Source organism: Miscanthus floridulus, chromosome 15, assembly GCF_019320115.1.
Source record: "Miscanthus floridulus cultivar M001 chromosome 15, ASM1932011v1, whole genome shotgun sequence".
Classification (NCBI taxonomy): domain Eukaryota; kingdom Viridiplantae; phylum Streptophyta; class Magnoliopsida; order Poales; family Poaceae; genus Miscanthus; species Miscanthus floridulus.
Genome location: NC_089594.1, coordinates 12,182,538 through 12,254,626, shown reverse-complemented (window position 1 = coordinate 12,254,626; position 72,089 = coordinate 12,182,538). Strand labels below are relative to the sequence as shown.

General features: G+C 44.9%; 1 protein-coding gene and 3 pseudogenes across 1 annotated transcript; 3 read left to right on the top strand and 1 right to left on the bottom strand.

The window, feature by feature from the left end:
* Positions 1-30,931: 30,931 nt before the first annotated feature.
* LOC136509267 (uncharacterized) lies at positions 30,932-33,466 on the top strand. Its single transcript, XM_066504080.1, has one exon. The coding sequence runs from the start codon at positions 30,932-30,934 to the stop codon at positions 32,711-32,713; it is 1,782 nt and encodes a 593-aa protein (XP_066360177.1). The 3' UTR covers positions 32,714-33,466.
* A 3,812-nt stretch (positions 33,467-37,278) lies between these two features.
* LOC136508536 (DDT domain-containing protein PTM-like) lies at positions 37,279-45,679 on the top strand (annotated as a pseudogene).
* A 520-nt stretch (positions 45,680-46,199) lies between these two features.
* Positions 46,200-47,094, top strand: LOC136508612 (uncharacterized; annotated as a pseudogene).
* An 897-nt stretch (positions 47,095-47,991) lies between these two features.
* On the bottom strand, positions 47,992-62,908 carry LOC136508611 (ABC transporter G family member 41-like; annotated as a pseudogene).
* Positions 62,909-72,089: the final 9,181 nt, after the last annotated feature.

Below are 72,089 nucleotides of genomic sequence, written 5' to 3'. Positions count from 1 at the left end.
CCCTAGTTGCTTTTTTGCCTCCGTTAGTCATGGGTAAGAAGAAAAGCATGAGCAAGTCCTAGTCTGACTTCGTGGACGAGGAATCATCACTTTCTTTGATCGAGAACCAAGAGTTTGTGGCCATGAGGGCTGCTCAGAAGGTTTGGCCAGCTCCGACAACAACTGAAGAGCAGCTTCGCGAGCTTGTCAGCGATGGCTTGATCCAAAGCAAGGACTTTGCTGAATGGAGAGCTCCAGGCGAGCATCGGGTCCCTACTCCCGATCCTAGTGAGATCGTCCTCTTTGTCTCCTTTGTCTGTGCTAGACTCTGCCTTCCCGCTTCTGCCTTCCTTGATCAATTCCTTAATTATTTTGGGGTTACTTTGAACCATCTTACCCCCAATGTTGTCCTCCATCTTTCTGTCTTTGTTCATTTTTGCGAAACCTTTCTTTGAATTCCTCCTTCTCTTTCCCTCTTTCGTTTCTTCTTTTGTCTGAAACCACAACCCCGCCGTGATGACACTTCTGTTCTTGGTGGGTGTGGGATTCAGTTCCATCAGGGTCTCAAAATTAAAATTTTTTATTATGATTTAGTTGACTCTGTGAAGGATTGGTGTTCCGAGTGGTTTTATTGCGCCAACATGATTCCTCCTCTTTCCGTTCATTCTTCTTCTGGTCCCACGGTTAACGATCGATGGGAAAAGAAACTCTTGATGGATTATGAGAACCAGGCGATCAAGCCGCTTGTTGAGAGGATAAGTACTCTGAAACAGCAAGGTTTGACCGGCCTTGGAATTATTTCCAGTTTTCTTCACCGTTGAGTCCAACCTCTTAAGGAGCGAGAAAACTTTGGTTTTGAGTACTCTGGGGTAGAGGATCCTTCTCGTATGGTCCCTACCCTTGAGTTGACCGATGAGGAGGTGCTCGAGCGTCTTCAGAAGATGCTAAAAGGGGTGAACATCGTTCCTTATGCTATTGTTGAGTATTGCGCTAAGAACCCTCCTCCTGCTGTGAGTTGTTTTTCTTTATTCGAGTACTTTTTGAATTTCCTTTGTTGTCTCCACCTTTGTTTAATCTATCTCATCTAGTTGTTTTACTCTTCTTTGTAGGAATTGGGGTGCAACATTGTTGACCCAATCCCCCTTGATGTCCTCCCTGTCGTGGTGAATACTGGGGAGGATCCTGCTGGGGCTTCTGTAATTAGTACGTTCCAAATCACCACATCGTTTCCTGGAGTTTCTTCCGGAGTTGTTGATGTATATGAAGAATATGTTCCTCGTCCAGTCCCTCGAGGTCCTCGTAGTGTCCCGAAGAGAGGGCAAATGGATGGCTCTTCATCTGGTCTGCCTGCTTCCAAGAAGTCTCAGAAAAACCAAGTACTCATCCAGGTACTCCAGTTGTAGCTAGCATGCTCTTAGGTGAGCATATTAATACTCTCTGTCCCTTTGTTTTCTTGTTTTTATCTTGAACCGAGTACTTTTGTTCTTTTTTTAGCGGGTGCCCTGGTGGCCTTGGTTGAGATCGAGGAGGAAGAGGATGATGAAGTACCCCTTATCATGCGGCGGTGAGTTGTTTTCATATTCTCCTGCCGTTGAATTCCTCCTCTTTGTTTTGACTTTAGTCTTGATCTTTTTGTAGTAATCGAACGTCGGGTATGGGTTCTTCTGAGGCTCCTGCGCTGGTTTCTTCAGTTGCTTCGGTGTTGAGTTCTTCGGTAGCTCTGGTACCGAGTTCTTCTGGAGCTCCGGTGCCGAGTTCTTCCGAGGCTCCGGTACCGGCTTCTTCTGGGGCTCCATTACCGGCTATACCGCTGCTGCCGCCAAGTGGCGGGGACATTTTTGCCACCGTGGTCCCCCCTGCGAGGACCTCTTTTTGTTTTGCAAAGAAGAAGATAGCTGGGTGAGTGGATTCTGGTTTTGTCTCTTTGCTTCTGTTTTCCTTTTCTCTTGTTCTCATTGGTGAGTTCTTTTATCAACTTTCAGGCCTTCGTCTTCTCTCGTCCCCCCGTCGACTTCTTCTCAGCCCTCCATTGTGCCACCGAGTACTGAGCCTCAGGACTTGCAGCACACTGTTGGTGAAGTGGTTGTGGGGGCGACAAGGCTTTCTGGCGGTGATGCCACTGCTGACTTGGTTGGCCCGGAGGTGACCGTGGCCATTGCGGCGGGTCCTTTTGAAGGATTGGCCTCGGCTTCCCGGGAGATTGCTCTAGTCGTGCCTTCTTTGCCTCGGCCGGCTTCTCCTTCTCCTTCTCCTTCTCCTTCTCCTTCTCCTTCTCCTTCTCCTTCTCCTTCTCTTGCCTCTAGTGGTCCACCTTTTGCCGATGATGTGGTGCAGCAGTTTGATGCTACTCATCGGCTATCGGAGTTAACTGCTGCCTGGGGAAGCTTATTGTCCCTTGTGACTTCTTTTGGAGAAAAGCTCCAAGTAGGTTTTTCTGCCGTTCCTTCTTTGGATGTTTGCTTTTCTTCTATCCTTATGCTTTGTTTTTCTTTGTCTCTTTCTGCTCAGTCCTTTTCTCATGATCATACCGGCTTCTTTTTCTCGTCCGAAAATGAGAAAAAGTTGTCTTCCAAAGTGAGCGCCCTGAAAGCTGATCTTGACCTCCTCCGGGCCGAGATGGAGGCTGAGCATCAAACGCATTAGGATGAGGAAAAATCTCTTCGTGCTCGGGTTGTTGAGACCGAGAAGCAGAGGGATGCCGCTTTTCAGGAGGCTCAAAAGAACTCGGGGGCCATGAAGAACTTGGAGGCCATGAAGAAGGAGTGCAACGGTATTGAGGGTTCTTTTTGTTTCTCAAATTCTCCTTTCTACATTCAAATTCTCCTTTCTACTGACTTGTTGTTTGCTGTCTTGTCTAGCTCTCTGGGTTGAAAAGCAGAAGCTCTCGGAGGGCGTTGAAGAAATGAAGACTCTTGTTCGTACAAGTCACAACAAGGCTGAGGAGGTAATTACTCATTGTGGGGGATATACCCCCGGGTACCACAAGATGGTATATGGGCCGCACCATTCGAAGTGGCCCGGCCTGTAAGATCAAGGCGTGCACATCAAGATTACAAGTTGTACTAGATATTGTAATAGTACCAAATTGGATACTTTACTTGTAACCTTGTCTCTTCGGAGTATATAAGGAGAGACAAGGGTCCCCTAGAGGATGGATCATACAGTATACATCTCAATACAATACACCAAAGACACAGGACGTAGGGTATTACGTCGACCAGACGGCCCGAACCTGTCTAAATTGTTGTCTCTGCGCCTTGTGTCACCATCTGGTTCCTGATTACACGCATCCTACCGATAATCTACCACCACGGGCACCCCCCTCGGTGGACTGCCGACCATATTTCGTCGACAGTGGCGCGCCAGGTAGGGGACCCCTTTAGGGGATCATGCACGCTGATCTACGGCGAACCAGATGGGATCTGAAGATCAATGCCATCCGTGGCAATTTAGCTTCTGGCGGCGGCGTCCTTCACCTACGATGGAGTCGTCGTCTTGAGGCTCTTGCAGTGGCTTGACGTCGCTGCGCGAACTCGTCGTTAAGTCGGCTATCTACGGCGTCGTCTCCGGCGTCGTATACCTGGGAAGCAAGCCGAGATTTCAACGAGATCGGGTCTGCTTCCCAGCTTCAGCAGCGTCATTGAAAGGGGCGTTCAGAATCTACTACCGCAGATTTGGCATCGGCCACTACTTCTACGAACCATGACGTCAGTTCATCGTAACCCTACAGGACCAGTTTGGACTTGCATGTTGGTTGTTGCTGGCTACCAGTCCACCGCATGCATGAACGTTCGGGTGCAAGCTATCAGGCAAGCAAGAAATCGAAGGCTATGTGATCTACAGTGCCATGCAAGCTGAAGATAGATCAGATCTCCTTCGGGCTCACACGTGCTCATCGCCTGGTCCATGAGCAACCGCCTCGTCTCGATCGTAAACCACTTCATCAGCGGCATCATCAAGCACCGTACTGGGATCGACTCACCTGGTACCGATTCCGACTCTGCCCGCTGAGCTCGACTTCAACTCCGTCTCGATCAACAACTCCGACTTTCCCGGAAGTTCCGACAACATGTAGCAGCATGCAAGCCGGTCCGAACTTGGCTTCTTGCGTGTACATGTATATGTATCTGCATGCGTGCATCGCTCAGATACAGGAAGATGCATGCGTGTATTACGACAAGATCCAACACTGTGCCGACGTTTGGGAAGGAGTACAAATCCGCAGCGGCAACAATTCTCGAAGATCAAGACCTCAACGTCATCATGGCTCCGACGCAAGCGCGACTACAACTACAACCCCACGCGCCCGTCTGACTGCATCGAGCCACAAGCAAGCCATCCGGATCACGTCGACCATGACCACGTCGACCACGTCTCGAGCAGCTCCACCGAGCTCCGACCACGTCGACCACGTCCTGAGCAGCTCCGCTGAGCTTCGACCACCTCGACCACAAGACTACGTCCCAATGATGATCGCCGCGAAGAACGGCGCTACGACAATCACGACCACAGTCATGACGACAGGTCAAAAAGCTCGAGGACTGGACAACTTCATCGCCAACGACACGTCAAGCTATCTCTCGAACATCGCAACACACCGACTACACCCACCGGTCGTCAATAAAGCTAAGTATTATTTTTAATTGAAAATTTCTTCGATCATCGTACACCTCCGCCGACCACCCTTAGGGTGCGCTCCGCATCGAATTTTCTCCATACATACAGTCCAAAACATGTATAAGTTTTTACAACGGTTCGCCGATACGTTTTCCTTCCTGCTTGAGAATCCCAGAGCCGGCACTGTCTCCGGCTCCACCCCACGCGTGCATGAGAGTCCGCCCTCTGCGCTACGGGTAGTCGGCAGTCGCTCCCTGGTAACACTGGCACTCTACGCGCGGCAGCGTTCTGTACCTCGCGCTACGAGATGTTGGTCAGCCCAGGGCTGGCGCATTCTTCAGGACAGGTTAATACATCGCGCTACGCCTCTACATAACAAAAGGGCTAAAAACAACTAATGTTATTTTTCGAATATTACACCAAGTATAATTCATCGCCAACCGAACACCAAGTGTTTACTTCACCTCCTATAGAGAGGTCAATATATTTCGTACACCATCATGTACTACCGTTCTCCGTGTTTATTTTTCAGGAACACAGTTCGGTCAGCGAGCTCATGCTTCAGGGTTCGCCAAAACCCCTATGGTGCTCGAGGACTCTGGCCAGGCCACGCTCGTCTCGAGGACTCTGGCCAGGCCATGCTTGTGCTCGGAGACTCGCCAGACCACTCCGTGCTCTGGGACTTCTCGCCAGACCACTCCGAGCTCCGACCACGTCGATCACATCTCGAGCAGCTCCGCTGAGCTCCGACCACGTCTTGGGGACTTCGTCGGTCGCTCCTCGACCTGTGCTCGGGGACTGCCTCGATCACTCTCCGACCACGGCTCGGGGACTTCGTCGCTCGCTCCTCGACCTGTGCTCGGGGACTGCCTCGATCACTCTCCGACCACGGCTCGGGGACTTCGTCGCTCGCTCCTCGACCTATGCTCGGGGACTGCCTCGACCACTCTCCGACCATGGCTCAGGGACTTTGCGTCTCGACTACATGCGACAGGCAACTCGCATATAGTTGGGGATATTCTTTCTCATTTAGACCTTGCTACAAGGCTCATACCTCACCTTCCAGCAAGCTCGGGGACTACATCGGTACGATGCACCTGCCGGTGCATCTCGTATCGCCTGTACGACGATTGGGTTCTCAACTTAACTGGGAATTCTTTTTAGACCCTGGCACCATGTGCCTACGTCACCTACTACCAGGCTCGGGGACTAAGTGGGCACACTTCACCTTGCGGTGAATGTGTTTGTTTTTTGACCTCTACGCCTCTGATGATCAAGGACGCTACGCTTCAAGACGCACTTACATTTCTTTTCAGAAATACAAGTGGGCACACTTCCCGGGACAGAAATCTTTTTCTTTCTTCTTAAGAGCACCATACATTCTTCGGACAACCTACTTCTCCGGCGACAACGGTGGTCGAAGATGTCAAGAACTCAAGCCTCACTGTTCGGAGAAGGTTAAAATGGCGTGTCGCATCAGAATACATGGCGCTCGGGGACTAGCTGTGGGGGATATACCCCCGGGTACCACAAGATGGTACATGGGCCGCACCATCCGAAGTGGCCCGGCCCGTAAGATCAAGGCGTGCACATCAAGATTACAAGTTGTACTAGATATTGTAATAGTACCAAATTGGATACTTTACTTGTAACCTTGTCTCTTCGGAGTATATAAGGAGAGACAAGGGTCCCCTAGAGGATGGATCATACAGTATACATCTCAATATAATACACCAAAGACACAGGACGTAGGGTATTATGTCGACTAGACGGCCCAAACCTGTCTAAATCATTGTCTCTGCGCCTTGTGTCACCATCTGGTTCCTGATTACACGCATCCTACCGATAATCTACCACCACGGGCACCCCCCTCGGTGGACTGCCGACCATATTTTGTTGACACTCATGCTGAGGAGGAACTCATGCTTGCTAAGTTGATTAGGCGTGGAGCTAATAGAGATCTTGTGTAGGCCCAAAAGACTATTGAAGACTTGTCTGGCAAGTTGGCGACGGCTACTAAAAACTAGAAGGCTTTGTGGAAATCCTTTCGTTCAGTAGCCGATGTTCTTCGAACTCCAGCAGATGATGGGCAATCTTGGGCTTAGTTGATTCCTCGAATTCTGACTTGTTTCCAAGAGTTTGTGAAGAGGTACACTCAACTATGTACCAAGAATGTCCTAGCCTAGGTCTGGGTTCTTGCTCCAGCGGCTCCTTTGTCCAATATAGCAGAGGAAGCTGATAGTCAAGAATACATTGATGCCATTGAGAGGATGGAGCCTGAGGCTTGATGTATTTGACCTTTACGCCCGTGCCTTGTAATATGACATTATGCTTCTTTTGAATGAAGATTTTTGTTGATGTCTTCTCTGCCAGGATTCCTTGTTTATTCCTTGGATGATTTGTCCAATTGGTCAAAGTTACTTGACTTGCCGAGTACTTTGTCTTGCTTTCGTCTTTGCCTTGTAAACAACTCTGTGCACTATTTTGACAAACTTTCTTGATTTGTCGAGTACTTTTATGTCCCATGTAAACTACTCGATATATATATAGATCTTTGTGCTGACAACCTTTCTTGATCTGTCGAGTGCTTGTCTGGCCTTCTTCCGCACCATGTAAACGACTCGTTATATGTAGGTCTTTTTGTTGACAACCTTTCCTGATCTGTCGAGTGCTTGTCTAGCCTTCTTCTATGCCATGTAAACAACTCGTTATATGTAGGTCTTTGTGTTCTTGGGTATTTCTAGTGTAGCCCCTAAGCCTCTTGCTATTTGGGACAAGTAGCTAGAGGGTCTTGTCTTGGAATTGCTCTGGTCTATGCCCAGGCTTAGTTTCAGTCGTTTTTCTTTTTTTGTTTTGGGTGTTAGCTTGTTAGCTACCCTCATCGGCAGGCTCAAGCGTCTTTTTAGCTATTTTGCTCTCGGCCAGGATGCTCAGGCGTCTTTTCAGCCATTTTGCATTTTATTTCGGGTGTTAGCTTGTTAGCTACCCTCATTGGCGGGCTCAAGCGTCTTTTCAGCTATTTTGCTCTCAGTCGGGATGCTCAGGCGTCTTTTCAACCATTTTGCGTTTTATTTCGGGTGTTAGCTTGTTAGCTACCCTCATCGGCGGGCTCAAGCATCTTTTCAGCTATTTTGCTCTCGGCCAGGATGCTCAGGCGTCTTTTCAGCCATTTTGCATTTTATTTCAGGTGTTAGCTTGTTAGATACCCTCATCGGCGGGCTCAAGTGTCTTTTCAGCTATTTTGCTCTCGGTCGGGATGCTCAGGCGTCTTTTTATCCATTTTGCATTTTATTTCGGGTGTTAGCTTGTTAGCTACCCTCATCGGCGGGCTCAAGCGTCTTTTCAGCTATTTTGCTCTCGGCTGGGATGCTCAGGCATCTTTTTAGCCATTTTGCATTTAAGAAACAACTCAGAGAGAGCCATGAAACATATGTTTGTCGAGAAAGAATCATCTTTATTGATCATGAATATTGATGTGTCACAATGGTACATATGTTTCTAGTGAGCGCTATCTTTGTTGATCATGAACGTTGATCTCTTTTGTCTTGTATACATATTTTCCCTTGAGTTGTTTTTATGCGTAGAATCTTCGTAGCTGACTGATGTGCCATATATTGTTGACTTCTTTTCTGTCTTTAGTTATGAGCTTGTATGTGCCTGGTCTGATGACTTTTGTGACTATAAAAGGACCTTCCCATGGACTGAGTAGTTTGTGGCGTCTGTTGGTTTTTTGTATTCTTCTTAGTACTAGGTCTCCGACTTGTAATGATCGAGACTGGGTATTCTTGTTGTAGTGGCGCCTTAGTCCTTGGAGGTATCTTGCTGATTGCAAGGTAGCATTTACTCTGACTTCTTCTGTACTGTCGAGTTCTAATCTTCGTGTGTGTTCTGCTTCTCCTTCGTCGTATTGCTCTATCCTTGGTGACATCCAGATCAAGTCTGTGGGTAGTACGGCTTCTGATCCATACACCAGGAAGAAAGGTGAGTATTCGGTGGCTCTGCTTATTTGAGTCAGTAGCCCCCATACAACCTTGGGTAATTCTTCAATCCATTTTGATCTATAGTCTACTAGTTCTTCATACAGTCTTGGTTTCAATGCAGCTAGTATGAGTCCATTAGCCCTTTCTACCTGTCCGTTGGCTTCTGGATGTGCGACTGATGCGTAATCAATGCTGAAGCCACAATCCTATGCCCAACTTTTTAATTCTGTAGCTGTGAAGGGAGAACCCAAGTCTGTGATGATTCAATTGGGCATGCCGAAGCGGTGCATAATGTCTTGGATGAACTCGACTGCTTTGGCTGCGCTGTATTTTATGAGTGGTTTGTATTCAATCCACTTGGTGAACTTGTCAATTGCTACAAAGATGTACTCGAAACCGCCCTTTGCTTTCTTGAGAGGTCCTACTTGATCCAGCCCCTAGCAGGAGAAAGGCCAAGCGGGTGGGATGTAGATGAGGTTGTGGGCTGGCACATGAGCCTGTCTTGCGAACATCTGACAACTTTTGCATCTTCTAACGAGTTCTTCTACGTCTTTCAAAGCGGTTGGCCAGTAGAAATCAGTGCAAAATGCTTTGTCAACTAGTGTTCTTGAAGCGGCATGATTTCCACAGCAACCTGAGTGTATTTCGTTTAGGATTTGTTTGCCTTCTTCAAATGAGACGCATTTTAGGAGTACTCCTAATGATGCGGCTCTTCTGTATAGCTTGTCTCCAACTAGAACGTAATTCTTGCTTCTGCGAATGACTCATGTGGCTTCCTGTTTTTCTGCTAGCAACTTATTCTCTTTGATGTAACCAATAAAAACCTAGGTCCATGAAGTGTTGATTACCAAGATCTGGGTGCCTTTTGCTGAGATTTGAGGGGTTATTTCTCTAGATTGTTTGATAGAGGGGGATGATAACTCCTCTATGAAAACACCGGGTGGTACCTCTGCCCTGTCTGATCCAAGCTTGGCAAGGACATCTGCTGCAATGTTGTAATCCCACAGGACATGTAGAATTTCTAATCCTTGGAAATGTTTTTCAAGTTTTCGGATTTCAGCACAGTAAGCACCCATGTTTTCTTTGGTGCAATCCCAATCTTTGTTGACATGGTTGATGACTACTGCCGAGTCACCGTATACCAGTAATCGCTTGATTCCAAAGGTAATAGCCACTCTTAGCCCGTGTATGAGAGCTTCGTATTCTGCTTCATTGTTGGTAGCTTGTCATAATATCTGAAGGACATACTTTAGTTGTTTTCTGTCTGGAGAGATTAGGAGGACGCCTGCACCGGCTCCGCCTAGCTTGAGTGATCCATCAAAGTACATCTTCCAATGATCAAGGATGGCGCTTGACACAGGTTGTTGAATTTCTATCCATTCGGCAACAAAATCAGCAAGGTCTTGAGATTTAATTACTTTTCATAGGGTGAAATCGATGTTGAGAGCACCGAGTTCAACCGCCCACTTGGATATGCGTCATGTTGCGTCTTTGTTGTGTAAGATATCTCCTAGTGGGAAATCTGTCACCACGGTAATCTTGTGGCTTTCAAAATAGTGACGAAGCTTGTGTGAAGTGATCAGTAGGGCGTAGAGTAGTTTTTGCACATGCGTGTACCAGATTTTTTATTCTAATAGTACTTCGCTGATGTAGTATACTGGGCATTGTACTTTATACACATGCCCTTCTTCTTCCCTTTCCACTACTATCGCCGTGCTGACTTCAGTAGAAGTTGCTGCAATGTATAGCATCATGTCTTCATCTTTCTTTGGAGGTGCGAGGACTGGTGAAGAGGTGAGGTATGCTTTAAGTTTCTTGAAAGCTTCATTGGCTTCTTCCGTCCACTCAAACTTATCTGTCTTCTTTAGTAGTTTAAAGAAAGGCAACCCTTTTTCGCCGAGTCTTGATATGAAACGGTTGAGTGCCGCCATGCAGCCTGTTAGTTTTTGTACATCTTTGACGCTTCGAGGAGGGCCCATCTCTGTTATGGCTCGAATTTGCTTGGCGCTTGCTTCTATTCCGCGATGACTGACCAAGAATCCGAGTAGTTGTCCTGAAGGAACCCTGAATACACACTTGTTTGGGTTCAATTTCCACCTCCACCTTTTCAGATTCTCAAAGGTTTGTTTTAAGTCTTCAATCAGTGTATCCGGGTTCTTTGTTTTTACAACCACGTCATCCACATATGCTTCCACGTTTTCGCTGATCTGATCACCAAGGCATGTTTGGATGGCTCTTTGGTATGTGGCTCTAGCATTCTTAAGTCCAAACAACATGGTCCTGTAGCAGTAGGCGTCGAACGGAGTGATGAAAGATGTCTTGCTTTGGTCCTATTCTTTTAATGTGATCTGGTGATATCCGGAATAGCAGTCAAGAAAGGATAATAGGGCAGATCCCGCTGTTGAATCAGCTATATGATCAATGCGTGGTAGCCCAAACGGATCCTTTGGGCAGTGTTTGTTGAGATCTGTGTAATCAACACACATGTGCCACTCGTCTGTGTTCTTTTTCTGAACCAAAACTGGATTTGCTAGCCAATCTGGATGGAGAATTTCCCTGATGAATCCAACTGCCATTAGTTTTGTAATTTCCTTTTTAATTGTTGCCTTCTTGTTGGGAGAGAATCGTCGTAGTCATTGCTTCATAGGCTTGGAGCCTTCATTGACATCAATTCCGTGCTCAGCCAACTCTCTTGGGACCCCTGGCATGTCAGCCGGCTTCCAAGCGAAGATATCCTTGTTGTCCCAAAGAAAGTTGGTGAGCGTGAGTTCCTATTTTGCTAATAGGTGGGCACTGATGGATGCCGTTTTTGATGGATCACCGGTGCCTAGGTCGATTTGCTTGACGTCGGCTTCTTTTGGTGGTGCTAGGATGCTTGGTCTTTTAGCCGGTATCTCTAGTTCTTCTTGGCTTATTTCTTTTCTTCCATCATTTGCCTATGCCTTTGCTGCAATTTGGATTGCCTGTACGTCACAGTCAAATGCGCGCTTTAAATCACTCCGAAGAGAAAGAACACCGTTAGGCCCTAGCATTTTAAGCAACAGATATGGATAATGCGGTATTGCCATGAATTTTGCTAGTGCTGGGTGCCCGAGGATTGCGTGATATGATGAATCAAAATCTGCGACTTCAAACTTGATGAACTCTGTGTGGTAGTTCGAGGGAGTCCCAAAAGTAACTGGTAGAGTGATTTGTCCAAGTGGCATTGCTGCCTTGCTGGGTACTATGCCATAAAAAGGTGTGCTTGTTGGTGTGATCATTCCGGTGAGTTGTAGTCCCATCTTCCTTAGAGTTTCTGAAAAAATGATGTTGAGTCTGGCTCCTCCGTCGATTAGTAATTTCATAACAGTCATACCGGTAATGGTTGGATCTAGAACCAATGGGTAATGGCCTGCGTTTCCTACGCTGGTCCATTAGTCTTCTCTTGAAAATTGGATTGGATACTCTGACCAGTTGAGATATCTTGGTGTAGCAGGTTCTGCTGCCATGATGGTTCGTAATGCTAGTTTTTCTTGATGTTTGCTTCTGGAGTATGGAACCCCGGCAAAGATTACTGCCACTGTCCCTCTGGATTTTTGGAATCCCTTGTCTTCATGGTTGTCTCCTTTTTTCTGATTGTCTTCTTTATTGTTTCCCTTGCTATCTTTTCTAGTGTATCTTTTGTTGAAGGTGTAGCAATTTCTAATGGTGTGCTTTCCGTTGGGGTGTAAGGGGCAACGTATGTTCTCAATGTCATCATATCTTCTGGGCTTGGTAAATTTCTTTGATTTGTTTGCCATTGCTACTGTGTTGTCTGGACCTCGCTTTCTCTCCTGATGTCTGTTGTTTCGAGGATTTTGCCTGTCCAGATTGTCTCTGTTGTTTCTATCCGAGAATCTTTCTCGTGTCTTCTCCTCTACAGTAAACATCTTTTCCACTGTTCTTCTAAATTCTTCATTGTTTCTTGGGTTTTCTTTGCAGAAGTCTTGAAATTGCCACCTAGCCATGATTCCATGAGAGAAGGCTTCGATTACTTCTCGTTGTGTGATGTCATGTACTTGAGCTCATAGTTCGCCAAATCGTCGATAGTAATTTATGAGACTTTCACCTCCTTTCTGCTTGAGTCCTTTTAACTCTGTGTGGGTGATTGGATGTGTAATAATACCCGCGAAATTTTCACAAAAAGCTCTTTGCAAGTCTTCCCAATTTTTGATTGATCCTGGATTCAATTTTTCAAACCATTGGAGTGGCATGGTTTCTAGGGCCATGGGAAAGAACAAGGTTTTGATGTCATCGTCTCCTCTGGCCAATTCAATCGATTGTGAGTAAATCCTGAGCCATTGCTTTGGTTCGGTCTTGCCATCGTACTGGGAGTGGTTGGATGGCTTGAACTTATGAGGTAGTCGTATTGAAGCAAGTCTGTTTGCAAAATAGGGGAATCTATCATGTGTCCTGGCTTCTGTATATTATGATTCTGTGCCCCCTTCTTGCCAACTATCGTCTTGGTGAGAGTAGTTCTGTGTGGCTGTCCGAGTAGGTGCTCTGCTTCTGGCCTTTCTTGGTTGCTCGAATTTGTTATTTTGACTGAGATTTCTTCGGCTTTCTCCATTGTGACTTCCACTTGGTCCAAGTCTTTCGAAAGTAGACTTCCTTTGATTTTGATCTTCCTGTTCATGAGATGTTGCCCTTCCGTCATTTGTCCTAAAGACTATTGATCGGAGAAAATCTCGGAGCTGTTCTTGTTTTTCATTGGGATATGAGGTCGCCCTGAGTTCTTCTAGTGCTTCTCGGATCTTATCGTAGGGTGTATTCGCTGCTCATCCTTCTTCGACTTCTCGCTCTGATTTTCTTCTATTGTACTTGGCTAGATCTGACTCATATTTGATCCAAGTGTCCTTTCGCCGCTTAGCACGGCGTTGACGTCCTTGTTTCAATTTATTCTTTCTTTCTCTCGCTTGCCTTTGACTTTCAGTCTCACCATCGTGCCCCTGGATAAATGGTGATATGTTGGATTCGGATTCATCTAAAGACCTTACGTCGGGTGCTTCTGGGGGGATCAATCGTGATCAAGGACGGCGAATCATCAATACTTCACTAGCATGAGTTGTTCTATCATCGTCGTTGATTTTTGTACAACCAGAGCTGTTGATAACTTCAGTAGAGGTTTCAAGGTCATAGATCGAATCTCTTTCTTGGTAGGGTAGAATTGTTGTTGTCGTATCATCGACTAGTTGGGTGTCGTCATCCTCAGGAGCGGTACCTGGCCAGTGAACGATGTAGTCTTGAGATGTTATAGTTAAAACGAGACCTTCCTAGGCTCCCTTCAGTGGCATTCTAAGCATGGGATAGGTGGATCCTTCGTGCCATGTCTGATAAGGTGTTGCCATGTTGTGGAGTCCAAACGGAAGAGGACCCGACTTCTTTGAAGTACTTTCAGTGAACTCCGAGTAGTATTCTTGATATGTTGACGTCATGTTCTAGAGCTTTGTCAGAAAAGAACTCGGTTTTCTGAAAGAACTCAGACAAGACTTCATCTCGGAAGCAGAGCTTGAGTTTGAATCGGATGCGTGAAGTCGTGGAATCTGAGTTGGGTTGGACATTATGAGCTGTACGAATCTTCCGGTTAGCTGATCTGTCGTTGTTGCTGAAATGGAAAAGTCCTAATGATGATCTGAATCTTCAAGGAGACGGCCTTGGAGTTTGCCATCGTCGCCTGCCTCACAGATCCATGAACCAAAGATGAAGATTGATCCCTTCGAGAAGATCATGTTGTCGAGGTCCATCAAGCTCTTGGATGCACAGTCGCCGAAAGCCCCTACCTGGCGCGCCAGCTGTCGATGTTTGACCACCGATAGCCTGCTACGGGGGTACCCGGGGCAGTATGTTAGGGCTTTAGCATATGCAGAACTCAACGGTTAACGCAAGAGACAGTCGATTTATCCTGGTTTAGGCCCTCGATCGTGGATCGAGTAATAGCCCTACGTCCAGTCGGTGTTAGCCTTTGCGTTGGATTGATCGTAAAGTGTTGTACAATTGTTGTCTTCAACTCCCGATCTAAGGAGCCCTGTCCTCCTTTATATAGTCAGGAGACCAGAGTCCTAGTCGATTTACAATGAGAGTTCCTAGTAGGATTATAGAGTAATACTACTACTAAGATTACAGGAGAAGAATCCTAATTAGACTAGGTCTTCTCTCTTCCTTGTGGGGTATCCCGTGGGTCCCGCACCGACACCATCCAGGTAGTACTAAGATGTTCCTAGATCTGAAGGAGAAGTACTGGTGGTATGGTTTGAAAAGAGATGTGGCCGAGTATGTAGCAATATGTGACACATGTCAGCGAGTTAAGACAGAACATCAACGGCCAGCAGGTTTACTTCAACCTATGAAGATACCTGAGTGGAAGTGGAAAGAAGTTGGTATGGATTTTATTATTGGATTACCACGAACCCAGAGTGGTTATGACTCAATTTGGGTAATAGTAGATTGGTTGACTAAGGTTGCTCACTTGATACCGGTCAAGACTACATATACAGGTGCAAAGTTGGCGGAACTATACATGCAATGGATAGTATGTTTGCATGGAGTTCCTAAGAAGAATGTGTCGGATAGAGGTACTCAGTTTACATCACACTTTTGGAAGAAATTACATGAGTCTATGGACACTAAGTTGAACTTCAGCTCAACATATCATCCACAAACTAGTGGACAAACAGAGAGGACCAATCAGATCTTAGAGGATATGTTGAGAGCTTGTGCTTTACAATATGGTACAAGTTGGGATAAGAGTTTGTGTTACACTGAGTTCTCTTACAACAATAGTTACCAGAAGAGTCTCAAGATGGCACCATTTGAGGCACTATATGGTAGAAAGTGCAAAACTTCATTGTTCAGGAATCAGATAGGAGAAAGTCAAGTGTTTGTACCTGAGATTCTCAAGGATGCTAAAAGGCAAGTGCAGACTATCAGAGAAAACTTAAGAGTGGCATAGTCAAGATAGAAGAGTTATGCTGACACCCGGAGAAGGGAATTGGTTTTTGAAATAGGGGATTATGTTTACCTAAAGGTGTCATATATGAGAAGTGTGAGAAGGTTTAATATGAAAGGAAAGTTAGCACCAAGGTAATTGGACCTTTCAAGATTTTAGAGAGACGTGGAGAAGTAGCTTATCAGTTGGAATTGCTTGAGAGTTTGTCAGGTGTACACGATGTGTTCCATGTGTCTCAATTAAAGAAGTGTTTGCGTGTACCTGAGGAGCAGATACCGTTAGAGGAGCTTACAGTTAAGGAAGATCTCACCTATGAGGAATTTTTGGTAAGAATTTTGGAGACAGCAGAAAGAGTTACAAGGAGCCGAGTTATAAGGATGTGTAAGGTTCAGTGGAATCGGTATACTGAAGATGCGGCTACTTGGGAAAGAGAAGAGGATTTGAAGAAAATATACCCATAGCTTTTTTTAGTAAGCACTGTCCAAATCTCGAGGACGAGATTCATTTTAAGGGGGTAGAATTGTAGCACCCTAAATTTATAATATTTTAAAATAGGACAATTTGATTTATTATGCATTTTTGTGGGCGTTTGAATTTAGGAAAATAATAAAGTTTTATCAAATTAAAATCAAATATAAGGTTACCTACATGTATGTTCATGCTGCTGTATATTGTTTTTATATTGTGTGGTTTGAAAATCAAACTTCAAATTGATTTTAATTTACATTTCAAAATTGGTTTGGAAATTAGAAAAAAGGGGGAATTGATTTTCTTTCTCTCTCCCTATTCAGCCTGTTGGCCCAGCATCTGCGCCCGCGGCCAGTTCCCGCCTTCCAGTGTTGGCCCGCTCCTTCCCTTCCATGTCGACCCAGCAGTAGCGCCGGCCCAGCTTCGCAGCCTAGTCCAGCCATGCCCGCGTTCGCCCTCCTCCAGCTGATAGTCAGGTCCCACGCGTTAGGCGCACCGTCTTCCTCCGCGTCGTGTCCACCTCGGGCATGACTGCGTCGTCGCCTTCGACTACATTGTGGCCATGTTTTCCCCTCCATATCTTGTGCCCCAAGCCTCCCCCGCCTCAAAAATACCTAGCCCTGTGCCACTGCCTCCATCCCAAGCTCCAGCGCCACAGCCACCCTCGCCGAGACGCCGAGTTGCTGCCTAGCCCTAGCCGCTGCCATTACCATCTGCCTCATCGAGCACCATGCTGCCCTCCATCGCTTCACGCCGAGGTAAACCATCTAGCTGAGTTCGTCATCGTCTCCTCTAGCTTCTCGTGCTCTTGCTTCGTTCAATGGTGGTCCGTAGACTGACTTCGCCGAGCACCGCTTACCTCCAGCCATGGTGCCGCCGTGGACCTCGCCGCCAGCCGGCCAGCTCTCTCTCTTCCTTCCATATGATCGTAGTCGTCCGATCTAGATCGGACGATCCCAAATAGAAGATACTCCTTTGCTGGCATTTTTACAAAAAGGCCATTATAATTAATTGGATCTTAACCCGCAGTCCCTGTCTTTTTCTAAAGAGCCCTCGGGATTTTGAATAACTTAACCCGCAGTCCATAGCATCTTTCTGGAGTACATTTTCTTCTTTAGAAAGCGTAGTTTCTTCGATTTAGATACAGAATACGTTTCCATCTATTTACAGTTTTGCCACTGGTTTCTATAGGCCATAACTTTCACGTTTTAGCTCTGATTTGATCCGTTCAACTTGCGTTAGGTTCGTAATTTCATAATCTACGTGTTCATACTACTGTTAAGTATCTTTTCAATTTTTAAAATTAAGGTTAGATTTATTTTATTATTTTACAAAAGGAAATCTTGTTTAATTCATAACTTATCCGTTTTAACTCCGATTTGAGTGATTATCGCATCTGCGTGTTCGTAGCATTGCGTAGAATAGTTTTTAAAACCTTTTTAACTTTTATTTCTACTATTTGGTGTATTGTTCTAATTAGCTTATATTTGTTTGCTGTGCATGTATGGATGGATGCATGTGTGGTGCTATTTGATCTCGAGTAGACAGTGAGTTTTGTGTTGGTAATCTAGAGCAACTCTTTGAAGATCAAGACCAGTAGTGATACATTGAATTACGGCAAGTATAATATGAGGCTCCTTGTTACCTATTCACTTTAATGCAATCTCAATTCATATGCATATGTTAATGAACCGCTTGGAGTCTATTTACCTTGATATTGATTATCTTGTCCTTGATTTACCTATGGGTTTTGCATGAGGGTAGTATGCTCAGTTTGCTCCAACCAATAATGATTAAAGAATACAATTAAAGATATATGCCACATGGTATTAAAAGATGCTTTTTAGAAACATGGAACCAAGGGGGCTAGAGCATTGGGCCTTTTCTTATGGTGCTCTAGTTTCTCTCCATAAGGACTCATCTTTAAGTGACAACCCAGGACTTACAGTACAACCATGAGGACCACATGGCTCTGGTCTTAGTCCAGTACCATGCTCTTTCTAGTTTGTAATAGTTTACTAAAAGGGCAAGAGGGGCATACCAGGCTGGGTATGGGCCTCATCCCCAGGGTGTGTACTATGCTGCGTGTATTAGTGCCACTTTTGGAGATGACTCCATAACACTTGGGAGATGGAATCCTTAGCGGCTGCTCCTTATTAGAACGACTGGGGAAAAGCTTCGTAGTGTACCCTGCCTACTCACCTTGGAAGTGTTTTAGGAGTAATTAACCCGGGCATATGGGCAACATGACTCATGGTGAAAGTGTACAACCTCTGTAGAGTGTAAAACTGATATATCAGCCATGATCACGGACACGAGCGGCCTAGCCTCTTACTGAATAGTTGGTTACTCGGATGGTTTGGGTTATGATTAAAATTGATGATATCTCTAATTATGCATATTTGGGACTTAGGGATGAAAACGGTATGGATATTTTCCGGCCGTATTCGAAACTGAATCCGTTTAGAGGGGTTGAGATCTGTCCGTATCCGAGTCCAGATATCCAACATCCGATACCGTATCCGTATCCGAATACTCAAATCGCATATTTATGATGTTGATATCCAATCGTATCCTATCCGACATAGTTGACACTATCCGTATTCGAATCCGAATCCAGACAAAAATATGAAAACAAATGTAATATCGGTGATATCCGTCCGTATCCGGTCCGTTTTCATCCCTATTTGGGAGCCTAAGCATTACTTAGCAACTTATGATTAATAATAAAATATGACCAACTAAAAGTGCTTACTGCAGTTCAGCCGTGTCAAGCCTTTTGAGCCTGCATCCCCTCATGTTATGCTTGCTAAGCGGTAGTAGCTTACGCTTGTTTTATTTCAATACTTTGGCAAAATCCCGGATGGGTACCAGATGGAGGTTCTTCAGTGGAGTTTTCCAAGAGGTGTTAGGCTTGTGATCAACCAGTTGACAATTCCTATGGTGTTGGAGGCTTCGCCAGAAGAATAGAGTTATAGTATATACTATAAAGTAAGACTGTCTTTTGTAACAAATATTTCTGCGCTATGTAACAAAGGCATTGTCTTTGATATTACCCCTTCATTTATAACTATATGTGTGAATTGAATTCCTGGGCACACATATGGTGTGTATCTAGTTTTGTTCTTAAAACCATGTGCTACAATAGTGGTGTTTGTGTGTCTTGTGTTGATGACGACAACAATGAGACGGGATATTATGGTGTCATCAAGGACATAATAAAAATAAAATGGGAAGGAAGCTTGCCACTAGAGATGGTTTTATTTGATTGTGATTGGTTTGATCCAACACCAAGTGGAACTAAGCGTACAGAAAATTTAGGGCTGGTGGAAGTTAAACATGCTACTAGACTTTTAGTTTCAACCATTTGTAATGGCAAGCCATGTTAAACAAGTTTATTATCTACCTTATGCCTATACAAAAAGACCAGATCTAGCTGAATGGTGGGTTGTATATCAAGTTAGTCCACGTGGCTATATTCCTCCATATGGCATCAGTGATGACTCCAGTGCTTCTGGGACATCACAAGTACAAGAATTCTCATTTTTTAAGAGGAAGGATTGGATGGCACATTTGTGATTGATCTAAACATTGAGCTAGATAATGCAACCCCAATTGTTTCAGATGAGATAACTGATCCCAAGGACTTGGAGTTTCTGTCCAAATTGAATACTGAAGCTGAAGATATGGATGATAATACATATGAAGATGATGAAGAGGATCAAGATGAAGATGACTATGATCTGACTGACTATCCAGCTTATGATCCAAATGATTATTGACTATTTATAAATTGTAACTGTACTATGTATTCACTTAACAACTAGTGTGCCTTATAGAACTAATCAAGATTTGTCACACCCCAAAATTTATAATATTACTTTTATTTGTAGCCATATGTGTGATTTGATTTCCTGGGCTCACATATGATGTGTATCTGATTTTGTCCTTAAAACTGGGTGCTACAAGATTTATGTTCAAGTACCTATTATATGTGTTGTTTCTTGTCCTTGTTATGTGCAGAAAGTGTGATATATACATATGTTGTTGCATGATTATGGATATGTTTTTCCTTGACACATGTGCAATTTACTAATTGTTTTCCTTATAAATAGGAGATGCATGGGCTTTGACACAAAAGTCTTTCGAGTAAGCAGGCTGCACCAAAGGGTGGAGGCACCCAAATAGGTTGTAGTGTTGATGGTGTGAGGTCTAGTAAACCTAACACTAGAAGGACCAGAGCTGAAGCTAGTAACCCCGAAAAGAGCAATGCTGGTGGTGCTCACTTTGCAAGTACTGGTGATGGTGAGCAGTTTAGAATTAACACTAGAAGGACTAGAGCTCAAGGTAGTAACACCAAAAGGAGCAGTGCTGCTTGTGGTCAGTTTGCAAGCAATGGTGAGGGTGAGAAGTCTAGTAACCTCATAAGGAGCAGCGTTGTTTGTAACATCCTAGCCCAGGGCTTAACAGGATTAATAGGATACTCATACTAATAAGTTGCAACTTCTTTTCTGGAAGCCCATCTACAAATAACTCCGAGGTTAAGCGTGCTTGGCCTGGAGCGATGGGTGACCGACCAGGAAGTTCTTCCCGGGTGCGCATGAGTGAGGACAAAGTGCGCAGAAAAGACCTGTGTTGGTCTGTGAGGGCAGTCTATATCTTAGAGAAGCTGCCAGATGTAAGCGGGCCCGGCCTCGGAGAGGCGGGACATTACAGAATAGTATCAGAGCCAACTCTTGCGGTTTCACGGGCGCGTGTGTCGCAGTTGCGCAGGCATGGAACGCATGGCTGGTGTGGATCCGGCGTGGTTACACAGCATGGCACATGCGTTGGCTCTAGACACACGGACGTGGCCAAGAGAGGACGCTCCTGGCTTGGGATTGATCGACGAGGACGTCGATCTCTTAAGGGGGTGAGGATGTAACATCCTGGCCCAGGGCTTAACAGGATTAATAGGATACTCATACCAATAAGTTGCAACTTCTTTTCTGGAAGCCCATCTGCAAATAACTCCGAGGTTAAGCGTGCTTGGCCTAGAGCGATGGGTGACCGACCGGGAAGTTCTTCCCGGGTGCGCATGAGTGAGGACAAAGTGCGCAGAAAAGACCTGTGTTGGTCTGTGAGGGCTCTCTATATCTTAGAGAAGCTGCCAGATGTAAGCGGGCCCGGCCTCGGAGAGGTGGGACGTTACATTGTTTTTGGCCAATTAGCATGTAGTCCTGATGGTGGTAACTCTACAAGGAGCAGTGTTGCTAGTGTCAGCTCCAAAGTGCTTGGGACTGAGGGTGCTAACTTAGATAAGACCAGTTTGAATGGTCTTAACACTCAAACAGTTGGAGATGATTCTGGTCTTAACTCTCAAATGGTTGGAGATGTTTCTGGTAACTCACAAAGGAGCAATGCTAATGGTCTTAACTCTCAAATGGTTGGTAACTCACAAAGGAGCAATGCTAATGGTCTTAACTCTCAAATGGTTGGAGATGTTTCTAGTAACTCATAAAGGAGCAATGCTAATGGTCTTAACTCTCAAATGGCTAGAGTTGAAGGTGGTAACTCACAAGTGAACTTTGATAACTCACAACTGAATATTGGTTCCAACTAGTCCTCTCAGGATCCTCCAAAAAGAGGGAGAGCGAAAATGTGCAGGACCAAGTACAAAATACCTCCACGCAGTGGTAGAGTTCAGCTAGAACCTATAGGTCATTGGTAAGTATATGATATCAATTGTGATTAACATTGTAGTTCTTTTCATTCTGCTACATATGTTTTTTGTATATGAAGCTGAATAATTGATTTGTTGACTTGTTTACAACCGCCAATTCAAATATGTTGATTATAACCCTAAATGTTGCAAGTACCTCTCACAGTTAGGAACTATTCTCAAGCGAGAGTACCTAGGTATCGTCAGAATATATGATGAGAAAGGCACAATTGTGCAAGTAAAACCAACATTTTCATGGAATGATTATTATTGGAAAAAGAACACAGAAGGAATCTGCTGTGTGACAAGAGTGAAGCAGGAGTTCTGGGTATTACACTAACTTATTCAGATTATTCTTTAAATCTTTTTTCTCCATTTCTTATTTCTTCAGTCCAGTGCATTGCATCCTGATTGCATAATTCTAAAAGGATTGAATATTCACTAGGCAAGATTAAAGAATTTGCAGTCAGTAATTTATTTGACTTGTCTTGCATATGCAGAGTACGTTTACATCTCATCTACAGCATAGGGCACGTGCTGCAAAAAATCTAGAGAACTATCTAGTCAAGAGAGTAACTAATATGATGTACCAAGTCCGTTTGGAGGCTGTCAAGAAATGGTGTCATAGAAATAACGAAGAGTGTGATGATACTCGAGCCCGCACCATTGAACTAATATAAGAACAGTACTTGACTTGTCGGGTGGAGTGGTGCAACAGGGCAGTTTGGGCCTTGCTTGCCAAATATTGGACTTCTGATGAGTACAAGGAAAAGAGACGCAGAGGCCGACAATCACGCATGAGTTGTGATGATCCAGCTCAAAATAGAGGAGGTTCAAGAAATTTTGCAGAGACACAACAGTTCTTGGTATGACAAATGCTTGTGTCTTGATTATTTTAGTTAGGAACCGTTGAAAAAATCTATAGCTTATAATTCTTGTGCAGCTTATAATTCTGCAGCTAGCTTATTTTAGTTGTGACAAATGCTTGTGTTTTGACTATTTTAGTTAGGAACCGTTGACATCTGTAGCTTATAATTCTTGTGCAGCTTATAATTATGTAGCTTATAATCTGTAGTTTACAATGTCTGCTTGCTGCTTATAACTGACACATGCATAATTTGTGGTTTTAATCTTACAGGAATTTAAATCTGGCCGTCCACAGAGTGGGATAAACACATTTGCTGCAATGAAATTTGGAGTAAAAAAAGTGGATAGCACTGGAAGGAGTTCTCCAATCCCTAGCCAGAAAGCACAAAAAAGATTGGTATGCTCTGCACAACATGCTTTCATTTGTTCTATAAACTGAATTGAGGCATCCTTTGATACATTTTCCTATTTCTATGTTAGGATGAGTACATGGCATTAGCTCCGGATGCAAATTCACAAGAACTGGATGGAAGAGCATTGTACACTAGGACGTGGCATGAAGCATGGCCGCGTTCCAATAGGTGATGGTGCTATGGATAAGGCAATTGTTCTAGCACATTCCAAATCTGTATCCTGATCCTGATCATTATGAAAGTGTGCTACAAGAAAATACACAATTGAAAATGAATAATGACATACTCACTGAGGAAAATAGAATCCATCGCGAGCTATTCAAGGTAATAATTTTTCCATTGTATCTGCAATTACTGTGTCCTAAGCATACAATTTCATTTGGATACTTTCAATTGTAGAGTGTGTTTGATCGGATAGGTGTAGAACCACCTGTTGAACTGCTTCAACATCTACAAGACCTTGATGCCCGTCGTCATCAAGTTACATTATTTATTGAATTTGTTTGTGCAATTCATATTCTTTATTTTGATCACAATTCATCTAGAGAATTAATATTGTTTCATGGCAGAATGCCAATACGAGTTGCAGCAGTGAACAAGTGGATTCTTGTTGATTAACAATGTCATTTTTTAGGTTTTATGTTCATGGTAAGGTAGTGAAGAAAAGCTTTGATTGGCAGATGCCTATTTTTTAGGGTTCTCATCTACTATGTTGTTTTAATAATACAGCAAAACAGCCCTCAGTTATTTGATATTTTATAGTAGGCTCTTAGAGATTGAAGACCAAACTTTTATGTTCCAGAATTGTACAAAAATATTTCAATATTGCCTTTTGCAGGCTACTGGGTCACATGGAGGCTCTCATTCTGTTGATGAAAGGCGCAGCAACGACAACACTGATATGACGAAGACGACGATGATGACTACAGCTACCATGAAAGCGATGATGATGACTGCAGCTACCATCAAGGCAACGATCATGTCCAGTAATCCAATGAAGACGATGATGATGACCACATTGAGGACGATGATGACGATGGTTGTCTTGAAGATGGTGATGATAGCAGCTCCTCCCAAAGCGATGATGATCACCGCTCTACTGAGCAGTGACTATGCATGCAGACAAACTAATTCCAACAACTCCAAGTGACTGCACAATAGGATGTGGACTTTCTTTTGGGTTTATTGATTGGTAGGAACTAAGATGATATTAGGTTGATCTTTTGCTAAGTGCAATATTGCCTTATGAACTGTGTGCAGTATTTGCCTTGTGTATGTGCTGCTATCCTGCTGACATGTAGGATGATACACTGTTGCTATCTACCTAAGTCTTATATTTGCAAAATGGACATGTAATGAACCTATGGATATTGGATGTGTTATCTAATCTAGCACTGGTTTAGTTTAATTGTGGCCTCTATCCTGATATTTGTTTTGGTCTATATTTATAATGAATTATCAATATTTTCTTGGCCAATTAAGCCCCTGTGCCATGCATTACCTTGAGGGTTAGCTGCCAAGGAAACACATTATTCCTTGGGGGTCGAAACCCTCGAGGAAATTGCTATTTCCTTGAGGGTGTGAGCCCTCGGATAAAGCTATTGTTTTGACGGTTCATTTGTGTTACCTTGACGGTGCTAACTCTCAAGAAAATATGTATCCTTGGGGCCCAACAAATACCTTGGCGGTAACAAACCCTCAAGAAAATATATATCCTTAGGGGCCAACTATATTCCTTGGGGTCGTCAACCCTCAAGAAAACGCATATCCTTGAGTGTTGTTACTTTTTCTTGGCGGTGTTAAAAATTTGACCACTTAAGTATTTCCTTGGCAGTTGAACCCTCAAGGAAATGATTTGTCGCGGCCGGCACTCAAGAAAATAGCTATTTCCCTATCTCTCTACCCTTGGCGGCCATTCCTTGAGTGCTAGCCGCCAGTATTGATTTCCTTGGCGGTTTTGGGGCTTTCCTTGAGGGTTTTCGGCCCTCAAGGATATTTGGGTCTGTGGTAGTGCAATAACAATTAGTTAGTGATTATGCACACTAGGAAGGGCATCAATTACTCAACCGATTGTGACTTCTAATAAACCTGTGTAAGATGATCACACCAGGAGAGGATGTTTGTTATTCTAAACTTAGTAAATCTATTAGCATAAAGTATGGGTGTTAGTACAATTTTTAATGAAGTCAAAACTATAGGCTATAATAAAGGGTCTACGATTCTAGATGTGACTGCAAAGGGAGTCTTAAATGTTTAAATCTAAACTTATAGCTTACTGCTTTGGTTTAGAATCTTATTAAATGGAGAAAACAAGATCGTAGAAAAGTTTATTGTCATAGTACTTTTTATGAGTGGAAGTTGTTACCCAATTGAAATATGAAAGATGTTGGTCAATCTATAATGTTCTAGGTATTAATATACACCAAGATAGCACCAAATAAGTATTAGGATTATATTAAAAAATGGCATATTGAGTATATTCTGAAGTAATATATCACGAATAAGTGTACGGTTGTGCCTATTCTATTTGCATAATGCAGTAAGTTGATTTATCCTAATAATATGATAAGAATAAATTAGAATCAGAAAGACATTCCTTATAGTACTTCATTTGTCAAAAACCTCATGAATGCTTAAACTCTGTACTAGTCTAGACTTGACATTTAAAAAATCAGGATATACTTGGTAAAACATTAGTTTAATTCAGAATAGGTCTACTAGAAGGTACTACGGAGTTTTGAAATATTAATAGGACACCAAAAGTTGTCAGGCTCACTTATGAAGATTACTAACTTTCATACGCCAATTTTGCACAATATGTATAACTCCCGTTACGTTATGACGCTAAGTTCATGACACAACAGGAAGAGATTGCCTCATTCATAGTCTGCCGCACTTAGGACTTGTTTAGTTCCTCCCTATAAAATTTAGTCCTTATCATATCGTATGTTTGGACACATGCATGGAGTATTAAATATAAATTCAAAAAAATAACTAATTACACATATTGCGACTCTGCGAGACAAATTTTTTAAGTCTAACTAGTCTATGATTTGACAACGTGGTGCTACAGTAAACGCATGCTAATGATGGGTTAATTAGGCTTAATAAATTTGTCTAGCGGATTAACAATGACTTATGTAATTTATTTTATTATTACTATCCTATGACATCCCGATGTGACACCCCTAAATTTTAGTCCCTGAATTTAAACACCCCCTTACCTCCACGGAAATGGCTGCTGAACACTCTAAAACACCCTTCGATTCCTTCGCTTTCACAAGCTCCGAGCAATGAACAGAAAAGACAAAATCAAAGCCCGCACGCTGTTCCTTAACAATCCTTTTCCGGCACGGCAACCACCAATCTGCAAGCCCAGATCACAGACGCCGCGACAAGTACCTGGTGACGAACAGGATGCAGATTCCTTGACCAAACTTGACGACTGAAGATGCAACGGAGAAAGAGGTGTTCACTGGTCTGGTCAAAAGGCGCACGGTCCGTTGTTGGTTGTCCTGTAAGGTACAAGGTAGGGAGGTTGTCACGTTGCTGCCTGTCGAACGGCCAACAAGAACAACACCCATCTATTGGCGCCTTCCTTTTTCAGAGCTACTTGGCACCACGCACCAGGTAGCTAGCAGATGGGACGCATCCGGCGGCAGATGAACTTGTCTTCCGTGTAAGGAGTTGATCAGCCGGATGACTCACTGGCTATACAAGTTCCACTTTGCCAGCAGTCAGGGCACGCTTGATTGTTGAATGTTTTTTATTTTCTCGAGTCCTTGACCGATCCTGCAACGCTTCCGCAACCATACGACGTTCTCTCGGGTACTACTACTTGGGTACCGTCTTGAAGACATGCATATGTTGGCAGCTAGCCGTCTGGACTGATCACAGGTGCTTAACTGCCGGCAAGTCCAACCTTTTCTGTGGCTTGTACTATTCCACTACTGAGATTTATGATATCAAATAGATATACTATGAAAATATAATTAATAAAGAACCTAATGATATTTAGTTGGTATTATAAATGTGATTATGTTATCATATAAATTTAGTCAAATTTGAGATACTTTAACTGTTCAAGAGACTTATAATTTGGGATGGAGTAAGTACTTCGTATCTCCGGCCGGCATGTGACAACACCTGCGGCGTCTCTATGGTGTGTTTAATCTATGGCTCCTCCATATGACCAGGAGCAAATCGTCAAACGGCGCTGCTGCTGCGTCCCGCTCCATCGGAATCACGTGACGTAGTACGTGCCGTGGGGCGCGAGCTCGTGACGCATGGACAACACAGAGGCACCAGGCCAGGAAGGAGCAGGGGCGCCGCTGCGCTAGGGCGGGGAAGGAACAGGGGCGCCGAAACTGGGAAGGCCGCTGCACCGTCGGACGTGCGCGGTTCACGGAAGGGTGGGAAGGGAAGGGAACGGAACGGAACGGATATAAGGCCTTCTGCAATGTATGCCTTGAGCGATGCCAAGTTTGGAGAGAGAAGGTTTAAGCGCTACTTCCAACACTGCAACGTGTGGTGCTAGTTCCAGAAAAATGGAGAGGGGTGCAAGCAGTTGCGCCGGTGCTATCTTTGTTTTTTAATGGAGGGAAGAGAGAAAGAGCCTGTGCTTCGGGCAAGGAAGAGAAGGAACCGGCATTGGCTTTGTTTTTTTTTAATTAATATCATATGGGGTGCGCTAATGATGCGACATCACTCCCACGCTGTGGCCTTTGAAGCTCGTTGCCAAAATCTTCACCGTGGGGTCAATTTTTTTTAAGGCATCACTCCACACCATGGAGGGCCTAAGGTCGGGGAGGGTGAGACCCACCGCAATCTGTGAAAAAATTATTCTGAAATTTATGAACAATTTGACATATATTTCTCTGATATCTACAATTTACAGAAATAATTTGTGATTTTTTCTAAAATTTTTTTGTTATATATAGAAATAGAAGTTATGTTATCCCCAAATTATATCACTCTGTCCAATAAATTATACTGAAGAAACCATTGTAAATATAGTAATAACACGGCGTAAATATAGTTATAAGGTTATGTAAGTGTATGAGTAAAATCCAGTTGTTAGAAGGGGCCAAAACATTAAGTTATTGCCTAGATAGGTCCTTAATATTAGATTAGAATATTAGAAGATAGATAGATCGAGAGTAGAGAGTAGAGAACAGAAGAGATTAAGGTAGAAGAGTTTACAAGCTCAAACACAATGCGCATTGCCATGACAAGCGCTCCTGGCCCGCTCCGTCCAAAGGAACGATGAAGTTCGATTCGATCGGGCTCGGGAAAAACGACGACGACGAGAACACGGCTAAAGGTGTATGACCTCACTGAATAGGCAACATAGCTTGACCACGACGATGCGCATCCATTGCTCTGCTTTGTAAAACTCCAACAACAAAACAACCAGTCCCTGAAAACAACACTACCATGCATCACCTTCCGTTGCTCACGAGGCGGCCTAGATCTTAATCGCAAAAAAAAAAAAAAACGAGGTGGTCTAGATTTTATCGCCATTAGAGCAAGTATAATAAGAGACTGTAAGTGGGCTATATGCTGACGTGAAGGAGAGAGGAGAGGAGAAAGAAGAGAAGCGGGCTATAAGCCTACAGCGAGCTTATGCACAAGAACTAAGAAGTTCTGTGAGACAGGTAAGTGGGCTGTAAATCGGCTAGCTATTATACGAGTGGGTTGATAGGTTGGCTGTAAGTTTTCGTACAGGCAGCAGCTGGCTATATTATTAGCCTTGCTCTTAGTTGACGCAGAAGTGCATAACCACAGTAATGACCTTAAAAATGGAGAAAAAGGTGATGTTGGGCTTGGTGTGACGGTTGGATCGAAGATTGCAAAACATAGGAATAGAGAAAATTACGGGAATCAGGTAGATCGCTAGTGGCAAAACAAAGGAAAGCAAAAATGTACTCCGCTTTGCAAATTGGATGCACTGAAAAAGTTAAACTGACTTATAATTTAGAATGGAGAGAGTGGAAAACATATACAAACAGATATTTGGATCAGAGGAATTTGACAACATGCAGATGACCACAGCACCATGAAGCGAGTATGGTTAAACATTCTTTCCTTTGCACTTCCACTCACAGACGACGTTGATGCATGTATGGCAAACACACATAGCATGCGCTTTTGTCTTGGACTTCATGAAGCAAATAATCCAAGAGATTTGGGTAGTTGTTTTTTTCCCTCCATTTTGCACATGGAAGCAAGCCCTTCCTAAGAAAAAGAAATCATGATTCCTTTGTTCCAAATACCAAAACAACAAACCTTTCCATAGGAATATATTCCTCCATGATTCTTTTAAAATTCTTCCAATCCAAACACAGCATAGGGCTGTATCATCTCTACTTGGTACTGTGTAGCTGGAAGCTATTAGAAGCGAACACAGCCATTACATTTGCATATCGAAGCCATTACATTTGCTGCAGAAGGCATTGGTATATATAGTGACAATTCCTCGTCCGGGCGCTCGTTTGCTCGCACCGCCAGCTCCCATGCGACTCACCCACGAGAGACGGATGAGGACGTCATCCAAAAATGACGCCCCACATATGAGGAGAATATTCTCCTTAGGGACGGTTCTGTCACCAATCGCCCTACAACCAAACATGCTCAAATCGAGGACCGACTCGCCCCGATCATCCTCGGAACCAAATGCACAGTCACAGTCCAACGCACTTAACTCCGTGGACATGCGGTTCCTTCCCTTCCGGAAGCTCCAACCAACGAACAGAAAGACAAAATCAAAGCCCGCGCGCTGTTCTTATCGATCCTTTTCCGGCACAGCAACCTCCAATCCAATCGGCATCCCATCTCAGACGCCGGGATAAGTGCCCGGAGACCAACAGGATGCAGAATCCTTGACCAAACTTGACGACTGAAGACGCAACTCAGCAAGAGGTGTTTCGGTGGCTTGAGTTTGTTTGGTGCACCGTGCACAAGCACAAAAGCGCACCGTCCGTTAGTTGGTTGTTCTGCAGGCTGTGTCGTTGCTGCCTGTCCAACGCCCAAGGCCCAACCGGCCAACCGAACAAGAAACTGTCTTACGTGTAAGCAGCCAAAATAATGATTGGCTATACAAATTCCAAACCCTGTACATGCGTCGAACACTTTTGACAGAGTTGATTGTCCCGAATCCATGACCGATCCTGCAGCGCTTCCGCAACCATACGGCGTTCTGCTGGGTACAGTCTCGAAGACATGCCTGCGCAGACATATGTTGCCAGAGCCAGCATGTTGGCAGCTAGCCGTCTGGACTGGATCGTAGCTGCTTAACTGCCGGCAAGTCCAACCTTTTGTGTACTACACGATTCCACTCCGTCGTTTCTCCGGCCGGCGTGAGTGTCACCCGGAAATCAAGGACTGCGACACACGGGGCGTCCTACGCGTGCGTTTGTTGCTGTACTCCATACGAGACCCGAGCAAATCGTCAAACGGCGCTGCTGCGTCGCGCTAGCTCCATCGAAACCACGCGACGTCGTACGTGCCGTGGGGCGCGAGCTCGTGAGTCGTGGCGCATGGACAACACAGAGGCCTCCAAACGACGTCCCCGAGCCGCGACACCCGCACGGAGACACGCCGGGCCGCGCAGCCTGTCTGCCTGCACCCGGACGTCGACGCCCTCTACCGACCCGCGGAATCCCGCCTGCCAACTTGCCCGTTGCCGCGCCCGAAGCGCCGAATAATCCCCTGGCGATGCGGTGCCGCCGCGCTCGGTTTCAACTCCCACCCACTCGCCACCACACTGCCCACTGCCCACCACCACCAATGCCGCTGCAGCTTTCCTATGCTCCTCCTCGCCCACCCCACCACCACCAAAGCCGTTGGCGCGCAGGCAGACGCCTTTTGACCCCCAGTCCCCCACACATAGCCCAACCACGCCCACTCCGAGGCTCCGAGCGCGGGGGGAGGGGTCGAGGGGATGCGGAAGCTGAGCGTGCCGCGGGGCGGCGGGGAGAAGGTGGGGGTGCTGGCGCTCGAGGTGGCGGCGCTGATGTCGCGCGCCGCGGGCCTGTGGCGCGCGCTGGACGCCGACAGCCTCGCGCGGCTCCGCGGGGAAGGCATCCGCCTCGAGGGCGTGCGGAGGCTCGTGGCCGACGACGACGCCGCGCTCCTGGCGCTCGCGCTCGCCGAGATGGCCGCGGCGTGCCGCGACCTCTCCCGCGACGTGTCCCGCCTGTCCGCGCGCTGCGCCGACCCGCTGCTCCGCCGCTTCGACGCCCTCTTCGCCGCGCTCGTCAAGCGCGGCGCCGGTGGCGGCGGCGACCCGCACGGGCTGCGGTACGCCGCGGCCAAGAAGATGGACCGCAAGGCGCGCAAGATGCAGCGCCTGGTGGCTGTCACCGCGCACCTGTGCCACGAGCTCGACGTGCTCGCCGAGCTGGAGCAGCAGCAGCAGCAGCAGGCCTACCGGCCGCGTGCCCGTGGCGGCGCCAAGGGCGCCGCGGCGGTGGCGGCGGGGAGCAGCAGCCGGGCCGAGTGCTCGCGCCGCGTGGCCAGGCAGAGGCAGGAGGTGGAGCGCCTCCGGGCGGCGTCGCTGTGGGCGCGGACCTTCGACTACGCCGTTCGCCTGCTCGCCAGGTCGCTCTTCACCATCGTGGCCAGGATCATCGAGGTGTTCGACCTGGAGCCCGTGGCCCTGCTACTCTCCGCCTCTGCCTCCGTGGGCGACGACGACGAGGCGTCGTCCAGGGCCTCGCGGCTCTCATGGAGCACCTCGTTCGTGAGCGGCAGCATGCAGCTGCAGTCCATGGTGTACCCTTCCGACGCCGTCATCGCCGCAGCCGCTGACGCGCCTCGGAAGACGATGCTTCTGCGTACAAGGTCCGGCAAGGGTACCGCCACCGGCGCCGGCGACGCGCGTCGGTTCTTCATGTCCAGGAGCAAGAGCCTCAGGCAGCAGCTCAGTCTCAGGTGGCCGGGGGCGGCCGGCAAGCACCTCATCGGCTGCGTCGTCATGGATCCCAGCAGGTCTCCGGGCAGGGACGGGTGGAACCACGCGGACGACGCGGCTCATCTCCCGCTGAGCTTCAGCTACGTATCATCAGCCGGCAGCGCCGCCGACGACTTCAGCGGCAGCGGCATCATCAGCTTCCACTGCCAAGCGGCGTCCGGCGGCGACGCGAGGAGGAGGCACTCGACGACGACGACGACGGCCGTGTTCGCCTCCTCCTCGCGCGACGTGGTGACGCACCCGCCGGAGTCGTCCCTGGGCGCCGCGGCCCTGGCGCTGCACTACGCCAACCTCATCATGTTCATCGAGAAGCTCGCCGCGTCGCCGCTCCACATCTGCCCCGACGAGAGGGACACGCTGTACGGCATGCTTACCGACCGGATCCGGGCGTCCCTCAGGGCGCGGCTCAGGCGGCCGGCGGCGCTCGCCGCCACGACGCCGCCCTGCGACGACCCCGTGCTCGCCGCCCAGTGGTCGGACACGGTGCGGAGGATCCTGGCGTGGCTCGCGCCGCTCGCGCACAACATGGTCCGGTGGCAGGCCGAGCGGAAGTTCGAGCAGCAGAACGTGGCCTTCGGCGACGACGCCACCGTGCTGCTGCTGCAGACGCTCCACTTCGCGGACCAGAGGAAGACGGAGGCCGCCGTGACGGAGCTGCTCGTCGGTCTCAACTACATGTGGAGACATGGGACTGACCTCGAAGCCAAGGTCATATTGGAGTCTGCGGCGGGTCCGCGGCGACAACTATGATGATTGGGCAGGGTGTGTTGGTGACATGCATGTGTCAGTATCACATCTGAATTATGAACTACATGTGGAGACATGGGACTGAGCTTGACGCCAAGGTCCGATTGGAGTCAGCGGTGGGGCGGGGGCAACTATGATGATGATTGGGCAGGGTGTGTTAAGTACAAACATCACCTTTCGGACAAAGCGACCCGTTGCTAATTTTGCTCTGTCAGCCATGATGGTTTCTAGGTTGACAAATCTGGCCGGTGCTGATTTATTGTGAGAGAAAAATACTATACCATGATTGATAAGCTCTGGCTGAAACCATCTAGTGAACAGGCTGACTATCGCGGGCATCAAGGAGTGGCGGAGGGAAGGGGGGCTGAGGGGGGGCCTGGCACCCCCAACCTTCCCATAACTCCCATAATACACCCCTAAATTAGGTGCTTAATTATCTAATTAGCTAGTTAATGATATTTTTAGTACTATAATTTTGTTGTTGTTACTCCATATTAATATCGAATAGTATTTTAGATAAATAAAAATTAGGTCTTTCTAATATTTTCTCCATATCTTTTTGTTTTCGTTATTGCTTATCAAACATTAATTTGTCCCCATACCACACACTCTAATTAGCTAGTTAATTGAAATCAGTGCTTTTCTTGTTTAATCCTTCAAAATTGATCTTCAATTGGCATTAGCGAGTTTGGTCAATATTTAAAATTTAAATGCTACATAGTGGTATGATGTTTCCGTTTAATCGTCTACCGTTTAAGTGACCGTTCTGTCTGAGGCTAAACGACAAGTGACCGCTTGTTTGCCATTTAACATTTAGGATCTAGTGCTAATTAGTTTTGGCCCTGTTTAACTACTTATTATTACCGTGATTCTTTTTTAGTCAAAGAATTAGATTGATCGGGTAATGATAGAGGCCTAAGGCTAATTAAACTCCCTTTATTTTTTAGTTTTTTCTGCTTTCTTTTGTATCGTGTGTATACATTTTGACAAATAAACGTTTATTTGTGTGTTATGTACATCTTTGTCGCGTGTATACATTTTGACATACATGGTTGTTGCCGGTTTGTACGGTCCCCCTATGCTCAAATCCTAGCTCCGCCCCCTGGCATCAAGTGTGCCAGTGTAATGGATGCTGCTAAAATTGTCACGGTCTGTAGTTCAGATAGGTACTCTCGTGTAAAGATCGACTCCTACTATGTAGCTAGTGGTATTTGTACTAATAATAAAGGAGAAACGTCATAGCTGTTTATCCGGAACATTTTCTGAGGTAACAAGGAGGAACCTACTTAGCTGGTCAAAATTGTCATCTGACAACTCATGACTAAACAGTTCTAGACTCTAAGGGCAGTCACAGTGTATTAAAAAAGTACTTGCTCCATTCTAATTAGTATAAGATGTTTTTGGCTTTCTCAGATACATTTGTTTATATATATATAGCTAAAGTGAATGTATCTAGAAAAGACAAAACATCTTATAATTTAGAACGGAGAGTGCAGCATTAAACAACAAATATCGCAACAGTGATGCACCTTAGCTATTGTAAACTCATCCTATAAGTTTCCGACAAGTCTATTGTAGGCTTACGATGCGACCGTAACGAATAAAAAAAATTCTTTCTTCCTCTTCTTCTAGTTACTTCACGCCCATGCTCTGCAAAGCAGCACCACCATGCACCATCGTTGTCACCTGTTGCGTCGTCATCACCGCCAATGTAGAAGATAGGTGTCCTCCTGGCATCATCGCCTGCGGCGCCATGCCCAACGAAGGTATCTAGGAATGTCTGAGGAGGAGGAAGAGCAGGTGGAGGGGAGATGACAGTTTTTTGATGGCGGATGACAAGACGTTGAGCTCGGGGCGCCCATACCTCTCTACATGAGGGGTGTTGACAAACACAACAAGGACGAGGGAGGCTGCCGAGGTGTAGGGCGTGCCATGGTGCACGCCTCTATGGTTGACGCTAGCCGATGCGACAGCAAACGCAGTGGCGGTGGCGAAGTAGATGGATGCGGGGGAGGGGATGAGAAGCAGATGAGTCCAAAGTTTGCAACCTATGCTAGATTGATGATGTAAGTGTCAATGTTCTTTATTGTTTCAGATATGATGTGAGCATTGGCTATATCAAGAAAAAAAAGGTAGGAAGAAAATGGTGAAAGAGGTTTGGATATAATATCATATTTTTTATTTTAGTTTATTTTTCGTGTGTAATCTAGGTAGTACGGAGTACTTTTATTGCATGCCCGCTGTCATTTCAGTTCGATTTTTCTTGGAAATAGCGTCCCTAGGCGATGGACTGGAAGTGTCATTTCAATGCCCCAGGTTTCGTCTGAAATGAACCGGCCCAACTCGATGATACGGTCTGGTAGCCTTGTAAAGTTGAGCCCGTATAGAAGTTTTCGGCCTGAAAGGAACAATTCTGGTATTTTCTTTAGCCCGGTCCAATCCGAAGTGCCTACGGACAATCTTTGTTGCAAAAACGACAAAGGGAGAAGAAAGATGCATTAACATATCAAGTGGGCTTATTATCATTTACAAATTCAAACTTGTAGCGGTTTCAGCCCGGTTGTGGTTTATGCTTTGAAAATTCGCCTTTTTATTATTTCTCATGTTAAACAAATTATTATTTGCCTTCCAAAAGAATCACTTTTCAAAAAGAATTTTGACGGCTATGAACTTAGACATCTGCAAAATAAGTTCCGATTTTTGTGTTCAAAATTTGTGTTAATTAAAGGTTCAAACCCAATTTCAATCCACTAGTGCTAATAGTTAGTAGTTAAGATTAGTCCTAGTGGATCCAAACACACTTGCTAATAGACAAACTAACTGTTAGCTAAGGACCTGTTAACTATTAATTTCATTAGCGGCTTTTGGGCCGCTAATAGGTGGGGCCATAGGTGCCAACCACCTATTAGTAATTTAGGCCAGTCTCAATTGGGTTTCATGAGAATTTCATGGGCATGAAATAAGTTGATATGTCATAGTATTGATGAAGAGATATAAGATAAAAATTTCATGGGATGAAATGAGTTTTATGGGGATAAAACTTGTTTGCACTGTTTCCAATGCGTGGGAGTCTTCATAGGCATGAAATAAGTTGATATGTCATAGTATTGATGAAGAGATATAAGATAAAAAATTCATGGGATGAAATGAGTTTCATGGGGATAAAACTTGTTTGCACTGTTTCCAATGCGTGGGAGTCTTCATAGAATTTTGCTTCTAGGATTCGAGGGATATTACCATATAGTTTTTGTATTGATTTTCTCATTTTAAGGGTTTGTTTGGCAGAACTCCCTATGCAACTCTTATGCTAATTCTAAGGGAAGCTCTACAAAACTTTTGTGATAGAGAATTACACCCATGGCCAGAGTTATGTGGAGTTATTGTTTAAAATAATAAACTAGGATGCTAGGAGCTAAAAAACTAGCTCGCTCACTTTCGCTACTTCTGTAGCAGCAGCAGCAGCAGCATTATCGACCCTGATATTTTTTGTTGATTCATTTTCCACGGGTAATCAGTTTTGCATAGAGTTAATCCTAGAGATTCGTTTTCGGCCGTGGAACTGCTTGTTCTTGAGAATTCGTCTTAAGAATCAGAACCAGAAGAGGATCTACCAAACAAGGCATAAGATTCAGAAAAGTCTACGTGAAAAAGAGTTTTAAATTGTTGAGAGACAGTTCTGAAAGACACAAACTTTTCAGCTCCATATAGACAACAATGCATTAGTTTTATGTAGAACTTTTACACCATCCTTAGCTTTCCCTATGGCCTACAACTAAACATCAAAGGTACCGAATTGCAGCATTTCCCTAGTTCACGTATGTAAGGAGCGTGCGTGGAGACGTGTTCAGAGAGTTCAGTACAGTGTATATGCAAAGAAGGATATATAGGCTAGAAGCACCGTGGGGCAAGGGGTGCACACCTTTGCCTAATTCACCAGTGGGCAGGGGCACAAGCGCTACATCCAAAGGAACCGCGAGCAGGAGGCGAGGAGCAAAACCCAAGCGAGTGCTACGCGGCACGGCCGCACGCACAGACCGAAGCCCGGCACTTGGCGCGAGCCAACCGTTGCCCTGCCCTACCTGAGCAAGCAACAAAAACAACCCGACGGGCAGCTCAGCTCCCTCCACCCGGGTTTTTTTTTGAATTTGAAAAACTCGCAGCACCTCCCTCCCTCGTTCCCTCCTCCAGCCTCGCGGCCGTCGTCCCGTGCCGGACTGGTGGTGGAACGCAAGCTGACCTTTCTCAGCCAGGTCACGACGAGGACTGCACATCGAACCGGGTCCGTTCTCCGTTGCCCCACCCGCGCCCGCCACCCGCACGGCCCCACCTGGCAGCTTCGCGAGATCCCTTCCCTCCGCGTGTGGGTCGGGCGCACTACTCTCGGCTCGGCGCCGACCCGACCCCGAACGCACGACCCGAGAAGTGCGGCACGGACCGGAGTGACGCGAGCCAGGCTAGTGCGTGCGTGCGAGTCGGTTGTGCGGCTCGGCCCGGGCCTTTTGCCTTTCCGGCCGTGTTCCGTTCCCTCTTCCCTTCTCCTCCCTTCATCTCCACCTCTTCCACCCAACTCCTCGCCGCGCGCTGCCGAGTAGGGTTTGCAAGCCCCGAAGCATCCCGCCTCACCATACCCCCCCGCACTACCTCGCTCCATCCACCCACGCCTAAGCAACAGGGCGAGATCGGCAGCTACCAGATTCGTCCCAACCACACTCCACCCCTCTCACCCCTGCATCGGCGCCGCCTCTCCCCGCTGCCGCTGCCGCTGCCGCTCCACAAGCCCCGACGGAATCTCTCCCGGTGCCGCGCGATTCGCCGCGGGGATGGTTCGGTAGGGCCGCAATAGCTAGGGTTCTCGCGCCCGGTTCCGCCATGGACGCGGAGCCCCACCGGGAGGGTTCCGATCGGTCGGCCGCCGACGCTTCCCCCGCGGCGCCGGACGGTGACGAGGCGATGGTGGGGACGGCCGGTCGCGTTGCTGCTGCTGCGGAGGAGCTTACCGCGGCCATTGAGGTGGTGGCGGCGGAGCGTGGGCGTGATGCGGAGACCTCGGCGAGCGAGCCGGGGGTCGAGGCTGACGAAGGTGGCGCTGCGGGCGAGCAGCGTCCTGCGGCGGCTCAAGCGGACGAGGTTGATGAGGGTGGCGCTGGGGGTGAGGAGCGGCTTGATGGCACTGCAGCGAATGGGGGCAGCATTGAGGGGGAAGTGCGAGATGTGGCTCCTGTGGCATCTGAAGCGCGGATGCACGAGGACGGGGGTGGCCCTGAAAGCGAGGACTACACTGCAGCTTCTACGATGAGGGAGGTGAATGTGGGGAGTGTTCTTGGGGCACCGCAAGATTTGGCTCCTGTGGTGTCTGAAACGAAGATGGAGGTGGATGGCGCCGTGGCAAAGGAGCAGCCAGATGGTACTGCAGCGAATGGGGCAACTGAGGGCAGCATTGCGGGGGAAGTGGATCCTGTGGTATCTGAACAAGCGGGGATGGAGGGGGATGGGGGTGGTGCTGCGAGCAAAGACTACTCTGCGGCCTCTACTGTGAGCGAGGTGAATGTGGGGAGCGTTCTGGGGACATCGCAAGATTTGGCTCCCGTGGTGTCTGAAATGAAGATGGAGGTGGATGGCGGCTCTGTTCTGGAACGAGAGGGCAATGCTCAGGAACAGGATTGCGCTGCGGCAGCTGTGGCAAGCGAGGTTAAGACAGAGGAAGGTGATGGCGGAGTGGTGAATCAAGGGACTACGGCACCTGCTGGGGGCATTCAGGCGAAAGAGGAGGTGGGGGAATGCTTGGTGGGGCGCTACATTGGCCGGAGCGCTCCAGGGCACGCGAGGATTCTTATTGGGAAGGTTGCATCCTATGATAGCACGGCTGGGGTCTACAGCGTGGTGTTTGAGGACGGACATACTGAGGAGTTGGGGCTTCCTCAGCTCCGGGAGTTTCTACTGTCGGATGATAATGGTGCGTTAGGCATGAAGGTGAGCTGCAGGAAGAGGAAGCTAGACTTGCTGGTTTCGTCAGGGAGTGCCTCGGAGGTCAAAGAGCCAGCAAGTACTAGGCAGAGGGTTGATGGATGTGAGATGCCTGCCAGGCCTGATGAGCTGCAGCATAGCGCGTCTAGCTCGGATATGTCTGAGGATGTTGAATCTTCGAGTAATTCGTCGGATTTCACTAGAGAAGAAACATCTGAGCCATGCCCTCCTGTACAGGCTGTGGAGTTGCCTCCATCATCAGGAGACATTCCTGTGCCAGAAGAGTCCATAAGTTCTCTCTTCTCTGTTTATAACTTCCTGCGATCATTCAGTGTGCAGCTGTTCCTGAGTCCATTTGGGCTGGACGATTTTGTGGCGGCCATTAATTGCAGCGTGCAGAATAACTTGTTGGATGCTGTGCATGTCTCGCTACTGCGGGCACTGAGGCGGCATCTTGAATCTAAATCTGCTGAAGGATCTCGACAGGCTTCAGATTGCCTGAAGTACTTACTCTATCAACCCACTTTTAACCACAGTAACTATTTCGTAGGTGTTGTGTTTCTGTACTTAAAATTCTGACATTATTTCCACTTCCCATGAACTGTGTGTAGGTACCTGGATTGGACATTACTAGATGCATTGACATGGCCGAATTTCTTACTGGAGTACCTGTATGTGATGCGTTCCATTAAAAATCTAGGGGGGAAGAGTTTTGGTAGAAGCCTCCTAGTTGCCGAATACTATAAACTTCCTGTTGCCATGAAGTTGAGGGTGCTGCAAATACTCTGCGATGATGTGAATGAATCAGAAGAGCTCAAAACTGAACTGGAAAATCGAGTAGGCTACAATGAGGAGATGGAATATGAGATAGAATCCAGCGTCTTTCAGGAGGCTGCTTCAAGAGGAGTCTCAACTAGAGCTGCAAAGGCCTCAGCTTACAAAGATACGAATGATTTCCTGAATCTCGAAAATGCTCCAAATGTAACAAATCCAGAAACTGCTGTAGCAGTACTGTCCCAGGATGGCAATAGTGATGATTGCCGAATATGTGGAATGGATGGAACTTTGGTATGCTGTGATGGCTGCCCATGGGCATATCATTCGAGATGTATTGGTCAAAACAAAGCTTTCCTTCCTCAGGGTGATTGGTTCTGTCCAGAATGTGTGGTTAACAAGCTTGGACCAACTTCTTCAAGAATTGAGCGTGGTGCAAGAGGAGCTCAAATGTTTGGCATTGATATGTGTGGGAGACTATTCTTAGGAACCTGCAACTATTTGCTGGTGTAAGTTCTTGCAAATTAATCATGCAATACGTTGGTTTAGTGGTTTACTAACGATTTGTTTCCTTTGTATTTGTTCCATCAAATACTGCAGGATTGAAACAGCTTCGGATGCAGAGTCTTATGCTTACAATCAGTATGATGTTGCCAAGGTCCTCCAAAGACTTGCTGTCTCAGATGCATATGTGGACATATGCAGGCAAATAAAGGACTACTGGAAGCATTTACTAGGTATAATTCATAGTGAGAGATCAGCAACAGGTAAAGAAGTTGGTGTGAACCATACTCCAAGGTCCAGTATGTTGAATTCTATTCCAATAAAAGCAGGACATGGAAGTGTCCGGACAACTTTAAAAGATGGCGGGGACAGAGAAACAGCAGCGCTTCCTCAAACAAATGTGCAGCAGAAATTTGTGGCTAATCAGAGCGTAGTTTGCTCAGCCGAAAGCCTGGAGGAACAAAAATGCAAGTCAAGCTTTGGTGCTGTCACCGAGAAGAATGCTGAAGTTTGCAAGCAAACTGTGTCAGCTCAGAATAACGTACATAATGCACATAGAAATGGAGCTTTTGGACCACCTGTGGTATCCTCAATTTCTCATCAGAATGGATCCATTGTAACAGGTGTGTCTAACATAGCACAGGCGCAGCCAGCTCAGAGTATATTCCATCCAGACTCATCCACGGTTTCTGCGACAGCAGGATTGTTTTGTCCATCTTCTCAAGGTAAACACCACCTTCAGCTGTTTCCTGAAAGATCTGGAAACATGAGTGGTGGCAAGGCAGCAAAATTATCTTCTTTTAAACCGCAAGCTTACATGAATCTCTACAATCATGGCAACATTGCAGCATCTGCTGCTGCCAATCTAGCTGTTATTACATCCGATGAAGGTAAAGTTTCAGCATCCCAACTGACTGCAAAACCAAGGAAGAAAATGGCTGCAGACAATGCTCTACAATTGAAAGCATTTTCTTCAGCAGCCACACAATTTCTTTGGCCAAGTACCGAAAAGAAGCTTATGGAAGTCCCAAGAGATAGATGTGGTTGGTGCATTGCTTGTAGAAGTTCGGCGAGTGGAACAAAAAAGGCTTGTTTTCTTAACATGGCCACCACAAATGCTGCTAAATGCTCTGCTCGAATTCTTAGTGCCATGCGCGTCATAAAAAATTCTGATAGCCATTTTCCTAGTATTGTTGCTTATTTAGCCAACATGGAGGAAAGTTTGCGTGGCCTCTTGGTTGGTTCACTACAAGACATGCAGCAGAAAAAAAGGTGGCATCAACAACTACAAGAAGCTTCCAACTGCAGAACTGTAATACCCCTCTTGCTTGAGGTGAGCTGTATTTTTTTTGTTGGGCATCCTTTGGTACTTCTCAATATTCTACAACTAAGTTGTGATATAGCATATATCACTCTGAATGCTGGCTGCGTTGGGATGGGCATCAAATATAATAATATTTTTCAGATTTCTTATTCAGCTTGAGCTAGATACATAATATCCCTGCATGCATTTTTTAATAAAGGAAATTAACTCTAAATACATTATTAGAAACTAGAAAAATTGTTCCAAAAAACCATTGATATTTGACTCAGAAATGACTACAGAGGCGTTTTGTGAAATAAAATGATTCAATACTGAAAGATATAGTAAATTGCACTTTGCCCATGTAAAGCCATATTCTTTCACTTTGAACTAGGATAAAAGCAGAAGAGCTATTGAAGGCTATCTACCCAAATAATAATTTGACCATTACACTTGGCTCCTGAAACGAAAGTTTCATGAGGTTTCATGGTTTTCAATCATGTTATATGAGGCACCATGAAGGTTTTAACATAACAGGGTGCAAAATAAAATTATTTGTGCAAAGTGAAACAAAGAGTAGTGTACCTGGTGTAGAAAGCAATTTACTTGAAAAGAAAATTACCCTAATAGAGCCAATGCGATAACTCATGAACATACAATATACGACCAAGGTGATGAAAGAACAAAAAAGTTGCAGCAATGCCATCTAGTGCTTAACTGGCACAACTTTTGGATAATTAGAAGGCCTAGATGATGATATATATTGTAGGCAGAACAAAAGAGTGGATATATAGTAGCTTGCCTAATGCCATAATATTGTATACTAATTGCTTCTGGATAATCAAGTTGGATATGCAATAAATGCTAATTATGCTATTGAAAAGAAAGATAAATAGCCTAGCTGAAAAAGCTATTGCCATAAATGGCTGTGAGATGAATTTGATTGTTGTTGTTTTAAAGATTGTTACATATTCTATGCAGTTGGAAAGCAATATCCGTGGAGTAGCATTTTCTGCAAGCTGGTTGAAGCCAATAGACGATTGGCCTGTGGAATCTCCTGGTCCATCAACGGGAGCATCTCGTCCTGCACAATACCAAAAACGTGGGGTTGGTGGAAGGCGTGGCAGAAGACGTTCATTGGCATCCGAATCTGGTACTGCTACTGATGAGGACAACAGCTGGACTTGGTGGACTGGAGGAAATATTTCAAAACGTACTTTGCAGAGGGGGGCTCTTCTACATTCAACCATAAGAAAAGCTGCTCGCCAAGGTATTACATGGTTTAACTGTTAGTAGTCTTATTTCATCCTCTATCAGTGTCCAAGACATGAACAAGTTGACTTGTTTTGTCACCTGCTAGGTGGTAAACAGAGGATAGCAGGTTTATCTTACCATGAAGGTTCCAATTTTCCAAGACGATCTCGGCAGTTTGTCTGGAGAGGATGTGTTGGAATGAGCCAGACTTCATCTCAACTTGCTTTGCAGGTTTGCACTTCTGTCCTGATGTTGCAAAGAGCAGTACGTTAAACCTACTTTAGCATGAAACTAATATTCATTTCTCTCAGGTTAGATATCTTGATGCCCACATCAGATGGAAGGAATTCATCCCTCCAGATCAAATTCCTTCAGATGGAAAAAGTTCTGATGCAGACTTTTCTGCTCTCAGAAATGCTGTAGTCTGTGATAAAAAAATAATCGATAACAAGATAAGATACGCACTTAAGTTTCGCAATCAAAAGCATCTTCCTGTGCGTGTGACAAAAAATATCTTGGAATCGGAAGGTGATCAGGATGAAAATAGCAAATTGTGGTTTTCTGAAAACCATGTGCCATTGTACATGTTGCGAGAATTTGAGCAGCACACCTCCCTGCCTACCCCAGGAATTTCGGACTCTAAATGTTTTACCAATTTATACCCAAGGCGAGTAAAAGCATCTGCTGAAGATGTCTTTTCTTATCTTTTTCACAAAGGAGAAGTCTATCCCTGCACCTCATGCAAGAAGGATGTTATCTACAGGTTTTTCTACTTCGCCTCTTTGTTATGATAATAAACTGATTATACATTTATTATTTTTGAGATGCTGACCTTTTGTATTTTGGTTGATCACATGCAGGGATATTGTTAAATGCAGCACTTGTCAAGGTATGGATCTATGTCGTGCTCTTTAGATTATTTGTTTTCAAAATTTGTCCTTGTAATATTCAAGAAGACAATTGACTGATTTCTGATATTTCGAATACTTAGTCACATTGTTGCTATCTAAAAATAACTTTCAGGTAATTGTCATAAAGAGTGTACATCAAATTCTGTTGTTAACAAAGGAAGCAGTGCTACTTCCAGTTTGATATGCAAGTTATGCCTCCAGAAGCGGAATCTTATGCTTACTAGTTACAATACAAATCCAAGTTATTTCCGGCCTCAACAGAAGAGTAATGGCCAACAACCAGTGACTGCTCCCAGAATTGTGTTTAAGGTTAGTTCTTCCCATTCCGGTGAACCTACCCCCAAAGTGGAAGCCCAGCTAGTTGCAAAGGTTAAAGCACAGCCATTTGCGAAGGTGGAAGCTCAGCCAACTATGAATGTGAAAACCCAGCCAGTTGTGAACGTGAAAACACAGCCATTTGCGAAGGTGGAAGCTCAGCCAATTATGAATGAGAAAGCCCACCCACTCGCAAAGGTGGAAGCCCAGCCACTTGCAAAGGTGGCAACTCAGAGTATCACTAGTGTCCAAGCTCTGCCAAAGACAAAAGCTAAAAAGTCAAAACCTAAAAAAGTTCAAGCGATCACATATTTTGGTCTCGTATGGAAGAAAAATAAGAGCGACAAGGATGATGGAAGTGAGTTCAGGGCAAATGATGTAATCCTTAAAAGCAAGGATAACATAGGTTCATCAATAAGACCAACATGTTGTCTCTGTGACAAAGCTTATTCTCCGGATTTGTTGTATGTACGCTGTGAGAAGTGCAGAAGTAAGTTTAGCATTTCTGTAGCTTAGAGCATTATCCTTTTTGTGTTATCTTTCAGTTTTTTTTTCCTAACATCTCGGTATTCCCTGCATACAGATTGGTTTCATGGTGATGCCTTGCAACTTGATGAAGAAAGGATTGGTGAGTTGGTTGCATACCGGTGCTGTAGGTGCCGAATGAGAGCCATACCGCATTGTCCTCATTCTGATGGTTGTACAAAGCCTGAACCAGAATTAAGTGAGCAAACAGTTGCTACATCATCTCAGTCAACTATGCTATCTAGTGAGGAGACTTTTGCTTTAGCAGATCAGGACCCACTGCTTGCTTCTTATGGGATAGTTGAACCAATTGGGGATGATACAATGGACATTGATTTGTCAATGAACATGGCAAGCTTTGGCCCTGGAAGTAACCAGAAGCTGTCTATAAGAAGAGCACAAGCAAATAGTATCTGAATACCTTGATCAAGCTGGTAGACCTGTGAATGAGTATAATATCCAGAATCATCCTCCAGGGAATGGAAACATCAATTTCAGCCATACGAATGGAATTTCATTTTCAGAGGCTGACAGCGTTGATGCTTCAGAGCTATTGGGGTGGGATTTTTCACAAGGAGTTGCATATGCTACACCTCCTGATTTCACTGCTAATCACCAGTCGAATGACACTAGCTGTGGCAGCTTTGGGATGGACGAATATGAGCCCCAGACTTATTTCTCGTTCACCGAGCTACTTGAAGCTGATGATACGCAGCTTGACAATGCCTTTGGGATGTCTGCTGGTCTGCAAGGTGATGGCAATGGCACAGGAAGCTTTGTTCAACAAGGAGTTGGTTTTGATGAATTGTCTTTCATGGTAGAAGATGGAGCTTCAAATATGAACTTCCCAACAAATGACCCCACCCCTGATGAGGTAGCATGCAACAAGTGCATGAATACTCAGCCACCACCTGATCTCAAATGTGCTGTCTGTGACCTGCACATACACAGGCAGTGCTCACCGTGGGACCAAGGTGAAGAGCCTGTTGACAGCAGCAACTGGAGTTGTGGTGGTTGCCGGGAGTGGCGATGATTAACTTTTGAACTTCATTGCATCTGTTAATAGTGGCAGCTGCCAGCTGTTATCACAAGGTAAACATACCGACATTCCATACCAGATTTCTGTTAACTACAATTTGTGGCTATAGTTCCTGAGCAAGCTTTCTTTTTAGGTGGAAGGTACCTGGCGCAGTGCGACATAATCTGTATGAAAAATTTCCACCAAGCTGTCATGCAGTGCTACTGTTTGTTCGGATGCTGTGGGGTTGGTTATTTGACCAAAGTTTAACCATCATACAGTTAGCGTAGTAATGACTGCTGCAAGGTTTACACTGTACATACTAAAGGATGGGTCAGCGAAGGCCTTTTGTGATTTTCTCATTCTTTAGGCTGCTTTTTTTTTTTGGGGGGGGTGGGGGTGGGGGGGAGTTTTAGAGCTAGGAGGATGCTGCTATCAACAAGATGTATGGTTCTGAAAACCATATTCATGTAACCGTATTACCTTGGATTCTCTTGCTATCTTTCAAATAGAAGTATCTCTTGTTCAGAGGCCATGTCCACGCATATGCAGCTTTGCTCGATATATTTGCCCTTGCCGCTTGGCGCATACGGTACACTGGTGCGAGCCTGTGGAAATGCAGCACTTGTGCTCAACCTTTAATGCTTTGAGAAATTTGAATTGTAAAGCTGACGTGGGTGTTTCGTTTTGATATATTTATGTTTTTCCACGTTTCGTGTAGAATCAACACGGGCTTATATACCTGGCCCAAAACGGTCCGATCTGTCATTTCCTCAGCCATTTCTGGCAGCACCCGCTTCATCACGGTCCGGGCTGTATTTCGGAAAAGAAGCGGCCCAGCTCTTCTCTTCTTCAGTTGCTCCGCGCCGGCGCTCAGCAGCCTCCGCCACGGCGATCTCTCCTCCTCCATCTGCGGCGGCGATGGCGCTCTCCTCCTCCCGGGCGCACCACCTCCTGCGCTCCCTCCACAGTTTCCACGTCTCCGTCCGTGCAGGCCCTGGCGAGGGTGGAGCCGCACGAGTTCTCTAATTAAGCCCAGCGGGCAGCGGCTGCCTGATGGAGCGGCTGCGCAAGGTGTATGCGCGCAACGCGGGGCAGCTTCGGCGGCAGTACGCCTACGGGGTGCAGTTGATGGAGGCCGAGCGGCAGCGGAAGACCGAGGGCGCGTGCCGGCGTCGCCAACGAGGAGCGCAAGGCCGCCAAAGCCGCCGCCACGGAGATGCGTGCGTTCGAGGAGGACTTCCGTCAGGTCCTTGTACGTTCCCTTTCACTTCGCTATTCCTGTCGCGCTCATCGTACGTTCTCCAGGCATCTTTTCATGAACCTGCCTGTTTCAGCCTCTAGACAGTAGGCACCATTGATTTTTCCCTTCTCCTCTCTCCTTCTCCCATAGAGCTACTGGAAGCAGAGGAAGCCATATCCTTCTTTCCCTTTCGTTGGCTTTGTGAGGGAAGGAGATTGGCTTTCCATCCTCGCACCGGCTGTACGAGACGAGGAGAGGGGCGAGAGAAAAAGAGCTCATACGAAAAGTGCATGAAACAGTGAATGCTTTAGAGAAGCTAGAGCCCGTGGGAGCTGTAACAAACGTGGGATTATATGGCAAAATATGTTTATAACCGAGATGAGATAACAAGCAGATGAAAGAAAAGAGCTGGGAAGCTGGAGAGCTGGCGGCAAAAGGAGAAGCTCAATGGGCAGAAGAAGGCGGAGCGCAAGGAGCTCCTGCGCAAGAATAGCAGCATGTGGTTTGCAGTTTGATGGAGATAAAATTGAAAATCAAATACTTGAAGCTATCAAAAATACCACTCCTCTATAAGGCTGATTCTATGAGGTGTGTTGCACTCTTTTTGTTGCTGTGTTGTTGCAATCTTTTCTCAACCCCGGCCTCTAATCTTTTTGGAATAAAAAAACTACACAACCTATTCAAATGAATAACTTTGTCTTAAGGAGGAAATCCAATCCCTCGAATTAATAGCTAAGCTCTCTAAGGTGAAATTTGACATGACTAGCACCCACAAAGGTGAACCCTTTCGAGTGCTCTTCTGTTATTTAGTTTTGGGTCACTTTGTTATTGAAGAAATAGGAAGAATGTAATGAGAATGTAAATACCTAAGTCCCCTATTATGTAGGAAAGTAATATTTAAGTACAAGTGCTACACTATATTTAAGTAAGATGTCTCTAAAGTAGGACCTCTTTGGACAAACAGGAATAAAACCAAATAAGTAATGTAGTTTTCTAAATTGATGCACATACATTGCACTTCTTTTTGTTATTTAGTATTGTAACTTTTTATCTTACAAAATTATGCTTAGAACTACATTGAATATCTTCTTTCATTATACCAAATGTTAAATTATAGTTCACAAGCATGATTTGGAAACTAATAAATCCATCTAGCTTTCTATGAAAATAATGCTCCTCTCCAGCGCAATTGCAGAAATAAAGATAAGTATATTTTGAGGAATTAAATAGGAGCAATACAATTTGTATTTTAGGTGTGCCACATAATACATTCCGTTCTGGATCTGTTGCATGTTACTCAACTGCTTGTTACAAACACAAACTAACAATTAGCATTGTAGCGCATATGTAACGTACACAAGACTAACCTCTAGTATTGGAGCAAATAGAAACAAAGTTTTTGTAAATACATTTTGCAGAAATTCATGCTACACTATGCAAACATTATTTTGCTTTCTATTATTTACTGATTTATCTCCTTTGGAAATTTAGTTTTGAAATGTTGTAACCGAATAGAGTGGCAAAGAAGATGGGGAAGGCCACCAGAACTACAGCTGCTAGGGGTAGCAATTCACGCCGGAAACCAAAGTAGTCTCTAAGAAATGTTGTGACAGATTTGGTCTCCCCGAATACTTCAATCTTCTTGTGGTCCTCATACCCAAACTGGGTGGTGAAGAGTACATTGAGTGTCCATGACATGGGGGACATGTAGTACAAGCCATAGCCACCATTTTGGTATTTGCTGCAACAAATGCACCAGCAAGCTAGTATAAATTACCCAACATCAATACAAACTTAGTAGTATATGTACATAAGTACTTTCCTTCAGTTATTGTTCATCTAATTTCTAAGCTAATGCATACATGTAGCTTTACTAAATCCTTGACTGAAGGTGACACTGAAACCAATAAATTATGTGCAATAGAAAGTGGAAAATTTGCCACTATTGCCCTCGGAGGCAAACCCAATGATACAATGGATGACAAATTTGCAAACATCGACAAATGGAATAGAGAAAACTATGCCAGTAAGTGGGTGGAAGGACTTACTGGAGCAGGCACAATGTAGCCAGCCATGAGATCTTGTATGTTGTAGAACAGAGATGTTAATATGGACGCCACTTGGATGTTTGGGGTGAGCGACACCATCATCATTCCAAGATAGACGTAGTAGAGCAGTGTACAAAACATGGTATACAATAACCAGAAGAACTTTGTTGCTTCCCATGCGTAACCTATCATTGGGTACGCTATCAACACGAACAACACTGTTTGCATAAGCACATAAGGAATCTCCATAGCGACCTACTTGGGGAAAATATAAACTGAAGTTAAAGTCTTCAAATATTAATAAATGCTAACTCCATTTCTAAACATTATTGCCACGAGCTCCAAAACTAGATAATTAATAAGCCTCCTTATGTATGTGGTTTGTATCGAGTCTATTTACCTGTGCAAAGGAGTAAGCCCAAGGAGAGTACATTCCTGCAAACCTTTCTCTGTACATGACAGATCGCTCAATGGAGATGAATGGCATAACCGATTGGCAGTTGTTGATGCCAGCAAATAGAGTGGTGGCAAACATGCATCCCAATATATTGAATAGACCTTGTTGGTCATTTCTACACACACAAAAGTATTAACAAATCATAAATTAAGAAAATATAATTAAGAGATATGGGGTGTCATATTGCTCAAAGTGATGGTTTACATACATGTGGTTTATGTTTCCTTGCTGCCAGTATAATGCCCCGAAGGTAATGCTGGTGGCTGTTATGAACACAATCCTCACCAAGTTGTAGGAAGGGGTTCTCCAATATGATAAATATTGCTTCCAAATGCAAGCTTTGAACTGCTTCCCAAAACTTTTGTGGATACCGTGTTGGGAAATGGAGGTTGCTTGTACCCAAAGGTGGTATGCTCAAGCGTCTTACGAGTTCATCTTTATCCCTTCAATCCCCAATAGATTATTATTAGTACAAATCCTATGCTAAATTTAATTCCTAATGAATAAGAGAGGACTCATGCAAAAATAGTTCCTTCCTAATAAAATTGCTTTTGTGATCCATGAATTTTATTTTGTTAAGTATTGTGGATGCACTAATGCCTCTAAACTTGTTTTTGCATATTGTATTTTGTAATGATATTATTAAAATGTTTGTTAGTGACACATGCATGGTTTTTAACTAATTATGATGTTTTTTCAATAAGCTCACTTATACATTGACGAGTCCCTGTAAACTTGTGCAAAATCGACTCCTAGTTGAGCTTCCAAAGATGTTGATGTAACTTCCAGCATCCATGTTGATGGGTTGTAGTTGTCCTTGATCTTGGGTACCCCAGGTATTGCCTAGAAAGAAATAGAGGGAATACTTCCACAAGTATGTTAGCCTATGGAACACATTCTACTCAATGATAAATATAGGCCATTGTCATCTTTAACTAAAATTGAATGTAGGTTTACAATGAGTAGATTATACTGGTGATTCTTGAACTCGGCACAATGCCACTAGATCAATCAGGACAAGTGAGAGAGTAGCTGTTGACCAGATAGTTTTGGACCCTAGGTGAACCACTTAAAAAGCTTAGGGGGGTTGAAACCACAATTCAAAGTTTAGGGATGTAGCTAGTTTGTGTACTTTACTCTTTATGTCTCTCATGAATATAGAAAGTCTATTCCATGTGTTATGTACAATGGAAATCATGAGGACTCTATAAGTAAAAACACATGTCAATGTATTTGAAAATATTCAAAATAAATGGAGACCATTTTGAAGCCTATTTTGCATGCGATGTAAAATGACTTACATTAATTTAAGTCATAATATTTCCCTAAAAAAATTTAAGTCATAATATAAACTATACATGTATACACACAAATTGAGCTTTCTTTTAGTTACCTGGAAATATTGGAGGAGCGTACACGAACGGTGACCAAGCGGCCCAGCATAGATCAACTGTCCACCCCTTTTCATCAGCATCAGCTAAATATGAATTTTACAGGCTAATTAGCAATACTATGACAAGATTTAAAAAGAAACCATATGAATAAATTAGATTAAATAACTATTTTTCTTTGGAAATCACATGATTAATTTTACTCTTAACATCTCAAACACTTAGACCATAAGAAGGTTGAAGCAAGTTTTGTATTGAATGTAGTTTTTGGTTCTTTAGGTAGATAATTAATATCTGGATAAATTTTAGTTTCTAGGGACTGTATTGTTGGGAGTTCCATCTGAGCTTGCATGAATTTGTTCTTGGAAGATGAAACTTTGGAAGGTATCTTCCTATTATTTTTATTTACCTCTCTTTTTATTCTTGACAAAGGGTACATAAATGGTATTACCTCATCAAATGCCTCAAATATTTCGATACTTGGTTGGTGAATAGTGCACACAACTGTTCGACCTGTGTCCTGCCACGTTCTTCACTGCACGCATGACAATAGCAGCGGCCCTTGCATCCAAGCCTGATGTTGGCTCATCCATGAATATGATTGAAGGATTGGATACAAGCTCAACTGCAATTGTGAGACGCTTCCGTTGCTCTGTAGATAATCCATTTATCCCTGGTATTCCAACCAAAGCATCTCTTATTTTGTCCAACTCAATTGTTTCAAGAACTTGATCGACAAATTCCTGCAAGAGAAAATAATAGTAGTTACCTTGCAGTTCTTTGTAATTTTTCTTGTACCTAAGGTACAATTATTATGAAATACAATACCCTTTTTATCTATGACATATCATCAATTATAACTCACATCTCGTGTTTTGGAGTCGATTTCTGTCGGAAGGCGCAAGCCAGGCTGAATATGCAATCGACTCTCCCACTGTGATTTGTGGGGAGTGAATATTAGTTTGTTCACAGTAACCTGATATCCTAGCAAAAGTTTGCTGAACTTTTGGATAACCTCCTACTCTTATATCTCCTTCAATGACACCACCAGTTTTCCTCCCAGCAAGAACATCAAGCAAGGTTGTTTTCCCTGCCCCAGTAACCCCCATGAGTGCTGAAAGGACTCCTGGTTGGAAGGCTCCTGTGATGTTGTGGAGTAGTTGAAGTTTTCTCTCCATGTGACCTTGCTCCCTCATTTCCTGTGATAATAGATATTTTTATTGGTCAACAAATGTTCCTAATTCCTTTTTTGCTAGTAGGTTTCATTTTTTCTCTCTTTGTTTACTTCACTGAAAAGCACAAGTGTCTGCCATGCCCATGTGATGGTCTATCAAGCAGTGGCTTTCTTTGACTAGAGTAACTATATCTTGACTTTTAAGAGTATGGTAATTACCACAGGTGTGTCCACATAGTAGTTCACATCCTGAAATGATATCGCAAGGGGCACGAAAGGCAATACCACCCTTCCTGCAAATTTGATTATTGAAAGTGAAGTTCCATTTCACTAACAATCTGAACTGTATTTAGGTTCCACACTAGTAGAATTAAGACTAACCAATCCTAGGTGTAGAAGAATTTTCTTCTGGCTTATGTATCCCATCTTTAGTGCCCAGTAGACGTACTCTGGTCTCTTCTACTAAATTTGGTAAGCTTATCATGAGAAATAATAGCTTTAGAAGTTCCTGGAGCTGAGAATGAGGTACATGGGAGGTTAGAGAAATTTATGCTCTGTATGTTTGAAGTATTCATCATATGCTTTCATAAACTTTACAATTCAATCATATTTGAGAATTATAAGTTGGCAAAGAATTCAAAGAAAATTCAACAATAATGCACTTACACTTTCTAATAGTCAACCCAATAGCAAAACCTATATTGAATAACAAAATAAACCCAATCAATGCTCCTAATTGAAATCCAGTAGAAGTAGTTAGAGAAGTTCAACCCTCTGTCTATTAATATCCTCCTTCCAAGTGACACACCAGATACTGTGAACTATCAACAATGAAAAAAGTTAGTACTATGTCAGTGATGAAAAATTGCATATTAAATATCTTTTGTTATATATTTTGCATTATGTCTACAAGAATCAATTAAAAGGGGGGAAATAAGTTTGATTTACAACTTTAGAAATATGACCTGAAAATTAGAATTGGGATAGGCAATGATCTCTATAATTGCTTCTAATTCTATAAGCCAATACTAGGATATCCTTGCTTGTATAACTCACTTATTACATGATTTCAAACTAGTTGATCCTCAATCACACACCTTTGCCTGAACCCTAGCCATTGCTGCCATCTCCATGGCCGGCAACCCTCCTAACACTGTGTCTTCGCACTCCCCTACTGTGGAAGTGTAGACTGATTTGAGATAGGCAAGGATCTCTATGATTGGTATAATTCTATAAGCCAACCCTAGGATATCTTTCCTATATAAACATGTACCATGTACTCCCATAATCAATCTACTAATTCCGCATGTATACCTTGCTTACAAGTTCTGCTAACAAGGTAGTAAACTGAATTAAAAAACTACAGATATTTCATAAGAAAATACGTCATGCTTCTAAAGATCAAGGGAGATGATTTTATTATGGAGTGCACAATTATCAATACATATATTAATGCCAAAGTTTACCTTTAGCCATCTTGGTGCTAAGAACTCAGTTTCAGTTAACCCTATCTCAGCGTACGATAATGGAGAAAGCCAAAATCCCCATTTTAGCCAGTTAGGCATGGATGCTGTAGAAGTTTGACACAAAAATGTGTTAGCAATTTGTGTTTAAATAATCAAAGGCCAATATCTTGCTTGAATTATGAATTCATGAAAGCATAGGAATGTCTTACGATGAGGAATGATGAAACCCCCAAATAGAAGGACGAGTAGAAGTAACATTGTACCACCCATTGTACTAGCTACCATTGTTTGGCAGTAAGAGGCGACACATCTATACATTGATAACGCTCCGGTGTGGATTAGGAAGAGGACAAGAAGGTGACGTAAAAACCTGCACATACAAATGGTGTGTGTTAGAACATCTAAAGCTATAAATTAATCTATTCTGTTTTAGCAATAGCAGTAACTGAATCTTAGAAACCTAGAGCTAGATAAGGCCTAAGGGGAACTTGTAGATATAATTGACCTCAACAGATGAGGTCACTAAAAAATTAGTTAAAGAATCTACTACCCACACATCTTTTGGCTAGACTACTAGAGAAAATACGCATATACATGAGATGCGTGGTTTACCACTTTATTAGAAAAGCCTATGCACATAAAATGCGCTGACACACACAAGCATTATTATCAAAGTTGACAACAGAAATGTGATGCGATTAAATTAGTCATAACAAAATTGTAATTCCTACCTGGATGCCTCAGGAGCATAGCCAATGAGGAAGTAAGATAGTGATGTCCAAGCTATTGACACAACTAAAGAGACAGGAACCTTTAGGATAAAAGTTGGTACTGCATAAGCCCATGCAGGATAGAAGTAGTAATCTCTTTGTTTGTAGAAGACTGAAAGTCTGTTAACTGCCATGGAAATCTCAGGGAATCCATTCACCATTAGCATGAGGAGTGTATAGAAGAGTGAACCCATGTAATAGTTGGCACGAACTCTATCAATACCCATATGTGTGCGCAAAAATACCGTCCCAGTAATAGTAGCAATTACTGCAAGCTGCAGTAATAGTGCACTATTAATTGCTAGTGGTCACACTAAGACAAATGTAAAATTGTTTCTTAGTTCATGTCAACTGTAAGACATACTTTTCACGTAACAACGTAGTTAAGTTCGTTCACATAAGCACGAGATAATGTAAATTCTTAAATGTCAAATTGTGCAGGAAGTGCATAAGATTGTGTACGGGTTCTCAATGTGCTATCTTTTTTGCAATGGGCCCCGTTCGGCTGGCTGAAACTTGGCTGAAAACACTGTTCCGGCTGGTTTGTTGTGAGAGAAAAATACTGTTTGGCTGGTTTGATGAACAGTAAATTGAGAGGGGGATTAGCCGGCTGGCTGGCCTGATAAGACCAGCGAACGCAGCCATACAACATTCAACTTTTCTGAGTATACAGAACAAGCTAGGTACTATAGATTTGGTTAAATCCATATACTAAGTCTGTGTGCACGTATGTGACCACCTATATCTATTGAGTTTTTAAAAATGAAGTTTCACTTCAATTAATATCCATGTTCCTTGAATAGCGATCCCTTGACTGTTGGGAGGGTTGATGATATACAGTAGTAATTCACTTTTTTGAAGCAAAAGATGATTAAAAAATATAGGACTTGATGCCCTGGTTCTTGCGCAAAGGCTGTAGCAATATATATATATATATATATATATATATATATATATATATATATATATATATATATATATATATATATATATATATATATATATATATATATATATATATATATATATGTTTCTTCATACATAGACATATTACACAATGTTTCTTATGAGTTTTTATGTCTCTATATAGGGTTTATCTTGCTTAAGTGGTAGAATCTCTCCACTTACATGGTGGATCATGTTCGAATCACCTTTTTTTGTTGAGTGTGTGTGTGAGAGGGAGTGTGTGCGCGCGCATGTGTGTGCGTGCGTGTGCACGTTCGTGTGTGCATGTGTATGTGTGCGTGTGTGTGTGCACGCGTGTGTGCATGCGTGCCCGTGTGTGTGCACATGTGCATGGACGAAAAACTCGTTGAGCTGGCTCGATGGCTCATTTCAAAAGTGCTCAGATTAAAGTCATTTTTCTTTTAAAATAAAATTGACTTCATTTTAAATAAATTTTGATTTTGGCTCGGCTCGTTAAGCTATGTTTGAAGTTAGGTCTCAAACAATTCAGGAGACTATGATAAATAAGATTATGTCAATTTCGAAGAAAACTCAAAAGAAGTGTTATTGGCTCGTTATCCACCCCCTACCAGCGTGCACGCATGCGTGCGCGCGTGTGCGTGTGCGTGTGCGTACACGTGTGTATGTGTGTGCATGTGCGTGTGCGTGCGAGTGTGTGTGTGTGTGTGTGTGTGTGTGTGTGTGTGTTTGTGTGTGGGAGAGAGAAGCCTAGAAATTCCCTTTCCTAGATACATCCTATACTTTTTTGTCTATAGCCAAATTGAACTACAAATAATATGTGTAAATTTCATGTGACCATCAATATTTAGCTACATGTGTTCATTTGGAACTGCAAAATTAGGTGATTAGTCTTTATATTATTCAACAATACTAAATTTGTATGTTCAACAATTTGTATATATAAATAATATTTTGTACAAAAGACCATTTCTATGTGACTTACCTGCATAGATTTTGTTATGTAGAGGAACGCATTCCGTTTCATGAGGAGAAGCTCTCTTGAGAAACATGCTTTGAGGAGTTCCCACTTGGATAGCGAGTAGATACTATAGGACAAGGCATTTTTACCATTTGATTTGTTATAAGGCTTTGAAATCTCCCCAGCAAGGTTCTGACCAATTTGAGACACTTTGAACTTGTCACAGAACTGGTCAATGGTAACAAAATTGTATGTTTCTCCTTTGTGGCTCCAATATTGTTGTTGGTCCTTTTTTGATAAGACCTATATATAAGTTTGGAAGAATAAGAATTCTTAGCTTCTGATGAAGGTAATCAATCACCCTAATATATAGTTTATTATATACTTGATTATTGCTTCATATGTGCAGTTGTTAATCATTTTCATGACCATGTCACAAACTATTGATATTACTCCTTTGTATGTTACACAAATAGTTAAACTTGGGACATGTGTCCAGATAAATAGTTATTAAGAGCACTATGTCAACCTAAATGTCTAGTTTAGCTATTATGCATATTGCAGCAAATGATATGCAGTAGACAAAGTTTGAGATTCAAGGTTGGCCTTGTGCATTACTGCATAAACAAGATGATTTTGTTGGAGTTTAGAAAAGCTATAGAGAAGATTCATATTGTTTCCTTAGTGAAGATTATCAGTATATGGCCAATCCTCTAAAACAAATGATAGAGCACAAGATTTTGGTGGTTATGATCAGAGGTCAAAACCCAACTGCCCTTTGTAGGAAGTACAAACAAACATACATAGTACCTTCCATATATTGCTCGTTTTGTTCTAGTGGGAGACATGTTTTTGTTAAATGCATTATGACATGCCCCAACAAGTGTTATGAACAAGTAATGATATAAGAAATGTAATAGAAACTACAAATCCTGTTGTTGCCTGTTTTACATAACCAATTTTGTATTTACCTCTTGGAGAAAGTCAGCAACGCCTTTCCTATCAGGGCACTGGAATCCACATGATTCAAAGAAACTCACAATGCGACTCTTAGGTCCATGGTATACAATTTTCCCTTCAGCCATCAAGATAATATCATCAAAAAGCTCATACGTCTCTGGTGCTGGTTGAAGAAGTGCAACTAGTATGGTAGACTCTGAGATATGAGCCAACTGTCGGAGGCAAGAAACAATTTGAAATGTTGTGGAGCTATCCAACCCAGTTGATATTTCATCCATGAGGAGGGCTTTTGAGGGTCCTACTATCATTTCTCCTGTAAGACAGAATCTTCAACAAGGGAACAAGCATCTACAATTGAATCAACTAAATTTAGCTACCTATCTAGACAAACTGAGCTTAGGTTTACATAAAAATAGATATTGTTGGAATGTGATCTCGGTACAACCAACATGTTAACTTCGTACATAAGTAATTAGTCCACAAAAAGAGTGTCTACTTATTAGTTAAGTTTGTGCCATGACTAGCGGCAACCCTAAGTCCTTTTTTGAATTGGCCCTAGTCCCACAGTGCTATAAATATGAGGGAACTTGCCACAAACCTAATAATATTAAACCCAGAACTGATCTATTAGACATTGGAGGGAGGGTCTCAGAAGCGCGGTCTCTACGTGCAGAAGGCCAGTGCTTCTCAACATCACCAACAAAGGGCATCAAATCCCTAAGCTGTGAACAGAACAGCTATGATACACCTACATCAACTCCTACATCGATTCCAAAGGCACCAATGGTATCTATGTGCTTTGGTTAGTACCCTAAACAACAATTAATTAATAAGTTAGTGATCATGATTAGGCTAAGTTTAAGATCCTGATCATGTTCAATTACATGTCTATGTTAAGGTCAAACAACAGATACACATACGTCTTTCCTTCTTAGGTCCACTTTAGAACACGGGATTTTTTTCCTTGAATCCTACATTTTTCCTATGAAATTGAATTGATTCTTGTGAAACTGAATCGAGAAGGCCCTTAAAATTGTTATGTCATGTTTGCAATGCATATGGTTGGATCCCTTGAACTCAAAAAGACGAATGACATGTAGTATATCATTCCATCATGGATTATAGACTTGTAGTCGATGACTTGTAGCATTTTAATTCAATCTCTACAGAATTATAGTTGGGATGATATTTTTTATTTTAATAAAAAACTAATATTTTAAAAAGAGCACGTCACAAACTGATTTTTTAGAAACTAGCCATTTTAGTCACGCCAGAGACCATGGCATGACTTGTCATTATAGTCACGCCATATGCACTGGCATGACTAACTAGCCATGCTGGTGTCCAAAGAATGCTTTACACGTGAGAGCTGAGTCGCGCCTAGGCATTTGGCGTGACTAACAACTTTGTCAAGCCAAAGTGGATGACATGACACAGTTCAGTCACCCCACCCCAGTACCATTGGTGTGACCACATTTCCATCCATTAGCTTTCGTAGCTCTTGTACGTGTTTTTATTTTTTTTATTTTTTTTGTCAATCTAAAACAAAGTATTTATATATCTTTAAGTTTTGATTTCAAATTTTTAAATAGGTGTTACAAAATGAGCATGGCCCATTTTATTTGTATCTCGCATCGTACCACTTTTAGTTTTGAAATTAAAATCTCCCCGTGATGTTATATTTGAGTCTTAGGTTAAACTATTTAGCCTCAAAATGGACTCCAAAAATCCAGAAAAATGTCTAAATTTCTGGTTCGGAAAGTAGTTTTTTTGTAATGGAATTTATCAGCATACGTGTTTAGATGAAATCCAAAGTTTCTTAACAAAGTACGTGCTCAACATTAAGTTCTAATTTGGAACAAAATTTAAAAGCATTTGAAACAAATCTAAATAGACTTGTATTGATACATGGGGACCGACGATTTCACTTTATGTTTAAATATCCTTTTTTCTCTTTCTTTCCTTGATGCCTAAGGCGCCGTGGGTTCTGTTGCAGCCCCTTCGCCCCGGGACGGAGCTCAAGGACCTTGTGCCGGGCCGGAGCCCAGTGGCACGGGAGACGAGTTCGCGGTCTATTTTGTTTAAGGGTCACGACAATGATCTTTCCACATGTTCACTTGCGAAAACCTTGTTACGACTTCTCCTTGCTCACCATAATTAGAGAACAAGACTTTTTTTGTCTACTGAGATTGTCGCAGGCAATGGAATCGTTTGTGGCTTTTGGTCTTTATAGGACAAGGTCATCGCGTAGAAAAATGCCCCAACTTCTACTTGATCTATATAAAAAAGGTTGCATGTCACCGCGTTGCAAATCTACGGGGCTTAAGCGATGGCCGTTAATAAGCCGCGTGTACTATAGGCGGTGCAGAGCTGTAGGGCTGGACTAAAAGCTTGAAGATTGCGAGCTGCCTCGTCTTGCTCGTAACTCGGCTTGGCTCGACTCGACTCGACTCTGACTCAGACGAAACATTTATTAAGCCACGAATTAGTATTTTTACTCAAAACTGAGAGAAAACCATTGAGTAACATCATAGGTCAGGCACGAAGTCGAGCTCTACAGCTAGGACTGGATCACGAGTCAGCTTGGTTTGGCTCAGTTCTCGCTGCCTTGTTATCCAAACAAGCTAGCTCGGCTCGGCTCGGCTTGTTAATTAAATGAGCAAAAAAAGTTATCTTGGCTCGGCTCGTTAGGCTCGTGAGCTAGACACTAAAATATTCTATATAGATATATACAATCACAACCACTTAACAACCGCTTAACAACTTAACCGATGACTGAGCAGGGTTCGTTGAAGCTTGGCTAGGATCCCAGGATTAATGTCAGGGAATATAGTCGCTGCAAGATGGAAGGAGCATTGTCACACATTTCAGTCAGGTTGTCGCTTTTGGCTGCAACAGCGAAGACATGATGGCGGCGGCAAGGAAACCCTAGAGGTTGATTCCTTTCTCTCTTGGAGGTGGCGGCGGATGAAGAGGCAGAGCAAGCGGGTCTGTGAGGCACGATGCGAGCATTTTATTGAGATAAGTGTGTGTCACTTAGATTCAACGGGGGGTTCTATTGGCAATTGAATTGTTCCTACATTATTGCAAATTTGGTCTCTAAACTTGACAGTATCACGAGCTGGCTCGAGCTAACAACTTAGTTTTTAAAACGAGTAAAAAAAATGATGCTTGGCTTATTAAAAGTTTCACTGAGTACAGTCGAGCCGAGCCGAGTTATGAGCAAGCCCAAATAGCTTGCGAGCTCCGAGCTTTTGGTCCAGCCCTACAGCTCAACACCGCCCACAGCACACAGTGGCTTACCAATGGCTATCGCTTAAGCCCTATAGCTTTACAACGCGTTGACATGCATGCTCCAACCTTTCGGATATATCAAGTAGGAGTTAGGGCATGTCTGTAGGATGATCTTGTCCTTTGTCCTATAAAGATCAAAGCCATAGACGATTTCAGTTGCCTTATAACCAGGCCCGTCCTAGGGGGGGGGGGGGGGGTTGTGCAGCCTGTGCGATGCCCATGGGCCCATGAGGCTGAGGGCCCACGAGGGTACCCATGTGTATACTGTATAGTAGATGCTCTCAGCCCATACGCCGGCAAGGCAACAGTGCGTACCAATTGGCGGCGGCCGCTCATATTCTCGTTCTCGATCGTGAGTGCGTGCTTGCGGACTGCGTGACGGTGTCGGCGTGCTAGGGCCAGGCGCGAGCACGAGCACGGACGTCCCTCCGCCGTGGCACTGCGGTGCGGTGTCCCTCTTCACGGCAACGTATCAGGCCTCTTAAATAAACAAATCAATTTGATTGTAGTTCAGTACTTTAGTGTACAGATCAATACCTGTTTACGAGGATAGGGCTAGGCTTCAGGGATTTGATTTGTAATTCAATATTTTTTTATCATGTTAGATGTTGCCAAAGAAACATAAGTCCAAATTGAAGCTACTGAAAAATTGTTTGAGGTCAACTATGCTACAAGAAAGATTAAATGGCTTGGCTATGTGCAGCATTGAGAAGGATATTTTAGATATAATTGATCTTGAAATTGTTCTTGAAGATTTTGCATCAAGAAATGCCCGAAGACGCTTTTTTTAAAAAGCACTGAAGCACCGTAGTTTTATTTGATGTAACCATCATAGTTATTTTGCTATTTTTTTTATCTTCTTTGATGTACTGTTACATTTTCAAGAAGAATTAAATATATGCTACAAGTTATATACTTTAATCGTCCTATTCAAATATTACATTACCGGACCCTTAGTGTCTTACTAGTCCAAGGGCCCATAAAATTTGTGGGACGGCCCTGCTTATAACTAAGACGTATTTAAGTGGCGATAACTCAGTAGACAACAAAAAGTCTAGTTTTCTAATTATGGTGTTTGGATATTTATACGGCAAGTGAAATCATCGGCGACCACATGTATCACGTATCAGTACCAAGTCTAGTCAAGTTCGTTTTTCAAATGCTTTTAAATTTTGTTTCGAACTAAAACTTAATGTTGAGCATGTGCTTTGTTAAGAAACTTTGGATTTCATCTAAACACGTATGCAGATAAATTCAATTACAAAAAAACTACTTTCTGATTCATATATTTAGATAATTTTGTTTGGATCGTTGGAGCCATTTTGAGGCTAAACAGCTTTAATCTAACACTCAAATATATCAATACGAGAAGAATTTTAATTTCAAAACTAAGGAAGGATTGGTGCCAAATACAAATAAAATGGGTCGTGTTTATTTTGTAACACCTACTTAAAATTTAGAAAAAAATTAGAGATTCATAATTTCTTTGTTTTGGGTTGAGAAAAGGAAAATTAAAAAAAAATCAGATCATTTTAAGGCTATAATGTGGTCACCCCAGTGGTGCTGGCGTGACTGAACTCTGTGTCATGTCATTCACAGTGGCGTGACTAGTTGTTCAGTCATGCCGAATGTGCTACGGCATTTGGCGAGATTAAAGAGGCTAGTTCCCCAAAATTTAGTTTGCCACATGTTTTTTTTAATTAGTTTTTTTTTGCTAAAATAAAAATTATTCTTAGGATGATGACATCTCCCTCAAATAATTTGAGTCGTGGAATCACCTGTGGTAAGTCTCTTCTTCTCACCGCCTGAAATACCTCTTCTCATTGCATCTCCCACCATTATGTCAGCACATATGTCAAGTCCCATAATCTGTCAATCGAGGAAGAGCTTATTCATATATACGGTGGGCCACCAACACCAAGAGCATGCATATGTATCCTCAGGCGACAATTGTACTGTACGTCTATAGCAGTACCTTCATAATGTAGTCTGTTTGCATGCTCCTTTCTAAACCTTCCACAGATATCGCCTATGAAATTAAGATACAATAATGCCCGTTAGAATTGGAGTAGAATCTGTGCACATGCATGCATAATTTGCTTGTTATAGTTAGACAATGAAAAAAGTTAAGTAAACTATATAAAAATGATGTGGGCACTTGCATTGGAAAAACATGCATGATATATAATTGATAAACTACTAGTGGTGGTTTACCTTCATGTAAGTGTCGACGTCGGGGTCAGGGGTAATGCCGGCCTCCTTCTCCCTTCTAATCACCTCCTTCATGATCTCTGAGAAAATAAGATACAATGGTAGTGAGAGTGAGTGGTGCTCACCAGTTAATAATTTGATCTGGAGACATTACCTGCTCTGTTGCCAACGCCCTGGAATCTTGCAGAGAAGTCGATGGTCTCTCTGACAGTCATCTCAGGGACATGAAGGTCGTATTGGTCGATGTAAGCCGCCGTCTTCTCCGGAACGAAGCCACTCAGCTCCACGCCATTGTACTCTATCTCTCCTGTCACCTTGAGACTGGTGGCGTTCAGCTTCCCTGCGAGCGCCTTGAGGAGTGTGGACTTGCCGCAGCCAGGGGGTCCCAGGAGGAGCGTCAGCCTGGACGGCTTGACGACGCCGCTGACGCCGTGGAGGATGCGCACCCTGGCCTCTTGCTGGCGGTTGAGGCCCAGCATGGTGCTCACCACCTGATGGAATCAATGGACGACGTAATGGACGCCGCAGAAGAGAGAGAAAGGAGAGAGCTGGGCCGGCCGGGCGCCGATGGAAAGAACACGTACAGAGAGGCTGGAGACGACCGCGTTCCAGAGGGTGGGGAGCGGCTTCCCGTGCACCACCTGGCACTCGGCCTCGACTTGGACGTCGCGCCAGCGCACCTCCACCGTGGGCGGGCGGACGCCGACGCGGTCCATCCTCTGCCGCTGCTTGCGGAGCAGGCGGAGGTTGTCCCGGTGGATATTGGCGATGAGGGTGTCCACCACCGTGCGCCGCTCCGCCGCACCCAGCGTGCGCACGTCCACCGCCTGCCATGGAGCAGGTGGAGCCTGCAGCTGGTCCTGGTCCTTGTCCGCCGCTGCATGGAGCTGCTGCAGCGAGGTGTGGAGCCTGTCCAGGGTGGGCAGCCTCTCGACGGCCGCCCATCTCAGCTCAACCTCGTCGTCCTTCTCCTGCTCGTTGAGGGAGAAGGAGAGGGAGCGGGACAGGCTCTCCCTGAAGCTGGCAGCCGCAGCCCGCCACGACGACGGCGGCGGTAACGGTACCTGCAGCTGCTGCACTACTGATTCCTTGTCGATCTCCAGCGACTCTTGGTTTCCATCCTCTTCCGGTGGCGACGACAGCACATGGTCTTGCTCATCGTCACGATCATCCAGCTGCTGCTGGCGCTCCTCGCAATCGCCGGCGCCTTGATGATCCATCACAATGCGCTGCGCACGCGCCCCCCTGCTTCCTACTACTCCTTGCGTCGTCCTGCACTTGCTGTTGTCTTGCCTCCTATATATACAAAAATGACAGGGCTGGCATGTTGACTTGGGCCTAATACAGATGCACCTGCAGGATGTGTTGACTCCTTTTTGTCTGTACATGGCAATGGCATCGCTGTACAGGTGCAGGCCTGGATGCTGTTGCCGGCATGTTGGAGTGTTGGAACTCGAAAGTCAACTGCCCTACGTGCAATGGAATGTTTGCTCACGTGTGCAGACCGCAGACAGCTTACCGAATTCACAGTTTTTTTTTTGTATTTTACTTTTTTTTTCTCAAAAATATTCAACATTTAGACCGGGCGTCTTAAATTTGTTTTTTTGACCCACGAGGTCGGTACCGTGACCCACGGCGCCGAGGCCCGTTTAGGCGTGGCTGCTTGCATGTTCTCAACGTGACAGGAGAGGCTCGATACCGTGGATCTTGATGCTAAGGTATGGACATACTGGCTCACGCGGCCTTCTCCTTCCTCTCTTTCTACTAAATTTGTACGGCGTGTTTTCAATTTCGGATGGTGATGCAAAGAGACACAAGGTTTATACTGGTTCGGACAATAGGTGCCCTACGTCCAGTCTGAGAGATCGATCTTGTATTCCTTGCACCGAGGTGTTCGTAGTAGGGGTTTACAAGCAGGGCGAGAGAGGGAGCTGGTCTCAGGTCTCTACGTGGAACGGTGTGAATTACTTGAGATGTTGATCTCAGGCAGCGGGAAAGTGTGCGTGAGTTCGTAAACTCGTCTATTTCGTGAGCCCGTGCGAGCGTGTCTATTAGCCTAAAAAACCCCTCTAGAAACGGCCCCGGTCCCTCCCTTTTAAAGTTGAAGGGGGACAGGGGTGATACATGGGGTTGCTACGTAGCGTCGTGTGAACAGAGACGGCATGTCCGAGCCCTGTAGCTTGTTACTGTGGCGGCATGGTCGACGGAGTGGTTCTGCCCTTGAAGTGCTGGAGCAACGCGCCGATCACATCCGATCCTGTGCGACGTGGGAGCTCCAGTGATAGCACGCCGGGCCTGGCGGGCGACGTGCCGGTCGCTGTGCGTTGACAGTATGAAGAGCCGAGGCTCGGTTGGTGCCAAGGCCGAGCCACCGTGGGGGCTCGGCGGGCGCGGGTTCCGAAGTTGCCGAGACCTTGAAGTGGATTGCCGAGGCTTGGAGGGAGTAGTTGGACCTATACACTGATTCCGAGGCTATAGTGTCCCGAACTTGACTCCCCGCGTCGTGTTGTTTCTGGAGCAGGGGTTAGGTAGCAGGCCTGGATGCTGTTGCCGGCCTGTTGGAGTGTTGGAACTCGAAAGTCAACTGCCCTACGTGCAATGGAATGTTTGCTCACGTGTGCAGACCACAGACAGCTTACCGAATTCACAGATTTTTTTTGTATTTTATTTTTTTCTCAAAAATATTCAACATTTAGACCGGGCGTCTTAAATTTGTTTTTTTTGACCCACGAGGTCGGTACCGTGACCCACGGCGCCAAGGCCCGTTTAGGCGTGGCTGCTTGCATGTTCTCAACGTGACAGGAGGCTCGTGTGGATCTTGATGCTAAGGTATGGACATACTGGCTCACGCGGCCTTCTCCTTCCTCTCTCTCTAGTAAATTTGTACGGCGTGTTTTCAATTTCGGATGGTGATGCAAAGAGACACAAGGTTTATACTGGTTTGGACAATAGGTGCCCTACGTCCAGTCTGAGAGATCGATCTTAGATTCCTTGCACCGAGGTGTTCGTAGTAGGGGTTTACAAGCAGGGCGAGAGAGGGAGCTGGTCCCAGGTCTCTGCGTGGAACGGTGTGAATTGCTTGAGATGTTGATCTCAGGCAGCGGGAAAGTGTGCGTGAGTTCGTAAACTCGTCTATTTCGTGAGCCCGTGCGAGCGTGTCTGTTAGCCTAAAAAACCCCCTAGAAACGGCCCCGGTCCCTCCCTTTTATAGTTGAAGGGGGACATGGGTGATACATGGGGTTGCTACGTAGCGTCGTGCGAACAGAGGCGGCATGTCCGAGCCCTGTAGCTTGTTACTGAGGCGGCATGGTCGACGGAGTGGTTCTGCCCTTGAAGTGCTGGAGCAACGCGCCGATCACATCCGATCCTGTGCGACGTGGAAGCTCCAGTTATAGCACGTCGGGCCTGGCGGGCGACGTGCCGGTCGCTGTGCGTTGACAGTATGAAGAGCCGAGGCTCGGTTGGTGCCGAGGCCGAGCCACCGTGGGGGCTCGGCGGGCACGGGTTCCGAAGTTGCCGAGACCTTGAAGTGGATTGCCGAGGCTTGGAGGGAGTAGTTGGACCTGTACACTGATTCCAAGGCTATAGTGTCCCGGACTTGACTCCCCGCGTCGCGTTGTTTCTAGAGCAGGGGTTAGGTAGCAGGCCTGGATGCTGTTGCCGGCCTGTTGGAGTGTTGGAACTCGAAAGTCAACTGCCCTACGTGCAATGGAATGTTTGCTCACGTGTGCAGACCGCAGACAGCTTACCGAATTCACAGATTTTTTTTTGTATTTTATTTTTTTTCTCAAAAATATTCAACATTTAGACCGGGCGTCTTAAATTTGTTTTTTTTGACCCACGAGGTCGGTACCGTGACCCACGGCGCCAAGGCCCGTTTAGGCGTGGCTGCTTGCATGTTCTCAACGTGACAGGAGGCTCGATACCGTGGATCTTGATGCTAAGGTATGGACATACTGGCTCACGCGGCCTTCTCCTTCCTCTCTCTCTAGTAAATTTGTACGGCGTGTTTTTAATTTTGGAGGGTGATGCAAAGAGACACAAGGTTTATACTGGTTCGGATAATAGGTGCCCTACGTCCAGTCTGAGAGATCGATCTTGTATTCCTTGCACCGAGGTGTTCGTAGTAGGGGTTTACAAGCAGGGCGAGAGAGGGAGCTGGTCCCAGGTCTCTGCGTGGAACGGTGTGAATTGCTTGAGATGTTGATCTCAGGCAGCGGGAAAGTGTGCGTGAGTTCGTAAACTCGTCTATTTCGTGAGCCCGTGCGAGCGTGTCTGTTTGCCTAAAAACCCCCCTAGAAACGGCCCCGGTCCCTCCCTTTTATAGTTGAAGGGGGACAGGGGTGATACATGGGGTTGCTACGTAGCGTCGTGTGAACAGAGGCGGCATGTCCGAGCCCTGTAGCTTGTTACTGTGGCGGCATGGTCGACGGAGTGGTTCTGCCCTTGAAGTGCTGGAGCAACGCGCCGATCACATCCGATCCTGTGCGACGTGGGAGCTCCAGTGATAGCACGCCGGGCCTGGCAGGCGACGTGCCGGTCGCTGTGCGTTGACAGGATGAAGAGCCGAGGCTCGGTTGGTGCCGAGGCCGAGCCACCGTGGGGGCTCGGCGGGCGCGGGTTCCGAAGTTGCCGAGACCTTGAAGTGGATTGCCGAGGCTTGGAGGGAGTAGTTGGACCTGTACACTAATTCCGAGGCTATAGTGTCCTGAACTTGACTCTCCACGTCGCGTTGTTTCTGGAGCAGGGGTTAGGTAGCAGGCCTGGATGCTGTTGCCGGCCTGTTGGAGTGTTGGAACTCGAAAGTCAACTGCCCTACGTGCAATGGAATGTTTGCTCACGTGTGCAGACCGCAGACAGCTTACCGAATTCACAGATTTTTTTTTGTATTTTACTTTTTTTTTTCTCAAAAATATTCAACATTTAGACCGGGCGTCTTAATTTTGTTTTTTTTTTGACCCACGAGGTCGGTACCGTGACCCACGGCGCCAATGCCCGTTTAGGCGTGTCTGATTGCATGTTCTCGACGTGACAGGAGGCTCGATACCGTGGATCTTGATGCTAAGGTATGGACATACTGGCCCACGCGGCCTTCTCCTTCCACTACTACACAAAGTATTTTTTGCGGCGGCTGATAACCTTTTTGCGGCGGCTGATAACCTTTTCTAGAGACGGTTTGGCTAGCCGCCCCTATCGAACCGTCTCTACAAATCATGTATTTGTAGGGACGGTTTCCATGCCGGCCCTACAAATCGATTTGTAGGGGCGGTTGGTGATTGAGCCGTCTCTACAAATCGATTTGTAGGGGCGGCTGGTATTACGAACCGTCCCTACAAATCGATTTGTAGGGGTGGCTCAATCACCAACCGCCCCTACAAATCGATTTATAGGGGCGGCTGTAGTGCCAGCCGCCTCTATAATACCTGTTTGTAGGGACGGTTCAATCTAGAACCGTCCCTACAGTACGTTTTCTCGCCAAAAAAATTTAAATTTACAATTCAAATTCGACCAGAACTATTTGTTTCCGCGTATTCCATCCAGCGTTTGCGTTGCCGAACGCCCCGCGACCAACGTTCCGAACCGCGTTCGCGTTGCCGAACGCCCCACGACCAACGTTCCGAACGCGACTACCAGCACAATAGTATTATATAAACTATAATTACAAGTCCAATCCGTAAGGATATATATAATTCATCATTTAATATACAAATTTCATAAACATTGTTATCAACGTCCTAGAGCTAGCCTTTCAGTCTCACGAAGGTGTTGGTACTGAGGATTTCTACCTAAGTCAGACTCTTGATCATGGTAGGCGCCTTTGACGTGTACAATCTGGTCCAATATGAAGTTGCAAAGGTCGCCGACGAGCTCTAAGAGTTGGTCATCCTTGTATGGGTCTTTTTTCATTCCTTTCTCTTCTCTCCACTACAAGAGAACAAGTTTCAGTTTAGTATTTCATACCATGTACGAAGTTTTTATACTACTGATGAAGAGGTTCAAACTTACCCTTAATGGGTGTCTCCTGTAGGCACTGGTGTTACTCATCATAGAACATATATAGTATCCACAATGTACACTCCCAGGCCTCTGCTTGGGGCACTGTGTGTTTTGCATATGAAAATGTTAGGTAATGCTTTTGACAGCCATGTAACGGAGTACTGAAGAAGTAAATTACACTTACCGCACATAGTGTTTTTATAGCCAGCTTTTCCTTCCTCGCTGGATCATGCCTTCCGTGATGATGAGTGACATAGAACCTAAATGCCCTGTTCGAATTATTTTAGCAAATACAACTTGTTAGTATCCATAAGTGAACGTTACAAGTATGTATACAAACATATAAGCTAATGAGGATTGTCGATATGTATACGTCTTGAGAATCGATATGAACTCTTTGTATGTCGCCGGGTCCTTATCTATTGAATCAAAGACCCATGCCATGCTCCTCCCGACATCGACGGCTATACAAATCCAGTGGTTGCTGCATGGATTTAATCATAGAACTAGATAAGCTCTTTTGCATCAAATAAAATATATCGAACAAAGCTTTAAGTATATAGTTGAACTTACTCGAAGTTGTATGGTAGCCATATAGTAGAGTGTTGTTGTAGATTTTTGAAAGCCAGAGCAATGTATGCCGCAACCTTAAGGGACTCTTCCTTTAGTTTCGCCGTACAGATGCGCTCTTTCTCCCGAAGAGTCTTTGCAGCAGCTAGCTCTTTGGCATCCACTGTCCACTGTTTAGGGTAATTAAAATTTGGTTGGGCTATAGCTTGAGGGTCTACATACCCGGCTTTTAGACTTGGCATTTGTTTGACAATGTGCACTTGCATTCTACAAATCACGACGTTGGTTAGTTACAACAAAATTCAAAGATTACATTCATATCATATCGGGAGGACAAGGACTTACAAGCACCACGTGCGAATTAGATTCATCTCCATTTCTCCCAGGTGAAAGCATGTGTGCATGTCATTGAAGTCAAAGACAATTTTCCCGGCTGGGCTTCCAAATGTGCCGGTGGGGAAGCATGCTTGTACGAGATCTATGCTCGTTGGGAGAACACGCAAGTACCAATCATGGAACCTTCTCATTCCAAGTGGTAGGCACTGGATGTCCCGGTTTGGTATAAAGGGCTTGCCTCTTTCATATGTTTTCGGGCAATCCTTTGACCATTTGATGTAATCAACATTTGGATACTGCTTTGCAATTTGGTGGAGTTTGCTAGTTACGGCCTCCTCAGAACCCTGTTCTGGGACTTGTTTAACTTGGTTCTCAGGCTTGAACTGGTCATGTGTGAAAGCATCTAGGCCCCTAGTTGGATTTCGGTGATTAATGTCAATACAATATTACTATGACTAACGTGTGTTTTGCAGAGGCAATTAAGTTAGGTCATGGTAATGGAGATCGATTGGGCAATCGAGTTGGTCATGCCCCTACGATGGAAATCGTTTCGGTTTTCAAAGGATGGACGACAGGGTTAAGGATGACTAGTTCTAAGTGTCGATTGGAGTTGGAGAGACACTTAGAGTAGTTTAGGACTTTGTTTTTCCTTTGGCCGTACTATTAAGGGGGGTATGAACGGGTAGCTTGACCTAGTTGAGTCTAGTGAGTTAGGTGTGGTGCACACTTGTTAAAACTAGCTCTAGGTAGCTCCTATGAATGCCTAAGATCCTTTGGAGCAAACTTCATTCACATATGTTCGAAAGTTGGAAGTGAATGGAGGGTCAAATGCTGATCGGGCGCTGGCTCCGGTGTGACCGGACGCTGGCCGCAGGGTCCGATCAGTTCATTTGATCAACAGACAGCGTTCGTTGCGACCGGACGCTGGAAGGCAGGGTCCGGTCGACTCCAGTAAGGTTCCAGAGAAGGGAATCTGCGACCGGACGCGTCCGGTCAGTACTGACCGGACCCTAAGGGTTCAGCGTCTGGTCGAGTCCAATAAGCATCCAGTGAGGGTTTCAAGCGACCGGACGCGTCCGGTCAGTGCTGACCGGACCCTGCCAGCGTCCGGTCAACACATTTCCACTAGATCACGGGTTGAACTGACCGGAGCGTCTGGTCACCCCGCAGAAGCTCATAACGGTTCATTTTTTGGGCTACCTTATAAATAGAAGCTCCACTCGTGTGTGGAGTTACTTTTGCTCATTCCAACAGCTGAGAAACACGTTTGTGAGTGCCAAGAAGAGCAAGGTCGTAGTGAGGTGATTGAGATTTGAGAATCCAAGAGAGTAGCCTCATTAGTAAATCAAGAGTAGCAAAGTGTGCATCCATCTTCTCATTAGGCTTCGCGTGGTCAAGTGAGAGTTCGTGCTTGTTACTCTTGGTGATCGCCATCACCTAGATGGCTTGGTGGTGATTGGGAGCTTGGTGATCACCCGGTGGAGCTTGTGGGTGAACCAACTCAAGTTGTGAGTGGCTTTGGGTGATTCACCGCGACGGAGTGTCGAAGAATCAACCCGTAGAGAGCACTTGATCCTTGCGTGGATCAAGGGGGAGCTACACCCTTGCGCGGGTGCTCCAACGAGGACTAGTGGGGAGTGGCGACTCTCTGATACCTCGGCAAAACATCGCCGCGTTCCTCTCTCTCTATTTACTTTGAGCATTTACTTTGAGTATTTACTTTGAGCAATTCAATACTTGTTTTTACATCCATAGAATTGCATGCTAGAGTAAGTTTGGAACATAGGTTGCAAGTCCGTTGTGCGTTAGTTTGATAGAAACACTTTTCTAGGCACAAGGGGTTAATTGGGCTATCCGTAGGATTTGATTATTGCAAGAGAATTTAGAATTAGCCCAATTCACCCCCCTCTTGGGTATCTTGATCCTTTCAATGTGAATACCACTTGGACACCGACGAGACGTCTTTCACCAGAACATAAACTGGCCTTATGTTGATTGGAATCTTCTTTCAAAGTTCCCATTCAGGCACGTCCTCGTCTTCTTGTGCATCACCTTCTTCAGGAGGCACTCGTTGTTCATGTATCGGCTGTGCTTGTTGAGAAGACTGTGGCATCTCATCATGCACTTGCTTGGTACGAGCTGGAGAAGGTTGTGGCATCTCATCAGGCACATGCTCGCTAGGAGGCGGGGAAGAATGTGGCATCTCAGGTACGTGGTGGTCACGAGACGGTGAAAATATCTCCCCAACCTCAACAACTCGCTCCAAATTTGGGAGAGGGGGAGGCGGCGAAGAAGCAGTCAATATAATGTCCCATTTGTGCCAGAGGATGAACTACCCAATAACATCTTCGAGTAACACCAGCCCCTCAGGAGTTGCGTAGTCTATCCTCCACTGCATGAACTCGGGCTTCATGGTATGCACCTCGACCCTAGTGTAGTCCGGCGGTATCTTATTATTGTGGTGTAAGCCACTGAGAGGATGTGCCACACCCGTTGCCACCTCCATCACAGTGTTCTGTCGGCCGCTTAGAAACACCAAGGTGCAACTAGTTGGTTCCCGTATGCAATCGACGAGGGTTGAGGCTGCAGTGGAACCTTGGCTGCTAGGAACTTTTGGAGGGCTGCCAACTAATGCTAGTTCTCCTGGTGGCGTCACTAACATCCGTGGCTCCGTAGACAGTCCTTGCTCCTCCAATGCCTTCGCAACTAGAGCCTTCACTTGGAGCTTAAGACTAGTCTCCCGGTCTCGGCCATGTTTCTTGTACATGTGCCTGTCCTCTTCGAATCCTTGCTTCCAGGTAGTCCTTTTCCCTAGCCCCCTGGTGCGGCCTGTGTGCTCCTTGTTTCCCAAGCCAAGGCTAAGCTCGTCCCTCTCTCTGAAAGGATTGAAGGAGCCCTTCTCCTTGTCTTCAGCATATTTTAGTATCCTTGATACTGCCTCTTGGGTCTTCGGCTTATCAAACTTAAGATTACTGCCGGATGATTCTGTACTCCTTGCATATAGCCAGT

What these genes read in the sequence shown, in the direction of transcription:
- LOC136509267 (XM_066504080.1), top strand. Translation starts at nt 30,932, where the DNA reads ATGCGGAAGCTGAGCGTGCCGCGGGGCGGCGGGGAGAAGGTGGGGGTG.